This window comes from Lissotriton vulgaris, chromosome 2_1 (genome assembly GCF_964263255.1).
Source record: "Lissotriton vulgaris chromosome 2_1, aLisVul1.2, whole genome shotgun sequence".
Lineage (NCBI taxonomy): Eukaryota > Metazoa > Chordata > Amphibia > Caudata > Salamandridae > Lissotriton > Lissotriton vulgaris.
This window is the reverse complement of record NC_141687.1, coordinates 583,894,623-583,966,711: the sequence shown is the minus strand read 5'-3', so window position 1 is coordinate 583,966,711 and position 72,089 is coordinate 583,894,623. Positions and strand designations below refer to the sequence as shown.

General features: G+C 42.6%; 1 protein-coding gene across 1 annotated transcript; it reads left to right on the top strand.

Annotated features, from left to right (window-relative positions):
• The first annotated feature begins 23,685 nt into the window (after positions 1-23,685).
• On the top strand, positions 23,686-58,217 carry SDHAF2 (succinate dehydrogenase complex assembly factor 2). The gene is made up of 4 exons (XM_086955600.1): positions 23,686-23,811; positions 31,336-31,547; positions 32,649-32,758; positions 56,705-58,217. The coding sequence occupies exons 1-4, from the start codon at positions 23,776-23,778 to the stop codon at positions 56,830-56,832; spliced, it is 486 nt and encodes a 161-aa protein (XP_086811726.1). The 5' UTR covers positions 23,686-23,775; the 3' UTR covers positions 56,833-58,217.
• Positions 58,218-72,089: the final 13,872 nt, after the last annotated feature.

Here is a 72,089-nt window from a genome sequence, read left to right as displayed (position 1 = left end):
CCAGAACACTACGATCCGCCACAGCCTGCCTTGTGTCGGTACCCAGATTTAACAAGGTAAGGACCGGGGGAAGATCCTTCAGAGTGGCCGCCGCCAAGCTTTGGAACAGTTTGCCGGTCGATATTTGCCAAACTTCACAACTCCTGCCATTCAGGAAGCGAATCAAAACTTGGCTCTTCCCTTAATTCCAGTCTACGTCCAACCCCGAAAAAGCCTCCCATCTCCTCCATCTCAGGAGTAAGCTCTCAGCGCCAGGATACCTGCCAGGTGACAGCTGCGCTCTACAAGTATTTTAAATAAATAAATCAGTGAACATCACAGCCAACTCAATACCTGGGGGTATTGCATGGGACAGAACTGACTATGATATTTATGGCCCGGTTGAGCTCTTGAAGTATCCACACCAGTTCAAGATTTCCTTAAGTGACTTTGTAAAACCTAGTTCCTTTTCTGATGATTGGGATTTTGAAAATATTAATAATATGATATCAGATTTAGTAATGTCAGCTAAATTTACAGAACATGATTATTTACAGGGTTCATCAAACTATGAAGAATTATACTGTTACAATCACTATGGTCATCACTATTTGCATAAATCTGCACAACCTAGAAATGTTTTTACATAAAATATATGGGAACATTGTCCAACTCCACCAAAAGGCAGTTCGAAAACATTTTTTGAGAAATTTCCATACTTCTCAGGGTTTAACAACAATGATCCAGAAACTTTTTATTTTAAAATGATAAATAGGACAGGAATGAAAAACATGCTGACAAATGCTAAATTGATTTATTCTCAAAAATTTTATGACAAAATGTCAACATTTGGTTTTGAATTTTGGAAAAACAACATTGAAACAAAAACCATCTGGGGAACAAAAGACTGGCAGGTACATGGTCTAGAATCATTATTTAGAGCCTGCATGATCCCAGAACAAATAATATTCCTGAATGATACTATTCAACAAACTACTTGGCTTGGTTTAGCTAAGCTAAAAGACTTAAACAAACCGTCTATTCCGAAGCCCATACCTGATTACAACAGTACTACTGATATGGAAATAGACGTATCCCATATTTTTCACCAAAACAGAACAAATCCTGATTGGAAAAAAAGGTTGATCTGGCCCACAGACACAAACAACTGTCAAGATAGATTCCTGAATAAAAGACAGGGGTTCACAATGACCAGGCCAGACCCACGATATTCCCAGAGACAACATCCAGGGATAGTTACAACATACAGTGTAGGGAAATTATGCCGTGAGTGGCTACAAACATCCACACTGGCTGAAATTAAGCAACACTTGACTTTACTTAAAGAAGGTGCTGACTTGCGAGATTTCATAATGGGGCCTCGCAAACAGCGTCAAAAACGTTTCATAGCGGACGGTATATACGCTGCATACAGCGAAGCTTAGAAAGTAATGCAAATTGAAACAGCAGAAAAAATACGAGAAATTGATTGTATACATTTGGAAAAATCACTTTCTGTTGTGGACAATGGGTTAACGACTCTGTCTTCCAGAATATATTCACTGGACAGTATTGTATCATCTGTCTTTGATATAATAGAGCAAGACTTGCTAATGTTACAACATGGTCAGTCTCAATTACGTTCTATTGTACAGCTTGGCTGGACGTTGCAAAACCTGCGTTCAGGCTACGTGCCATGGCATCTAATCAACATAACGACATTATTTTCAATCTTTAACCTTACTGATAAACAAATCAGTTTGGCAAACAAAGGAGCAGATTATACGATTATGATTATTGAAAAACTTGAGAGATTACCATTGACAATGTCAGAGAGACCTGTCATTGAATGGATAATACACGGAACAATTACAATTCCAATAACAACTTTCCAGTTTAAATATTGCCAAGAATATATCCCAGCAGGCCAGTATGAAAGGTTGGGTAAAGGTTACATCAAATCATCCTGGGATTTACCTTACACACACAAATGTTATAGTGAAAAGAAAAAGGAGGTATTCCTTAGTGGTAATAATTGTAAGAAATCGCTAAGCGGTACACTTCTGTGTCAAGGAATTAACTTGCATGGAGCCTGCGAAGGGTCTTCAAATAACCTTTCATGTCACCTGCAAGGCACTGCTGCAACACAGATAGAACCCTTCTTCAGACAACTCTCTAACGGTAGCTACATTATAATAACTGACCACAGCTGTTGTGCATTGGTGCCAGGATAATGTTATCTGGTAACTGTTACTTCCAGGGTCGTTTGCTGTATGCAAGTATTGTATCCAAATAGCAATCCAGACATGGAGGCGGCAATATGGCCTTATGTGAATATCTCTTCTATTCGAATTGATACTTTAAGTAGAATGAAGTCTATTCTTTTACAGACAACTGTGCCTTTGACATCATCCAAAGAAACGTATGACCTGCAAGTTGCAAGGACAGCTGCAGAGATACATACCCTTTTATCGACAAATTGCCCCGTGCATTTCGTAGAAATGTTAAGCCAAATTTTAAACATGTCTGATACCAGCGGCATCACACATGTATTTAAGAGACTTTTTTTTGAGACTGTTAACACCATTTGAAACAGTTCTGGGCATCTTCCCGAATTTTGTCCATTCTGTCTTTGGCGGCCTACCCTTAATTTTGGGACTCGTAGCAGGAATTTTATTTTTGTTCCTTCTGCTCCGATATGGCAAGCCAATCCACAGACAAGACTCCAGCAACGATGGAAGAAACGATCCTAGCAATACGATACCGAGACCGTATCACTAAGGTCCTCGGATTGGCCCGGCTAAGAGATCTGAGTACAACTTGGTTTCTTTCATTCAGACCGATCTGGCAGGATTGCATCTTACCTGTGCTTCGATGTCTGCTATGCGGAGAAGAATGCGTGTTGGACGTCTGTCTTACACTACCATCAGCAGTACCAATGGATGTCGACGCTTTGCTTTGTCCTGTAACGACTCATGCAACGTGTTGTCCCCAGCGGCTACTTATTCTGATGACGGCATTCGTTGAGACTTCAGCACTACGAGTAGGTGGCGGTGAAGTACGAGAGGAAAGCAGCACCAAACAGGTACAACCTTCTGTGAGCATTGCTGATCCAAACATCGATGATAGCAATCATGCACAGAACTGCACGGTTTCAGTATTTTCAAACTTGGTCGAACTTTCACCTGATGTGGTATACCAATTCTTTGCGGGCCTGTCTGATATGATCTTCTACCCTGAACACTTTTTAGAACAACAAGCACACAGCGTTCCCTGAACTCTGAATTTGGCCTTCAGTTCTGCTAAACAAAGCAACTGAAAACATTTGGAACTATTTTTTCCCTGAAAATGAAATTATTTTTTCTTTCAAATCTAAATATTTTTCCATTTTGCCCGGCACATGCTACTTTGCTTAAAGTAGAACTATTCTTAGAGAACAGAGCTTCTATTTTTAGAGTCATTCGAGATAATATTTTACCTCAGCCTCTAGCACATGTACAATATCGTATAAATATGTGATGAAATTGTCTCGACCTTCTCTTCTGTATACAGAGCCATTTCATGTGTAATTTCATTTGTAATTTTCACAGTTCATTCAGCTGATATATATGCATTTAACTGAATGATAACCTTGCTTGAAAAAACGTACAGTACCAATACTCATTTTCGTGTATAAACCATACACCATTTCAAATGCAATTATGTATTTTGGGGTGGGTTGGAAAACACACAAGCATCGTATGTTTACTGTTGCTTAATTTTTAGTAATGATGGACATTAATCCGTGGAGTGGGTGTTGTATTTCTATCTAGGACCCTAATTCAATATTCCTGATTCATGCCCTTATGTGGTTATAATAAATAGTATCCTTATAAAGGCATAAGAATCAGATCCCTATTTAGTAATAGCCCATGCAGTCCAAAGCACGGCAAGGCTACTTACATAGACTCCTAGAAAGCACAACGCGTTCTTTAAACAAATCAAGCTTCCAGCAGCCCGGGAATCCCCCTCCTGCTTTTGTTTGAATTTGCACAAGAACTCCTAGAGTCCAGATAGAACTGTTAGCTCTTAATGATGTCTTATGTCCAACCTTACGTCAAACCCGACACCTTTCAGGTATAAATATACCAACGTTGCCTTAAGTAAACACACGGTGGTGGGGAGCAGAGCGACGTTCTACTTGTCCGAGAGCCCAGCTGTTGCCAGAGCCGAAGGAAGCCACCCCTCCCTTTTTGACACGCTGGAGAAGCTGCCTTTTCTCACGCCGAGAAATCCAGCTCCGGTGTTCCCGAGTTACCCTCGCGGGTTGCTGGGAGATTGAGTCCTGAGAACCGAGATACAAGACCTCCTTCATTCTATAACCAAGGTACGGAGCTGATTAAAACCTTAGAGAGAATTCTTGATTCCGATTCTTGGCAAAAACCTAACTTTAACTTGATACTGTTACTTACTTACTCCTTTCCACGTATTAGGCTTAGGTCAGGTACACTGGGGTAGGCGTATCTTAGTAGCACCAGTTGAGTTCGTTTAGTCAATGTTTTTATGTATGTATATATTTTAAAGTATCATATGGCTAAGAAACCATATCAATGCTTTTACAGTATTATTTCATAATACTACTTTTACTGTACGCACTTGACTTTACCATAAGTATTGCAATTGTGGCAATTCATTTCTCTTGCATGAGAAAGAAGACTGCTCAATAAAATAACATCTTTTATTGAAAAAGCGGTCTCTCTTTTTCTCTGCACTCTGGTGAAACTACGCATGCACGATTGACTGAGTGAAATAGCCGTCTATTGTTTTCACACGACTCTAGAGATACACTCTTTATTCTGGGGGAGCAAAGTTGTCATGTTTATGTGGTTGTCAGAAACTAATCCCTTCTTGTCTAAATCAGGACGGTTAACCCTTTCCTGAATATTCGAGAAAGCTTCTAGTGACCTCTGAGCTAGCTGGCAAAACTAATTAAGTCTAACATAGTCAGTAGAGACCTATATGACCTCAGTCCTACGTCTACACTGCTGTTTCTGTTATTCCAATGCGCAGAGCCTATCGGGAATATAGGAACTACACTACAAAAGTAGCGGGGGACAGACGGGCGCTGACCGGTTAGAACCAGCATAGTCAAAGGTGGAAGTAGGAAGTAACCCAGTTGTAGAATGCTTTTCTTTGTCAAGATCGATGATCTCACGATTGACCCAGAATGTGGGTTTAGGGCAGAGAGGCCGAGTATAGGACCGGGGGAATCAGGTCGAGTCTCAGCGCGGTTTTTGAGCAGCCGATGAGTCTGGGCAAATCACTTAATCCCTTCATTGATATAGGGAGCTCAGCAGTCCTTGAGGGGCTCCAGTACACCAGTAGCCCGCGGTAACCTCTCAAGCAGCCCCGCCCCTCAAGATGGGTGTGTGCACAGTAATTTGTAAATTAAAAGAAAGACGCAGTTTATTGCAAGCACCCCTTGTATCTTCGGCAGAGTCTTGTGAGACACGAGAGGGAGCACCTGCAAGGCGGGCAGGTTATATAAAGAGTTCAGTAACTCAAAAGGTGGATTCAGGTCAACAATTAATTCAGATATCTCATAAGGTGCACCGCAAGAGTACCACAAGTTGGGGCTTCCAAGGCATATAAGAGCATGACAGAAGGACAACTTACATATTTGCATTAAAAGGAAAATATGCACAGTTTACAACACGGCTGGGAAACCAAATGTTCACAAGAAATATGTTTTCCGACCTGAGCTGCTCCAAAATACATTTATTACAGATTCCAAAATGATGATCCATAGTTGGGGAAAGCCCCTCCCCCCTTCCGCCAATCCGGGAGCACAAACAGCACTGTCATTGTCTTCCTAGCTGCTTTTAGCCCAGTCTTTTTCAGATTGTCTTCCCCGACTTACTACTGGGATAAAAGGTTCCTTATCTTCTTTATGGGGCCATCTGGACCCGTAAAGAAGATAAGAAAGCTTTTACGCCAGCAGTAAGTCGGGGAAGTCAATCTGAAAAAGACGGGGCTTAATGAGAAAGAAGAACGTCACTAGGACCTCTTCTCCAATGGCTGGCCAAGGTTTAACCTCGCTAGTGATGTTCTCTGTATCCCATTAAGTCTCGCCAGCTCGACTGCGCATGTGCGCAGTCTTTCGCAGACGGAGACCAAAAAACGAGTAAGCTGCCAATTACCCCTCACTTGGACCTCCAGCAGGAGCCTTTCCACGTCTGCCAGGATGATTAGTTATTAGCACAATGTAAGTTAATAACATAATTATCATCAGTCGATTGTAATGACCAAATGAGGATTAGCATAGTAATCTTGTTTTAAACTTACTTTTGAAGCCAAGTGACCGACTCAGACACAGCATTTGAAGGGAGTAGTGCTTTCTTGAAGAGCTTCCATGTGCTGAGAATGGCGGGGCCAAGGATACATTCTCTTAGTACAACATGGTGTTCATCATGTAAAAGGTTTTTCCAGTTTTTCGAGAAGACTGGGTGATTTGTCATTCTATTTTTGTTACTGTGCATGCTGCTTCGTATTTAATTTTCTTACAAATGAAATGTCCTCTTTTTGTATTTGTTTTCAGCGTGTGAATTGCTGCTTTGGGAACAAGTCATGCATGCTCTGTTTATGTAGGTGTGCTGTGGCATCAAAATTACATTCTTCACTTGGGAAAGGCTAACATACGGATGGCAATTCTACGATGACTAGTACCTTGATAGAGCAGTTCGGCCCACCGGGAATGTGTACTCTTAGTGGGTGCCTCGTTTCCTGTTTGGTTTACGTATGCATGCTCTGCTTTACGTATGCATGCGTACTGCAGCAACAAATTACACTGGTTCTACCTATACGGCTGCTGGGCATGCAGCACGGGCAGAAGCAGGCAGTGTACTGTTGCAACCCAAACAGGAAAGTAAATGAAACACACGTAGTGCCTAAAAATCTTTGTATTCCACAGTGAAGTGACTGTAATTAGGTGCAATGGTATGTGCACAAGTTACAGCCTGGCATGCATCTGTAGATGCTATCTAAGAGGCACTCTGCCCCTAAAAACAGCCTCCGAAAACGAGCTGGAAATCTACTGTTTGATTTTCAGCTTGATTTCTCTGTCACTGTGTGATTTCGGGTTCCGACTGGGTGTCCGTGTGAAGGGAGCTGAAATCGTGTGACATAATGTGTGAGTTGGCAGGTATGAAAGTGTGGGGATCCTGGACAGTCCTCATAAAAAGTGGACTGTCCGAGCACATCCGGGACATCTGGTCACTCTTCGTAAGAGAGCACTACATGTAAAAGAGAATGCTTACATCATGTCTGCAGGGCTGGCAAGGGCCTAAAAGAAACAGTGGGGGTATTTGACAAGAGACAGCTCCCTGGAGGATGACTAGTACTGCTGAATCCATTCGCCCTTGGGGATTAATACTGCTGAGGTTATTCCTTCTACAATTGGCAATGGTTCCTCTGTTTGGTATTCATTGACCAATGACCATAGAGTGGAGGCTACTAATGATAAAATCAATACCTGGGGAGAAGATGTAGCCTTACGGCTGGAGCTGCCGATTTAGAATTTGGGGAACCCGGTTCCAGCCTCGGCATTGGTTCAGCATCCGGTGATTCTGGGCAAATCACTTAATCTCCCCATGCCTACCAAAAATGACTGTGCCGTTGTGTAACATAACAGGTGCTCATGTAAAGCGCTTAAATACCTTTGGGTCGAGTTCGCGCTAAATAAATCTGAAAAACAAAATACATTTGCTGGGCATCAAGATTAAAGAGACAATAAAAAAATTCAAACATTTGTGACAAGAATTTTCTTTTCTATTAAGGACACAGAGATGAGAATTATACTTTCTAATTTCTTTACTACTTTTCAGCAGCCAATAACCATCAAGTTAAAACATCACTACATATCCCCTTATATTCAACTATATCACGTGTCCAGCCATAGAGCCACCACTCTATATAAACCCTTTATGACGACACAGTGTCCTCTTTCTTTGTTCAGAAACAGTTAAGTCAATTTGAAATCATCCAACCTGCAAAACATTCTTATATGAACTCTTACCGACAGCTCATCCTTCACCCGGGAACCATAATACAAGACCCAACAGGGGTCCAACATGGAGCTCCGACTAGTGGGGGCAAGATGACTTGCAAGAACATTATTTCTAGTCGTCATTGACGATCTGAACTTCAACAAAGCAATCACTATAGAAGCCGCAGATCCCCAGGAAGAATTGGATAGAACGGGAGTGCGGTGACTGTAAGCGGGAAGAATTGCTTGCTAGTTCACATCGCAATGCTATATCAGCCTGCTAAATTATGAACTTGTGGAAAGTCCAACACCTTGGATAATACTGTAGGCCTGTGGGGTATGGTTTTATGGGGATTTTTCCATAGTTTGTGTTGCTATTTTTTTTTCCTTCTCTGATGTCATAACACTAACAGACGGTTTCTCACGATTGTATGGTGTTCAAAGGCGTACAGGGAAATTGCTGCTGCCAATTTTTGTATATATGATGCATTTAACTTCCAAATGTGAATATTTGCGTGATCTGAATGTAACTGAAGTTGCTGTCTTGGTAAAACTGAAAATAAAATGTAAAAAAAAAAAGCAATCACTGTAGAATCCAGAAAATCAAATCGAGGAGGATCTCACTTGCTCTCTGAGCCTGAGGGAGAGAAGGAAGATACCTCACCACCCATGCCATAAATAAATGACATTAACAACAAAGCAAAAAGGGGGGAATAACAATCAGTATTAGATTTATTACATCAATACATTATGCAGTATCCTAAATCTGGGCGGGATAATCCTCGCCTCCGTGTCCTTAAGAGAATTGAAAATTAGGCTTACAACAGAAAGTCTTGAACGTAGATTCTGATGACCAGTCCGCTGATTTCATATCAGCGAGGACAGCGCCCAAGGCAAAGGACTTAGGAGCCATGGCGGCCGGGCCGAATGGGATCCTAACATGGAAACATCAATGTATACTTCGCTCATGAGCCAACGCACCCATCTCGCCAAGGTGGATGAGATCACAGGGCGAAAAAGGCTTCTGTAATGCTTGTAGGAGAGTAGGGTCTGCTTCCTATGGTCACCCCCACTTTTTGCTGTGATTCTCTGGTTTTTTGAATTTAGTGTGGCTGTGGGCCTGCTAATCAGACCCACAGCCCAGCTGTTCTCTCTCCTAATTGATATCATGTACTTTAGGTACATACCTGATTGGGTATTGGGTCACCTTTGTGAGCCCCTATATAGTGTACCATAGGTACCCAGGGCATAGGTGCATCCAAGGCCTACCAGGGGCTGCAGCATGTATTATGACACCCCTGGCTGGCCATCTAAACTGACACCACAGGCTGATCACTCAGCTTGGGTAAGGTGGTGTAATTACCCCTTACTTAGATATAGTATACCTATATCTACCTTATATATAGAAACATAGTAACCTATAAGTCACTCCTATGGCAGGCTTTAACAATCCTGGAGGCAGAGTGCTTGGTTTTATATGAGAGGGTGCCCTAGCATGAGCTGAGCCCCGCTGCAGCTTTCGGAACCATCTCCTTATAGCTGTTCTATCATATAGCCATACCATATACTTTTAAGTGCATTATAATCCTCGCGGTTAATGCTAACTTTGGTTTGGCTTTATCAAAACATGTGCTGTAAAGTGTCAAACACTTTGGAATACTACCCCCCCCACCAGTTCTGGTGGTGGGGGATAGCATTCCACCCTTCTAGAGGGAAGAGACATGTATGTTACTGCTTTAACCGGTTAAAGTTAAACAGAGCCTCAGCATCACAAAATGGATGCTGCTACCACAGACACGAGTCTGACCTCTTGCTGCTCGACGAAACTCCAGCAAGGGAGGCCTGGACAATAGGTTTCCTCCCAGACAGCCTGTAGTGTATTGGGGCAGGGTGGGTTGAATGGAAAGATCCTTTTTTCAGACGCTGCCTGGGGCACACTAGGTGCTCCATGCATAGCCTGGTTCAAACCAGTTGCTGGGCCACTCCAGCCCGCTCTGGCGCAAAACTGGACAAAGGGAAAGGGGTGTAACCACCCCATTCCCAGGTCCACCCATAGGAGGGACCTAGCAGGTAATCCAGCCCATTTTCTTAGCATAAAGATAGGAGCTGTGTCCACAGACTTTAGATTATCCTGAAACGGAACTCTGATATGAAATTCTTGGACCTTCGACGTTCTATCCTGACTAGAAGAATGAAGACATCTCCCTTGTGGCCAAGGAGTGACCACCCTGTGTAAACAGGCACCACTAGTAACTTGCCGGTCTGCTTTGTCGACGCTCCCGCCGGAACCCGAAGACTCAGCGACACAGGAGCTGGACTCTCAGACTTCTCTGACTCCGACCAACATCCACAGCAAAGCTGAGACCCGTGGCGGAGACGAGAGACGTGGGACCGGACAAACTGGACATCCTGCATTTTGCTAACAGTGCAACTACTGAGGCACCCTCGCAGTTGTGCATTGGGGTACGAGAAGCCCCTGACCCGAGCGCCATTTGCACCAAAGCTCAGCCCTCCACACTCCACGCGTGGGGCCCGCTCTTGCGGCAGGGTATGCTCAGACGTGAGTCCCTTGCTCACTTTGCCACTGGATTCAAGCAAGCCGGGCTGAAGACGGCTGGAATGCCAGAAACCGGTCCTCGGAAGCTTGTTTCTGGTCCAGGGAAGACATGGCTTGGTAGTTCGGGCTGGACTGTTCCCATGAGGCACAGGGTCAGACTGATTTGCATATAGCCATGTCTGAACTGGGGTGGCAGAGTGGGCTAAAGAACAGTGATGGATTAAACCCAGATCTTTTGACTGGGTGTGAGTGTTTGATTGATTCAGATGCTCCGTCCATCACCACCCCCTTTTGTACAGCTTTTGACCGCCATAAGTGTGGCAGGGTATGCTCAGACGTAAGTCCCTTGCTCACTTTGCCACTGGATTCAAGCAAGCCGGGCTGAAGAAGGCTGGAATGCCAGAAACCGGTCCTCGGAAGCTTGTTTCCGGTCCAGGGAAGACATGGCTTGGCAGTTCGGGCTGGACTGTTCCCATGAGGCACAGGAACAGACTGATTTGCATATAGCCATGTCTGAACTGGGGTGGCAGAGTGGGCTAAAGAACGGTGATGGATTAAACCCAGATCTTTTGACTGGGTGTGAGTGTTTGATTGATTCAGATGCTCCGTTCATCAAAACCCCCTTTTGTACCGCTTTTGGCCGCAATAAGTATGGCAGGGTATGCTCAGACGTGAGTCCCTTGCTCACTTTGCCACTGGATTCAAGCAAGCCGGGCTGAAGACGGCTGGAATGCCAGAAACAGGTCCTCGGAAGCTTGTTTCCGGTCCAGGGAAGACATGGCTTGGCAGTTCGGGCTGGTCTGTTCCCATGAGGCACAGGGTCAGACTGATTTGCATATAGCTTGTCTGAACTGGGGTGGCAGAGTGGGCTAAAGAACGGTGATGGATTAAACCCAGATATTTTGACTAGGTGTGAGTGTTTGATTGATTCAGATGCTCCGTCCATCACCACCCCCTTTTGTACCGCTCTTGCATTTCAGCTCAACGCGTCATCCCGGTTGCTAGCCCGTTGGCTAGTGAGCCCTCCGAAGACGAACCTTTGAACTAAACTGCTTTCCTGGTTGCTCCAGGCTTGCTCCAGCTTCCCTGCAAAGGAGAAGCCCCTCAGATCTTGCTGGTCTGACCCAAAGCCAAGCTTCACATCCTGTGTGGATTGCGTTTACCAAGGCTTGTTGGGTCCAATCCGGATACCGACACCGCAGTCAACTACATCTTTTGTGGGACAGCTCGAATCCAGCTCCTGGTCGCCGTCGACGCCTCCTGGTCCTCGTGGCTGCAGAGACAAGCTTCACTTCTTCACCTGAAATCAACTTGACATCGCCTGGTTCCTTCCTGGTCACTGGCTAGTGACCCGGACTCTGTCCCCTCTGCTTTCAGGTTCTTCAGTTCAGGGGGGTAGGGGAGGAGAGAGAGTGAGGATAAGGGAAGAGACAACCGTAGAGACGAAAGGAAGTCTGTCTAAAAATGGACTGGGTAGGTGACGACCATGGAGGGAATCCACGGCCCATCTCCCCTGTAGCTAAAACCAGGTAGCTCCATCGGGCAACATGCAAAATAGTTCAGTCTCAGTGGCGAGGGAAGAGGTTCACAGAAAAACAGGGTGGGGACAAAGGACAGGCGCAAGCGAGGGCAGAGGACAGAAGCTGGAAAGAGTAGGAGCGGAGGGGGGAGGGTTGGGGAAAGTGGGAGCACATATTGTCAGCAGCCGCAGGTTGATTTCTTTTATATAGCGCTGGCTAGACCCGGAGGTATCAGAGCGCTTTACATGAGAATCAACAATGTAACAGAAAAAGTTCAACAATTACACAAAGCATTCAAAACATAAGCAATACAATTAGGAGAGGAGAGAAGAGAGAGGAGAGAGAAAAGTAGTGGAGGGGGCAGGGGAGGTGAGAAAGCGAGGATAAGGAAAGAGACAATAAGGAGAGACGAAAAGAAGTCTGTCAAAAGATCGACTGGGTAGGTGACGACCAAGGAGGGAATCCACGGCCCATCTACCCTATAGCTAAACTAAGTAGCTCCACCGGGCATCAGACAAAATAGTTCAGTCTCAAATAAATTGAGAGAGGAGAGAAGGAGAGATATAGATAGAGAGAGGATGCGTGAGGAGCCGACAGGCGAGAAGAAAGGAGGTGCAACAATGTGGTTCAACAATATACCAGAAAAAGATCAACAAGTAAACATAATATCAAACAATCAGCAATACATTAGGAGAAGAGAGAAAGGAGAGAGAAAGTAGTGGGGGGAAGGAGAGGTGAGAAAGTGAGGATAAGGGAAGACACAACTTTAGAGACGAAAGGAAGTCTGTCTAAGGACCGACTGGGTAGGTGACGACCAAGGAGGGAATCCACGGCCCGTCTCCCCTATAGCTAAACCAAGTAGCTCCATCGGGTATCAGACAAAATAGTTCAGTCTCAATACATTGCGAGAGGAGAGAAGGAGAGACCTAGAGGGAGGATGCGGGCGGAGCCGACAGGAGAGACGAAAGGAGGTGCAACAATGTGGTTCAACCATATATCAGAAAAAGATCAGCCATTAAACATAATATCAAACAATCAGCAATACATTAGGAGAGGAGAGAAAGGAGAGAAAAAGTAGAGGGGGGCAGGGGAGGTGAGAAAGTGAGGATAAGGCAAGACACAACCATAGAGATGAAAGGAAGTCTGTCTAAGGACCGACTGGGTAGGTGACGACCACGGAGGGAATCCACGGCCCATCTCCCCTATAGCTAAACAATGTAGCTCCATCGGGCATCAGACAAAATAGTTTGGTCTCAAGTGGCGGGGGAAGAGGCTCGCAGAAAAACAGGGTGGGGACAAAGGGCAAGGGCAGGTGAGGGTAGAGGACAGAAGCTGGAAAGGGTAGGAGCGGAGAGGGGGGAGGGTAGGGGGAAGGGAGAGGGGAAGATAACGTCAGTAGAGACGCAGAAGCGTTTGCCCGAAGTCCGGCTGGGTAGGAAGGTGCCCACTAGAATAGTGGACATCATATGCCAGGCTAACTTCTCACAATGCTATCAACAATTGTTCATTTAAGTCTGTACGAAATTCTGCTGTACTCACAAGCCTTCAGACATCGACCCACACATAGTTTGGGAATCTCTGGAAAAGGCAGATAAGACACTGAAGATGTGTTGCATTTAGTGCGTCTAGAAATAGAGAATGTAACCTTCCGGGGAAAACCTGGGTCTCACCAAATTTAAGGCGCGATCATCCAAAACCCTTTCACAAGATACTAGGCAAAGTAACATGGTTACTTTGGCGGATACCTACTTTCTCAAGAGATATTTGTTGGCCGGCCATGCCTCCAGAAATCTTAGCACAATGGATACGTCCCAAAGTGCTGAATACTTCTGGCGTGGAGGGTGGACAATACGGATACCCCTCAGAAGTTTACAAACCATGGTGTGCTTGCCAACTGGTTTCCCGTCCACCGTCTCGTGGCCTGCTGAAATGGCTGATCTGAAATTATTGACCGTACTGAAGAGGCAAGAGAAGACAGAAAATTAATTATTAAGGTGTAATGTCCTCCAACGGGATTAACATTCCGTTCACTGCACCAGCCACACCATTGTTTCCAGCAAAGACACATAACATGGGTGTGTGTCGGTTGACCAGGCCTCACTAATGAAGTCGCTAGCTTCCTTTGAAAGTCCTGGGATAGCCCATCTGTCCCAGAAACTCGCCACGCCACCAAGGAGAGTTGACTCGACAAGGTCAGTGGATGTGGAAGACCTCCAGAATCCAGAAGGTGATTTCGCCGAAATGGAAGAAGAACTGGGGAGGCACATGACACTTCCAGAAGTACTGGGAACCATTTTTATTTATTTTTTTTTTTTTTGGTCCTCATAAATGCCACCAGTAGATGTTAGCTCTAGATAGACGTACTTCAGGCCACTGACACAAACCTTCCTTAACCGCCCTTGTGTTTGTGGATAGCCAGTGAAGATCGCCCAGAGGTAGGGTTAATTCCAATCCAACTCCCTTTCCCGATGTTACTTGCTACTAAGGGAGGACAAGACCATTTAACCTCTGGCATAATCATTGGACTTTTTGTTGTTATTTTTCACACCATGTTTTCAAAGCAGACCAAAGCTTAGCAGACTTTACCCCTCCGCATAGTAAATCTAATCTACTCACCGCCATGATGTTCTTGAGGCAATCAGCAAATTTTGGAGGGAGTTCTGATTTCCATTCTTTGCAGATCTCTCTTCTAGCGATGACAACTACATAGAAGATAAACTCTGATATACAGCTATTTATGTCATAGTCAGATAAAAAACCAAAAAGAACTAGTCTGGGAGTGCATATGATAGGAGATAACAGTACCTCTTCCAGAAATCCACACACCTGTCTCCAAAAACCACCTAATTCAGGGCATTCGACAAACATGTGGATGTCGTCAGCTGCAGAAAACTTGCACCTTGGACAAAAGTACTGTATTGTTGATATTTTGGAAAGTTTCTCCGGAGTCCAATAAGCCCTGTACATTGTGAACAGATGATTTCTTCTCAGGTTCGATGGTTTAATAACTTTCTGAGACATTGTAAAAGAATCTGACCAGACTTTTGTTATATCATTCGAGATCTGTACTGCGGAGGTATCCATAATTTAGTTATTTCAGCCTCCAGGTTATCTTTATCTTTACTTCCCACTATGATTTTATACCATTCAGCAGTCTCACCCTTCCATCCTCTCTGCCTAGTTATTAAGTCAAGCGGGAGGCTCTCCTCTTCCGTGTTCCAATTCTGGCTTCCCCACCATGTAGACAGTTGGTAAAACTTAAACCTTGTGATGGTACCCTCTGTTAAACGTAAAAGTGTTTCCCAACTTAATAATCTTGAAACGTCGCAGAGGTCCCCCCATTTTTTAAGGCCAGCTTTCTTCAGAGGTAGAGCTAATTGGTCCAATAGACATTCTGGAGTACCAGGAGAGTCCCAAATTGGGGCTTGAGAGTGATAATAAGAGATACCTATAATTTTCCGCATCCATTGCCAATTATCTAAGGTAGTCCGTAGAAGCTTTAGTCGAATCTTTTTAAAAAACTTTTGGTCACCAAACTTAAATAAAAAAAAATCTGCACTATATGGAAGGTCTGATAGCATAGCTTGAAAAAGTCTGCCGTGTGAAGTAGAATCCAATTTGTTGGCTAAAAGTCTAAAGTTCTTAAATTGGAAGGCGTAGCAATACGAAAGTAAATCCGGAAGTGCCAATCCGCCAAGTTTTAATCCTCTTCTGAGCTTCTTCTAGGCTATTCTGGGGGATTTAGTAGCCCAAATAAAAGTACCAATTCTACCTTGCAGGTTAGAGATATCCTTTTTATTAAAAATTTAAGGAATAGAGTTAAACAAAAAGGTAACTTTTGGGAGAATGATCATTTTAACTAAATTCACCCTACCAAATGTATTTAAAGGAAGGGTGTTCCATCTAGTCAAGAGTTTTCTGATATCTTTTACAACTGTTATCCAGCTGGTCTTGGGAGTGTCATCCAGATTTTGGGTGAGATAGACCCCCAAATATCTAATTTTAGATTTTGCTTCTGCAATAGGGACAGGGTTATTCCAGCTCATTATATCAGTTTTGTCCCTGTTAATACTGTACCCTGATATTGAACCAAAGTCTTCGGCCAGTCTAAATAGTTTTGGTATTGCTTCTTCTGGATTAGAGGCATATAGGAGTAAATCATCAGCGTAGAGAGCTGTCTTAAGTTCTAGATCTCCTATTTTGAATGGTTTTATTTCTGGATCTTGTCTTAAGGAACATACGAAGGGTTCAATATAAATATCGAAAAGAAGGGGAGATAGAGGGCAGCCCTTCCTTGTCCCCCTAGAAATACTCAACCAGTCAGTGAGACTACCATTAACCAAAATCTTAGCTCTTGGGCCCCTATACAAAGTTTCGATTCCCTTGATAAATATCTCTGGGAAGCCAAAATGTATCATTGATTTCCAGAGAAAAGGCCAATTCACCTGGTCAAATGCCTTGGCCGCGTCTATAGCTACAATGGTAAGTGGTGCTTTCCTTTCAATTGCGATGTCTATTGCTCCAATCACTTGGAAAGTCAATTCATTCAATTGGCGACCCGGTATGAATCCCCGCTGATCTGGGTGAATAATTGTCTTAACTACTTTTGCAAGCCTCGATGCCAGGATACCAGAGTAAATTTTTAAATCTGACTTTAAAAGTGAAATTGGCCGGTATGACTCAATCTTTTCTGGATCTTTGTTTGGTCTGGCTATCAATGAAATTGTGGCATCTAACCAGGAGGAAGGAATTTGCTCTCCCTGAATGAAAATTTTATTAAAGAGTCTCTGTAGTGGGACCAAGATTTCTTCCAAGTTATCTTTGTAGACCTCCGTCGGGAGTCCATCGGGGCCAGAGGCCTTATTTCTAGCCATCTTCTTCAGTTGTAATCTAACCTCTCCCTCGGTTATCTCAGTAGATAAAAAAGCTTTATCAAGGTCATTTATCTGAGGCAGTTCTATTACGGCCCACCAATTATCCAGTTCTCTCTGCGGCCCCCTGATCTTCTCCTGATATAGTTCTTCATAGAAATTTCTGCTTCTCTTTTGATCTCAGTATCTTCTTTTAAGGTCAATCCAGTCCCACGCTGTATTAGAGATTTGATATTGTTTCTGCTCCTCTCCGTCCTGGCCTTCCAAGCTAACAGGGACCCACATTTCTCGCCATATTCAAAATTACGAAGCTCACTTACTTCCCACTTATCTAGAATTGTTTTCTCAGCTCTTGTTTTGAAATCCGATTGTAATTTGGGATTCTCTGGAAAAGACAGATAAGACACTGAAGATGTGTTGCATTTAGTTCGTCTAAAAATAGAGAATGTAACCTCTTCCGGGCAAAACCTGGGTCCCACCAAATCTAAGGCAAGAACATCCGAAACCCTTTTACAAAATACTAGGCAAAGTAACATGGTTAATTTGGCGGATAACTACTTTCTCAAGAGATATTTGTTGGCAGGTCATGCCTCCAGAAATCTTATCACAATGGATACGTCCCAAGGTGCTGAATACTTCTGGCATGGATAGTGGACTATACGGATACCCCTCAGAAGTTTACAAACCATGGGGTGCTCGCCAACCGGTTTACTGTCCACCGTCTCGTGGCCTGCTGAAATGGCTGATCTGAAATTATTGACCATACCTGAAAAGGCAGGAGAAGAAAGAAAATTAATTATTAAAGTGTAATGTGCTCCAATGGGATTAACAACCTGTTCACTGCACCAGCCACCCCATCAATTCCAGCAAAGAGGCATAACGTCTGTGTGTGTTGGTTGACTAGGCCTCACTAATGAAGTCGCTATCTTCCTTTGAAAGTCCTGGGATAACCCGTCTGTCCCAGAAACTTGCCACGCCACCAGGGAGAGTTGACCCGATAAGGTCAGTGGATGTGGAAGACCCTGGGATCCAGAAGGAGATTTCACCGAAATAAAAAGAACTGGGGAGGCACATGACAATTCCAGAAGTACTGGGAACCATGCCTGCGCTCTCCAGAGTGGTGTTATCAATACCAATTCCACTTGTTGTTGACGTACCTATGCCAGAACTCTGGGAATCATTAGGAACGGGGGAAATGCATAACCCAGTTTGGAGCTCCAATCCTGGAGAAAAGCAACTGTGGCCAAGGCTTCTGGAGGCCAACTGAAAATAGATGGGATTTGACTTTTGAGACGAGAGGCAAATATGTCTATCTGACAGGGGCCCCAGATACGGTTCAGCTAAAGAAAGACTTGCGGGTGAAGTCTACAGTTGCTGAAAACCCGAAAGTGTCTGGACTACCAATCTGCCACAGAGTTGTTGCGGCCTGGGAGATACTCTGCCTCCAGTGAAATGTGATGCTGCAGACAAAAATGCCAGAACTCCATGGTGATCTCCACCAACACCCGGGACTTTGTCCCTCCTAGCTTGTTCACACACCGAATTGCTGAGATGTTGTCTATACGAAGCAAAATGCAGCAGTCCGACTTTAACTTGGACAGGCTGCAAATCGCAAACGAGCTTGCAAGAAGCTCCAGACAACTGAAGTGCATGGTCAATTCGTCCTGAAACCACTGTTCCCCGTCGAGATCAGTCCACACCTGATACCCAAGAACCAGTGGCTGGCATCCCATTTGATCACCATCTCTGGGGTGGAGCCAGAGATGGCCTTGCCGTTCCAGGATTCCATGTGGTCCAACCACCATGCCATCTCTGACCTCGCATCCTCTGAGAGGAGAATCTGCTCGGAATAATGGCGGCCTCCCGGAGATGCCCAATTTTCAGTCTCTGAAGAGTGCAAAGGCCCAGGGAATATTGCTTAGATCGAGGACGCCAGGAAACCCGGTACTCAGGCTACTGACTGCAAGGATACAGGCTGCCTGTTCGGAATCAATCTCAATTCTCTCTTGATATTCCTGACCTTCTGCATTGGGAGCGCAAGCTGACACGAAAGAGAGTTGATCTGGAACCCCAGGAATGATATTGCTGTGTTAGGGTTCACACCGAAACCTAAGCTCTGGAGGATTGAAATCGACCACTCGAGATAAGTAATCACTAGCCGGGGACTCCGCGCCATGATGATGATATCGTCCAGATAGATAGTCAGACAAACTCCCCAAACCCTCAAGTATGCTACCACTGGGTGCAGGAGTTTTGTGAAACACCATGGTGGAGAGGAAAGACCGAAGGGAAAAACTTTGTATACATAGTAAATTCCCTGCCACTGGAATTGAAGGAAACATGGATGGGGTGCATATATGGGAATGGATAGGTAAGCGTCTTTCAGATCCAGAGGTACCATTCACTCTCTTTCCTTGAGGAGATTGCGGAGAAGATGGATGACTTCCATCTTGAAGTGGCGGTAAACATCCCATCCATTCAAATCCTTTAAATTCAAGACTGGCTGTGATCCTCCCCCTTTCTTCTCTACCAAGAAGACGCTGCTGAAGAAACCCAGAGGGTGGGGTTCTGTGATTACAAGTACCCCTTTTTGTAAATGAGTCTGAATTTTCGAGGAAATAAAACTCTGAGGGAAAAATACATCATTGATGGGGGAAAAACCTGTCTGGGGGAACTGTACATTTCTATTTTGTACCCCTGCACAGTCTCTAGTATCCACGCGTCCTGTGAAATCGTCTGCCATACATGAAAGGAGTGAATCCTGCCCCCCAAGACAAGCTGAACATAGAATTATTCTCACCTATGGTCCCACAATCCTGGATGCTTCCTTGATTTCCTCCATATCTACCCTTTCTGAAGCGGTTCTTATTGGCGCGACGGGTAGGATAGAAGGTAGGGTTGTTTGAGTTCTGGTAACACCCACGCTGCTGCTGATAAGCTCTTTGCGGCCCGTGTTGATACCCTCACCTGAATGAATGACCCCTAAATTGTCTGGCCCTGCCAAAAACCTGTCTGAAGGCTCTCCTTAGCGATCCTTGTCTAATCCGCTAAAGGTAGCGACGAACTTTGTTGAAAGGTTGTCTGAAGAGGAGGCCTTGGGCTAGAGAGCCGGTTTCCAAAGTATATAGTTCAGCGAGTCTTGGGTACAATTTCAAAAGGATAGACCGCCTCCTTCCACTAGACATGGCGCAGTTAGTGTTCCTTCACTGGAGTATGGCCCGTTGCGTCCATCCTATTAAGTTGTCCGCGTCAATAGACGTATCGGATTCTTTTGCCCAGTAATCAAGCTCCAGAATTTTTGTAAAAGGGCAGGACATGTCAAGGAGCATGTCCTGGCAGGATCGACAGGCTCTATTAATTCCCTTCTTTGGATCTTTTGAGTATTTCTTGAGATAGGTCACGATGGTGGGGGTCTACCTCCGGGGTGTCAGCTATCTTGCCTTGGAGGTCCGAACGGGGCATTCTGAACGCAGCCTAGCGAGAACCTCTTTATCGAAGGCTTGGCGCAGGTGGTCTTGTACATAGTCTGCCACTTCTTGGGGAGTGTGGGGGGGCAGCCAGGTTTTAGATTTAGGGTGAATGATTTCCAATGGCTCAAAGGTGAGCAGTTTTGATTGTGTCGGCGTGTCCAGATGACATTCCGTCCGCAAGCATTTGCTGGGTTTGGGGGCCTCATCCTGGTCCGAGCTCTGGTGAGAGGAGGATGCGTCATCCTCTTGAAAAGGTTCGGAAACAGCAGCCTCTGATGTAGCGCTATAGTCATGCTCTGTGGGCATGCTGGTAGCTAGTCTGGCGAAATTTGCAGCTTGGGGCACCCTGAAGGAGCTTCCCCTTGGGTTTGGCCTGCAATGGGGGAGCGGGTAACCAGCCCTGCTGTGCTGCATACCCACATAGGTGGCGCTTTGGGGGTTCAATCGCCCGTACCAAGTCCCTATTAACCAAATGTTGTACTCCCATATCCAGAGCATTGACCAGTTCCTGCTCCAGGGACCCCGTGAGCTCCTCGTGGTAAAACTCTTCCTCATAGGAATCTTCAATTTTTTAAGAAATACAGTGGAACTGATAGGAAAAGACCAAGGCCGAAAGTCATATGGTGAGTATACCCAATTCAGGAGCAATACAGGGGGGGGTAGCACCAACCCCAGGCAACCCAGGCACAGACAACAGTCTCAAACCAATATGAGGTGGAGGGAGGGCTTACCAAACGCTCTAGGCAGAGCCTATGCAATATTGTCCAACCCTGAGCAGTAGGATCTGCCGGGTTGTCAGAAGAGAGCTGCCTCAAAGTGAAAGGGACAATGGGAGCAGTTATACGCGGTTCCCTGCGTTACTCAAAGCTTCCCGGCCACTGGAAGCGACCAAAATAGCTGCCACACATGCACAGTGACACACATTGAGGCAATCAAAAAAAAGGTTTGCGTGTCTGTAATAAGTATAGATGTAGCCGAAGGTAAGTTGATTAAGTAGCTTTATTAGATCTTCAGTACAGGATTACATGAAGGATTAGGTCTTAAGTACTGAATATAGAAAAGCCCCACCACTTGCTGCTCAGCCCAGTCTCTCAACTGACATCCATCCACCAGGCATCCACCACATTCTATATTACATCACACATACCAACATTCCACTATTCATCCACACTGGTTGAGCAGAAAGACAGGTAAGCGGGGAAGATACATAGCACCCAAACCAAGATACCACAGTGTCACAGAGATGCACACCCTTGCTCCCCGTCTCCCGCGCCACACTGAAAAGCGAAGTGGGTACGGAGCGCCCGGTTGGGAGGCAGAGCGCTCCCATAGGCACCAACAAGATGCGCCACTCAAGCAAGAACTACGGTAAACTCGTAGCTTGCGGCGGCGTCTTACTATTTACTATACTAATAAAAGGGAGACCGGAGGCTGGCATACATTGTCATGGACTAACCCCACTACGGTAATTGTTGTATACTGTATACTGTGTATGTATTATTCCTGACACGAGATGGCACATGGCTTCACTCGTGACATCTCGTGTCAATCGCTTTCAGTTATGCACATGCTCAAGCCACTGCATCTTTCGAATATGTATGTGTGTGATGACTTTAGAATGGGGGGCATTAACTGCTAGACTGGACTTACTTCAGACGTGTTTCCAATAAACTCCTCTCATCAAGCTTCCTGTGTCCTCCAGTCTTTCTTACACTGGCGACGAGGGAAAAAAGACTTTATCTTCCTGCTCTAAGAAGATTTCTTCTTTGAATTCTTAAAGGAAAAGACAATTTTTTTTTTTTACGTTTAACCTATCCTTGAACTACTGGAACTTCTTGAATTCCACATCGACTCAGCGCCTCAAGCGGATTTCTACTACGACTCAAACGACACCCACCCCCGCTCTCAAAGGTATTTTATTAACTTTCATTTACCTTGAGGTCTTCGGAGGGTTTGGGTTTATCGTCAGCGCGAGTCTCTGCCTGCTCGAGTTACACGCGCGCACGCTTGCACGCGCGCATGCGCGAGCTACGTGGAATCAAAACACTTCGTCATACGCTTTCAGAGCAAGGCCAACGCCTGTAAAAACAAAGGAATTTCCATGGCGGCCATCTTAGATTGGTAAACTTTATCGAGTTGTGTTCTTTCTTCGTTTTTTTTTCTCTTTGAAGTCCGTTTTTCTTAGTGAAATCAACTCTACTCGATTCCTTCTCAACTCGATTTCATTTTAAAGTATTATTTGGATTCTACACTAATTTTTTTTTTCCTCCAGTCTTTCTTACAGTAATCCTAGCATAAACACAAAGCACTGACAGCGCACAATAATTACCGCACAGAAATAAGTGCCTACGACACACACTGTCAATAACAGGAAGATAACAAATGTTAATTGGCCGTGAAGCAGCAAAGAAAGAGGATACTGTACCATCATAAAGGGTTTATATAGAGCGCTGGGTCTATGGTTGGAAACGTGATACAGTTGGGTATCATGAGATATGTAGAGACAGGCGTGGAAATCCCATTGAACTCAAAGGGCTTCAGACGCACCCCCCACTCCCCCTCCCCGTTGTGTGTGGCAGCCGGGGATGAGACAGTTTCCCGGGCACACACACAGCCGCACCCGAGCACTTCACAGGTCTTTAAAAGACCATTTGCATGTTATGAGGCCCTGCTGTTGTTTCACCCCTCTAAGAGCCCCTGCAGCTCCACTCTGCATGTTGTTTAAAGATTCAGCGCCCCCCCGAATTTTTTTCTAAGCCCCCCCCCCCCCCCCCCCCCCCCAAATTTGGCTCTAGTTGCGCCTCTGTGTAGAGAAGTTTTACCTTTATGGTTAATTGGCTGCTGAAAAGTAGTAAAGAAATGAGAAAGCATAGCTCATAACTGCACTACTAATATAGAAATTTCACAATAAATGAAAGACTGAAAACTAGGCAGCACTGTATTCCTAGATAAGAATTTCACATAAAAAAACGATCAAACGGGTCGTGACTACCAGCGAACGTGCTCCGGAAGTTATAGAGCTTATTGTGCTCATCTTTGCCTACTCAAATATCTTTACTGTCCCTACTTCTACCAATCCCGTGCCCACCTAGAAGTTTCCCAAATGGCATTCACGTGACTGCACGGATAGCAGCGGTCTAACTTTCAGCAGAGGTGCTGTGCGCTCTTTTATCTGCTGCGCGCGAAAGTCTCTTTTTTATGTCCACTGGAGCCCCTCTGTCTTCTTCCTTCTTTTGTTTCTATGGCACTTCTGTTCTTGTCCGTTCTCTCTTTCAATGGATGAGCACAGACTCCTTTAGCCTGAACCGGAAATTTTCAACGCGCACGCACTTTTTTTTCCCCCCCTCACAGACTCATGATGTTTACATCTGCGTTATTACCAAGGATCCGGGTGAGTCAGAGACGATTTAAGGAGGGGGCACAGTCAGCCTTTCAGAGGGCCAACTGATAGAACAAACTCTTATTTCTTCAGGGGCTCTTTCCATAGTGACCTTGACTAATTTTGAAACAGGTTGTTTTAAACAACGATTCCCTTTAATTTATTTTTAATGTCGGTGATGTGCGAGTCTACTACGAACAATTCCAGAGAAACTTTTGTTTGTCTCACGCAAAATCCGTTTGAGATCAAAACAGACCTTGCATTTGAGACAAGCATTGGCATAGCCAATAGGTCTCGCCTTTGGGACCTTTTAAGTGTTCCACGCAACAGTTGATGTTGTTGCACCAAGGATATTGGGCTGCATAACTAAATACTTAAAAGGTCCCAAAAGCGAGACCTATTGGTTATTCTAATGATTTTTCCATATACTTTAAAAATCTGTAACTTTCTAGAATAATTAAGGACTAGCGTGCACTCAGGTAAATGTGTATAGAAATAGATTTGAAAACGTAAGGATTGATAGTTAACGGTATTTGTGTGTTACTAATAATATTATATTTAGGCAGTTAGGTGATAAGATTCTGTATGTAGAATGTAGAGGTAGAGGTTGCGTTTGGGTGTCAAAAGAGCATCGTCTTTAAGTACTAAATTGGTGCTAGCTGTAGATACAAACACAACCATAGACCACCAGGCAAAAGGTAGCAAGTTATGGTACCAAGACTAGTGCGATCGCCCATTGGTTGTCGAGAAAAACAACAGATTTCACGCAGTGCTTTAAATGAAAAAAAATAAGTGCAGGTACTCATTCAAATGAGATTGAGGTGTGGCAAGTGGGCGGGGCTAGGGGCGGGGCTAAATGAAGATATAATCATATATAATAACTACTGTACCAGTTGCAGCACATATCAAATCACATGAGAAATGCATTTACATCTGTAAAACAGATTAACTCATCACACAAAATGAAAGCCAAACAGGATGATATATTAACATTTCCTTGTTTTAGAATATTTGCTGCTTCTTAATGCTATTCTGTTATTTGTTGTTGTTTGGCACAATACAATAACTTCTCAAGCGTGCGCACCCACACACACACACACACTCCCCTTAAAATATCTCCTCAGCATGTTCTAATTCTCTCCCTCTTTCTCTCACAGAAGATTAGGCATACACAAGCAGGCAAGTCACAGCCATATGCAAGCACTCACACAAAGTCTCAGGTGGGATTAAAGCCATTTTAAACTCCTTACTTCCCATGGCTTTTTTAATAGTCGCTGTCAGCCTGCTGCTTTCTTCGTGTGTTTGCACAAATCCACACAATAGTGTGAATGTGATTAACAGTACAGTGCCTAAATGGGGCCTCAACTGTCAAACACAGTGTGATGGTGAAAACAGGGGTATCATGCAAAAAAGCCCATGCTGAATAGTTCAGACGCAGCTCAGGAATACAGTGGGCCTGGGCTGTCAGATAAGTTCCAACGCTGACAGCCTAGTGCTCACCAGCACTTGCAGCCAATACGCCTACCTTTCATGCGTACCGGTACTCTCCTCACCTCACTTCTTTACATTTCTTCCTCCCCCTTCCTTCTATGTTCACCTTGTCTTTCCCCCCCAACCAAATAGATCACCAGTTGTCATAGGAGTTCATTGCTGGAGCGCTGCAGGTTCCCTGCTATTTATTGCCTTAAGGGCAAGGCTACCTTCACACCCATAAACCCATTGCACCGGTCAGTAGCTATCATCATGTAAAGGGAAGTAGCTCCTTTGCTGAATAAAAACATGAAAAGAAAACCGACCGAGGTGGATGACTGTCTTGCGCTGCCACTCACTTTACTAAGGCCAGTGCGATACCCTAAATAGGACTGGATTAGTGACTGGAGGCCCTACTCATTTCACGCACCTGAGGGAAGGGTTGGGGTAAGGGGCTAAAGCACTTTCATCCGAATGGTTGCTGCACAGGTGATTGACAGTGCATGTCTGTCTAGAGACCCTGTCCTGTTAATCACAGTGTGACAAGAGCCCACTCAAACCCCTGCAGTTTGAGAACAATGAAATGGGCGCTGCTGGAATCTTCAGCAGCAACTCTGTGAAAGGGCGTCAACTTAACGGCTCATTAACTTACAAGCTGCAGGGACGCTCTGCCCTGGAGGAGATGCCTAACCTGAGCCAGCCGTCGATCAGGGTACCGGTACTCTCTCTGTGCTACAAAGAAGTGCCGGTACTGACGGCCCAAAAATTCGGAAGTGCCGGTACTCAGTACCGGTGAGTACCGGCCCATTTAAAGCACTGATTTCACAGGAAAATACACAACCAAACATACCCAACACTGGCTACACCAGATCCTGTGTTGCTTCTGTACGTTCTATACTACCCTATTGTGTAATATATTTGTTTTGAAAAATCAACTAGCTTTCTGTGGGTTCTACGACCAGCTGCGGGAAGTCTTTTAACACTCACTCGCCAGTAGACCCACGAGACTACAGCAAACATGCATACACAGCTTTCGTTACCAGGACAGTGTTATTTGCCAAAAGTGCATTTTCTGGTTCCCTTGGATCCGCGTGGATAGGTTAAGAGGAGCGTATCTCGCGAACAGTGAGGTGCCCACCGATATCTTGTGATGCCGTCATGAAAATCACGACAGTGGCGTCACTTCCTGAGGCAGAGAAGAGACATAGTCAACACCACCAGACTTATTACATGTACCTGTGATTACTTGTTGCATTGCAGTCACGAAAGCGGCATCCTGCGACGGCCACAGAATGTCACAGTGCATTAGCACATACGAGACCTCTGGCCAGAGTTAGGAATCAAACAACCAATATAGCACAAGACAAGCATTGGCCGCGTGACCCGGCTGGGAGTTAAATTAAACAAGCATTGGCCGCGAAATGAAATAATAATTTAAAAAAACACGAGTTGTGCGTACGCTGTGAAAAAAAGTGCTGTGCACGTTGCGCGCGCTTGTGCGCGTGATAGTAAGCTGGTCGCCAGGAAAGTAGCACTTTTCAAAGCAGCTACTAAGGCCCACATGCATCATTGTGTCATTTTGCATTTCTTAATTTGCGAAAAATAAGGAATCGCAAATTAAGAAGTGCAAAATGCTATGCATCATTTTTTTCGGTATTTCTTTGTGATTCGGTAAAAATCGCAATTTTTACCGAATCCCAAAGAAATACCCAATTCTTAAGTATATTTTCGCAATTCCCATTGATTCCTATGGGCCAAAAGGCCCATAGGAGTCAATGCAAATTGCGAGTGGCACTTAGAAAATTTCATGGGTGCAGGGGGGGGGTCCAAAGGATCCCCCCATGCACCCCTGAAATGTATTTTTCGCATCATGTTTCACACACACATGTCCAAAGGACATGTGTGTGTGAAACATGAATGTTGAAAAAAATACATTCAAAGCATTTTAAACACTTTTTCCAAATTTACCGAGTGGTTCAACCACTCGGTAAATTTGGAACCCTAATTGCGAATTTCCACTTGTCAAAGTAATGATGCATTGCTTTTAAGAAGTCGCACATCTGCGACTTCTTAAAAGCACCCGCAATTTTAGAACTCGCAACAATGTTGCGAATTCTAAAATTGCTTCATGCATCCCAAAAAGCAGTTTTGCATTCGCAAACGGCCGATTTTAAGAAATCGCACCGTTTGCGAATGAAAAAGTGCTTGATGCATGTGGGCCTAAATGTCTCGGCCAGCCCAGCACATGAACCACATAGGAAGGAGAGACTAATTAGGAGTACCATCCTTTGAACATAATCAACAGAGCATGATCGGTACTGACCACCAATCACTTAATCACGTAGCACTCGGATCCAATTATAGATATAATGATTGTTAATAAGAGTTATTCTTGACACTTAATATAGTCACCAAATCTTTATGCACTACAACAGGCCATTAGACGACTATAAGATAAATAACATATGTATGTTACTATTCTGGCTAAGGAGAGAAATAAAACTTTCCCAATCGGTCGGCTTTACACGGATTAGTCAAGCTTCAAACGATATAACATTAGAGAGGCACTCCAATATGGCCACGGTAACTACATATTCTGCTGGGGGTATAAGCAGGATGATTTGCATCTCGCAAGACTACTATGCAATTAGCCCCATACGTGATTAAGTTTGTACGAATAATAATAGGCTAATAGACAGCTACGAGGTAATAATGGATGTTCACTTGAATTCAATTTTTTTTTTATGAGGAATATACGTTCTAAACCGTATGCTTTACATAGATTAGTAAAGCATGATCCGAAAAATATCTAAATCAGACACTCTAAGATGGCCGCAACAGCGATACACTGCTAGATGATGCTCACACTTCTCACGAGACCACGCAATGAGCCTCAGACACGAACGGGAACTTACACGATAGCTGGAACATTTAAAATAGTCTATTGCAACTACGCCGTAGAACCAGAGTCTTAATGGAGGACCTGGGACGAGTGAAAATACCAATCAAATGGCGAAAAGTAGGCGCAATAATGGCTTCTATGTTCTTAGACCGGATCATAGATTTCTCACCCATATTCAAATAACAGTACTTGCACAATATAGCTCGTTTCGGTATTTTAGCACATTATAACGTATTGTCTCTCGCTGACTTACCGCACGACAATACTTTCACAATATAGCCCGTTTCGATATTTAAGCACATAATAATGTATTTATGCCGTACTTCGAAGTAGAGGTTGCCGATACTTCAATACAGGATTAATAATTACGCCGATGTGCAATAGCTCTATTCCGGCTTCATTAATCTCAGTTTCCAAACGATTGAATCTGCCTTATATAAAATGTACCGTTATCCTTATTAAAGAGTTATACTCCTGCGACAGAGCGCATGGCAGACATTTGACACCATGACTATCTCTAACACGAAATATGGGATTGTTTTAAATCAACTTGCAGCACTTCGGTGTAGGTCTTATTGACACCACAATTAGAGGGGTACTAATTTATTTCAACCCGATGTATAATAGCTTTAATATGGGCTCAGAGGTTTCATAAAAAGGCTTCTCCTGAACACGAGAAACTTCAATAATAATGAGGAATCCTATCTTACTCCTACAGCCATCCAAAAGGAATAACAGAACTAGGAAGCAACACACCCTGACTTCCTTACGAACCTAATTACGACGCCAAGTTCGTCCCTAACACAAACCCACTGCGGGTTGGAATTATCACCGCAAAATAAGTAAGTAATGAGAATAGTAGTACTGACAATGCGATAAGTATACCTAGAGCGATGCTAAATTCTATACTGATGATCTATTGAAAATCTCATCATATTTACAGATACGACCACGTTACCAAAGAAAGAGGTATTTCAGGGAATTTGATTCACTCTCACCAGTTATTGTGCCTGCGACGTTCACATATACAACCATTCTATTTTCACACCGACCCAAGAAAATAAGTTCCCTAGTCAACTATGTCACATCCCAAACACTAAAAGATTTACTAATAGATGCACCAATCACGGATATGTCTATTCTGCACGTGGTCTCTCCGTCTTACTATGAGTTCATAAACCTACTGAATACAGAGGTACATTATGTGTTATATGAACAATTAAATATTATTATATGTAGCTTTACAGTTTTCAATGAACTAAGTGAACTGACTAACCACCACCCAAGATGCCTTAATGCACAGTACTAATGCTTATCAATGACCCAACTTGGACAATAACTAATGGATAACAGTGTGATGAATTAATGCTGTAACGATGGGACTTTGTATTAGGTCCTAAAACAGTATTGTATGTTCTTTTATTTCACCCATGCAGCCTTGAGAAAGTCGTGGGTTACATTCCCAATACGACAAAACACGTGTTGGCTGTGAAAGTCCAGGAATAAACTTCATAAGAAACGACCGGACCCTATGAACAAGAGTCATTTTCTGAATGCAAGAATGATGAATGTATAACTCTGAAACACTAAAGAGGACTTGATATTTTACGTGTGCTAGGGAGTTTTTTTTGCTTATGTATAGTCTTTTGCCAAACTTAAAGAGGGTTGTGGTTCCCTTTACCTTATAGCACCGTTTTCAATACTAAATTTTCTACATCAGTGTGATATTCTGACTGGCGCCTCAAATACCTAAAACAATACCACTGGCCTAATATTTTTCGCTGGATCAGGCCGAGACCTAAAAAGGTTGGGGGGATGCAAAGATTATTTGCAGTAATATTAGTGAGCTGCTGCTGTGTTACGGTACAGAAAACATACATCACTATCCCTGAATATTAGATGTAAACACATTTAGAATTTGAATGAGTGCGCCTGTGCACTCTCCGTGACCTAGCAAAGAGGGCATGAAAGGGCTGAAACTGGATCATAAATTCATAGCTGTTCCGAACAGGGGCCCCCAAAATGAGTTTGGTCTAGGGCCCCCAAAAACCTTAAGTGCCTGAAGTGAGTGCAGGGAGTGGGAAAAGACACTCTGGATCCATTATATGTGTGGGTCAAGGGATGGCAGCAGTAAGGTGTGGAATCACGGGGGAGAAGGTATGAGAAACCGACGCATGGCACCAAGGTGCACATTTAATATTTTAACTCGGCTCCAAAGAATTTAGCAACAAGGAACAATTTTCTTAGTGAATCGGTTCTGTTTACTTAATTGGTCACAAAAGACTCACTTTTAAACAATTAAAAAGTTAATGGTGCCTTACATCTTTGTATACGTGTCAATTTCCTGGGTGTAACAATAAGCTAACTCTGCTGGTTAATTAATTAATTTATTGGAGAAATATCTATGCATTTGGTCGTGTGTTTGATATTATAAAATATCATACAGGGACAATAGTACTGTTGCAAAACACAAAGTTTTAAATGCACGTCTGAATGAAGAGGTACTCAAATTAGGGCTAGAATCTGCAGATTAGAAGTCGGAGAGCACAGAGTCTAGATGGACACAGGGCCATTCAAAAGATGGTTGGCCAGTGTACACAGTCAGGGAATAGGCAATCAATGGCCTTTAGGCAGGCCGTCAGATGTTTTTTGGATGGCATAATGTGAAGATAATGAGCCACAACAAAAGACAGGCAGAGGGTACTGTCTGACACAAAGCTCGTTTCCGACAGGTCAGGATGTTCAGTCTTGGCGGTATGGGCCAGAATAAAGCCAACCAGGGCACTGTTGGAGGATAACAGACAAGAGGACACAATCAGATGCTCATGATTTAGAGTCCAAGGAGTGAGGGCATATTTGGACAAGTGAACTTTTTACGCTTTAGTCTCTGTTCTGGATACGAGTTTATTGACCGTCTCTTCTCCACTCCAGGGTGTAAGAGTTTGGTACTTATCTGCAAGAACGTGAATTGCTCTACAAGGAGATGCTGACTCTGGGAACCAGTGGCCATGCCACGGCCTTGCTGCAGAACTCACTAGCCATGTTGGCCAGATCCTCAAACCTGACATTGTGCAGGACCGGCCACTTTGGATATATATGTATGTGAGATTTCTGTGGGTGTGAAGAAGGTCATTAATTTTGTCTTGGTTTCTTGTTTATCTCAGAGCTTTGCTTCGGTGAGGCTGCCATTGCTCTACTCTGCCACTCCTAGACGAACCTACCGAGGTGATGCTCCCGAGGATTCTGAAAAGGATATGATTGAGATTCCTTTGCCCCCGTGGGAGGAGCGTTTGAATGAGCCTATTAACGTAAAACGTGCCCGTCTAGTGTATGAGAGCAGGAAGCGTGGAATGTTGGAGAATGGACTCCTGCTTAGGTGAGTGTACTCTCCCCGCCACAACCTTGCCTCCCCATTGTCACTCAGCCTAACCCAGTTCTACTTTAACCTTGCCAGTGGAACCCCGGGCCATGACTGTCTCCTCGTGATACCACAACATCCATTCTGTCTCTCCTTAAAGCACACTTTCCTCTGCTTGCATTCGCTGCATTACTTACTGCTTCGAGTCACATATGTTTCTTTAAACGCTGCATCAAACACGTGATCCCCTAATTGTTTAACTATGTCACCAATAACCTCCTGCCCATTCTAGCATATCCTGTGCCACTGCATATTGAACTCTTTTGCTACCTTCAGGGACACATCAACCCATTTTCCTCACCATAATGACACCTCCCCCTCTCATAACATTGACTCTGCACTCACTTTATTAATGCTCTCCTATGTGTGGATATCTTTTCTGCCTCCAGCTGACGGATTTGACAGATGACTACCACCAGTACAGTTGCCTCTGCTTTCTACTCTCCCTACAAGAGCTTTTTTCTTCCTCGTACTACTGGCTCTTCCAACATGCTCTTCTCTCTCTAATAAGACACCCTGTTTCCACAATGCCTTTCCTGCCTAAGCTTGTAACATACTTCTGTTTGGAGAGATTTTCGCCGACCTCTTTAACATACCATCCCCCTTTACAGGCACCACTGAACTTCTTCCCTTATTATACTCTCGAATCATACCCTGGACCCAGCATTACTCGATCACTCCTTGACTCTTCCCAACACTTTCACTCGCAACCCTTCCTCCTATTTCTCACTCACATTAGACTTTCTCCCCACTAACATCTTTGACCATTTCTTGCACCACACTCACACACTCTTCACACATCCCTGTATTCTCCAGTCTCATTTTTGATCTTAACATACACTGACCTTCCACACCTTTGCCCTTTCCTGTCACCACTCAAATTCCTCTTTGCTGCATCCCACATTACATTTGCCCCTTTAATGGATACCTTCCTCTCATTCTTCTGTTGCAGATAAATTTCTCCTTCTCTAGCTCTCTGCTTTTCTCACCACACAATTTTTTCATCTGCCACAGATGCTCTTGACTAAATGCATTTCTTTTTTCTCGTGACTTTTACAGCCTCTTTGCTAAGGAACATCTTAGCACGATGTCAGAAACACAACTTTCCCTCTACGATCGGATGATCAACGAGCCGAGCAATGACTGGGACATTTATTACTGGGCCACAGGTACTGCCAGGCTGTTTCTTATGGACCACAAGCTCTCTTGGAGCAGTCTGTTATACAAATGAGCCATGGGCTTTCCCCGGTTGTCTGTTCTACATGATTCAGCCTAACATACTGTTAGGACCTGTGCCATTTATTTTGGAACTCTTATACTTTGAACTCAGCTTGATGATATACCAGTGAGCGATAATTAACGTCAGAGCAGTTAGCTGTATAGCACTTGGCAGCTGGCACTTCCAGGAAGTCTAATATAATTGGGCAAAGGTGGAACTCTGGTTTGTTATAGATGGTATTGGAAGGCACAGCTGGGATTCAGATAGAGATTTCCAACTGAAATGGGTTCGAGCTTGGGAAACTGTCCTCTTTCTAAGCATTACACACTCGGCCACTGTAACACATTTGCCGTGGAACATTTGCTGCTTTGGAGCACACCCGCCAGGTGAGTACACTATTATTTGCTCTGGTAACAGGCATTTTCAGGGAAGAGGAAACCAACCCCAATACTGTCTGAAAGAAGACACCATGATCGGGGGATCAGAGTGGCTGAAAAGATGCAAAAATATTATTTTTAGAACAAATGAGGTCACATATAGTGAGGCAATGGCGGTAATGGGCCAGCATAGGTGGAAACATTTTCAGCTATCCCTGATTTGAGTAGAATATTTAACGAAAAGTCTCTCCATTTATGTAGTCCAACAAAGTTTATTACATTTAAAATTCCAGCTATGTGAAGTGATAACATTATTCAGTGTCAACCACTCGCCAGTACTCTCTGACCCCACTGTTTTCCAGATAATCAGCCTCTGATGGAACTATACGCATACGTGTGTATGTATCTACATGTTAAAGATTAAGTTGTCGACTGTCTTTCAAAAACAGTTAAAAGGAGTGCCAAAATGCTGAATTTCCCATTTTTATTTTGTATAGAAAATATTGCTTTCAGCAGGTAAAGCCAGTGAACGGATTTACACAAAACTTGGCATGGAAGTGTTATTTTACTTAGAAAGCATGCATGTTTCTGTTTTAGACCAAAATCTGTTCAGTAGATTTTGAGGTATTAGTGTTGGGAAAATTAGTGTGATCGGCATTGACACATGCAGGCATAGAAAACATTGCAAAAAAAATTCGAAAAATACATTTCGTGGGTGGTACTCTTGTGGATTCCAAAAACTTTGAGAGCACACGGCTACCATTTTGTATTCAGAAATGGGTGCCATTATCCCGAGCTCATGTGTTGATGAATTTCAGAGACAAAAAAACTGAATATACACATAAGGTGCCATTAGAAACTTGATTAAAAACAGAAAGTGAGAATGAATGAAAAACACAAAGTGCTGTCATTTGCGTACAATAAAAAAACACTTGTGTATAGCTCAAGCTCTCTTAAATTAAAAAAATAGTGATCTTGAAATCTAGAATTTCGGTAAACTAGCAGATAAAAAAATTCTTAAAGCCTCGGTTTGTCTGCAGAACCTCTTGCAAAGCATGTGTGGTTGGGTGCATGGCCAGGCTGAACATCATGTATTGCAGGGGTTGGATGCAAGAGCGGTTTGGTGCAAGAACTAACTAGAGGCCAAGCACTTTGCCGAGTCCCTGGCCATGCACCTCTGAAGGCCTTGCAGGGCAGGTGCTGGACATAATGCAAATGGACTCAGTCCCTGCATCTAACTGCTGCTGCTCATGGCCAGAGGCTGAGTATGGTGGGAGCTGGTGCAGAGGCCTTGCCCAGTGCTCGAGAGCCTTTTTATTTATTTTATTTTTCAATAAAAACTCTGAAATTCTTTGAAAAAACCCATTTAAAATCAGTAACATTAGTTAACTGAAAAACCCAGATAATGTTAGGTTATGGTGCGCACCAAACCCAAAAAACTCGGATAATTGCCTCTGATGGTCAGCTACACAAATAGCAACACACTCCGCACCACCCAAACCATAAAGAATACAAAACAGGTAAACGTGTAATATGGTCTAATATTGCCATCAAGAGTTTCTGGTGTCCTTATAAATCAATATGCCAAGTGTTTTATAATTATCATCAGAGCCTCGATATGGGAATACAGGATTATATTACACATTGTCTGTTATGTGTTTCTTATATTACATGTTTATTTTGGGGATGCTAGCCTGTTGAAGTTCATTTCTTCAAAGTGCAACTAACAGTGTGCACGGATTAAAATTGAAGCGTTTGTTTACCTATCATTAATAATGTATTAATAATACAATAGACAATAGTTGGGGCACTGGATTTATGCGATTCTGTGGCAGTGGTTTTTGCCACGTAGTTATTTTAAAACATTTAAAAATAATTTGCATACCGTACACATTTCACAAAAGTGTTGCTTCCCGCTCAAATGGTTTGCAGTCATTTTGCCAATGAATATGCTGCAGATAACGGGCGTCCGCAGGGGGGGCAAGGAGGGGCACTCGCCCCCCCCCCACCCCTGGAGCGACCCTCCTTGCCCCCCCTGCGGACACCCATGAAAACCGGGACTTCAAGACAGGGTTCTCACTCTCTTTCCTCTCCTTTCTTTTATTTGCTTCCCTGTGAAATGGATCCAAAAATGAAAGTCGCTTTTGCTGGAAATGTCGTATTTTTCTGACATTTTAATTTTAAAGTGCAGCATTGGGAATAAAAGGCTAAAAATATGAAAAATAACTAAATAAAGTAAGACAGAGTGGTAGCAAACTTGCCAAACTGATTTTATTCACACTGAAACAAATTAGCGCCACTTTTACAGAGTTTGCCAGTGAAGCGCTATTTTTGTTTTCTTGTCTTTGTTTTCTGTGGACTTGGAGCTAGTGCACCAATCCTGGAGGTACTGCAATGTGTGGGTTGGAAAACAAAATGTGTGCTGCGGTTCTGCGTCCAGGGATGTGGTCTTTTTACCATACTGCTTACGTTTTGTAAGGATATAAGCAATGGCCATTGAAATGGGTCCATTCAGGGCCCTGTTGTGTCCTTAACTTTTCAGGCAAAAGCACTCACTAATTTCTGAATAGTGAATGTAAAAGCATTAAGGTACCATGTTGTTCCTGCTTACATTTCCCATGGTTTGCTAAATATTGCATTCCCTATAAGTGTCTGCTTTTTCCAGGATGTTGTTACTTTTTTTTTTGTAGGCCGCATATTGCTCTTGTCTAGTGCGTAATTTAACTTGCGCATCCATGTGTTTATAGCGGGCAACAATTGGGTTGTAGTTGAAACAGTGGGAGTTTTTCTCAGTGGGGCAGTACGGTGTTCAGTGGGGGAGAGTACGTGGCACTATGGTCAGAGCTGCTGAATTTGGAACTGGGAACCAGGTTCAGCCTTAATAACCAGCCCACCAGACCACTCTCCTGCAAGAGAACAATCACATGCTAGACCTTAGAAGGCTTCGCAACACCTTAGAAGTCCTTGGGGCATATTATCAAGGGGGTTTATCTCCGCTTTTTTGGCTTTAAAAGCCAAGAAAGCGGAGATAAAATTATCTCCCTATTACCTAGCTGTCGCTAACACCAGTTAGCGACAGCTAGTAGGAGATAGCGACCATCTTGGGCCCCGCTTTGCATGTCAGGGATATTTATCACTAATTACATGCAAAGTGGGCGTGCCAAGATGTTAGCGACTGGAAACAGTCGCTAACATCGCTATCTCCCATTACCAACTTTTGGAGATATTCGCGCTAAGGGCGAATATCTCCAAAAACTAACACCTGCCCCTGAGCAGTAGTTAGCCATGTAATCCAATGGTAGGTGGATAACATGGGTAAGAGAATTAGCTCGGTAATGCATGAATATCGCTGACTTTGCAGCGATATTCATGCCTTTCAGCCGATTTTTATCGCTTAGGAGATAAACCTTAATAATAGCAAGGTTCCTAAGCGATAAAAATTGCCGCAGCTCGGGGATAAAAATATTGCCGCTAAACCAACATAGCGATAATTATCGCTAGTTGTTGGTAATATGCCCCCTGATGTCTTCGCACCAGCAGGTGGACCCTAGCATGACAAGTGTAGGTTAACCTTCAAGGCTTGTCCACCACTATCCATACTGAAGTTCACCTCCAGTCTTGCGGGCAGGCCTATGAAGCAGCACACCCTAGAACAACAGTCACTGAGGTCACAGGATCCTTGAGAAGGGCCAGCTCTAGGGCGGTGATACCAGTGTGACCGCACCGGGTGCTGACTTCAGGTGGAGTCATCATGTTTGCAAGTATTTTATGGCTTTAAAAACGCATTCTGCCTCCTTCCTGGCCTTCAGCAATTTTCGGCAACAATAAAAATGTCATGATGACTCTGGTGATTAATGTTCTTCCTAGAGAGAGATCAGAATTTTGTCTAGTGGAAGTTTTGACTCGTGGAAAGGTAGCTCAGAGGGTTAATGTACCGGCTACAAAGGACATGCGCCATGCTTAACACAAAGTGCACATAATGTAAATAGGTCAGTGGGCTACTGCTTTTGTCAGAGATCCTTTTGTTACTTGCAGTTTATAAGTTAAAATTCTAACTTAGAACAGAGCTATTAACTGTCATCTAAGAGCTGCATACAAACTGCAAGGTATAAATTAGAGCGTAATGTCCCCCCCCCCCCCCCCCCAGTCCCCCAGTCTTTGATTATCCTAATGTCCCAAAAAGTGTTCTTTTGGACAGAAATCAATTCTTATTATTACGGAGAACCCCCAACCATTGTATTACATTTTAAATTCCGGGTATTGTGTTTCTCCAGACCAATCACTATAAAACTATATGGGCTACTAGTATGGTTGTCATGTGACTCCTACACCTTGTAGTCCTTAGTGTTATGTAACATTTTCTATACCTTGATTTACACACATATTGATTGTCTCTGTGTAATGTGTGTGATGTAAAGTGCTCTGACACCCTTGAATGGTATGAGTGGCACTGTAAATCAAATTAAATGCATCTGAGAGAGAGTGGTTATGGAGACTTGGGGGGCACAGTGAAAGGGTGGTAGTGAAGGAATCCATGGCAGAGGTGGTCATTGGGGGGCACTAACAAACATTAATGCACAGGACACCACCAGTGCTATGGCTGGCCCTGCCCTTGAGGCCAGTCTGCCTTACCCAAAGGTACCTCCATTGGCCTTGTTTCAGCAGCAGTAGCTGCAACTCACCAGGGATTGGCAATGCAGGATTTGCACGCACACCAAACTAAGTTCGCAAACTTCACAGTCTCCCTGCTTCATTGACAAGCACTTTCAACATGAGCTGCCTGCTGTGGGGCCACTGGAAATAATTATGCAGCAAAGGAAGACAACATTATGCCGTAGTGTTGACTAAATTATGCATTAAAAAAAGGCTGCAGCGTAATGCAGTATATTTTCAGATATTTTATTACTTTGATGTGTGTACACATGCTAACAGTCTCTGGAAAGATTTTGCCTTATTAGTACCAGTGCAACATACAAACGCAGCAGTGAGAAAGGTGACCAGTCAACCTTTACAATCGGCCATCCACTCCGCAGCAACACAAGTCACATTTTATATTAACTTTTGATATGTTTGAGCTACAAACAATTTATTAGTTTAAATGGTCAGATCATGCAGCAGATCTTGCATTATGAGGCAAATATGGCAGAGCCATAATTTTAGAGAAAACATTTGCAAACTAGGATATTTTGCCATTCATGTTTGAAATGCTGTTGTTGAAAAAGGGTGAAGTGCTGATGACAGAAACGCCATGGCTCGTAGACAAATGGCTTGTGTTTCCACATTTTATCATATTTGTTACATTCTGCGATTCAAAGCATATCCCACTTTGTGAATATATTTTAATGTCAATAACTCATTATAACCTTAAATAATCATGTGTATCCATTGGTTGATTAAACTGGGTAGTGAAATGCCAAACAAATACTAAAAATTGGGATGTCTGCGCATTCTAGCCTCACCTCTGGCTCCACCCACAGATCCAATCCTTGGGTTATTCCTGTCCTCTGATTCTCTGCCCACTGTTTCCCTACTTTTTTCCCCCACTTCGACCACTGTGTAAGACTCAGCATCCCTCGACCTGTGATGTGGCGCAGCTGCGGGCGCCGCATGTGCCACACATTTACGGTGCCGGGCTTCCGCATAAGGGAGCTGGCCATTATTGTATCCCTAAACGTGCGCACAATGTCAGTTTGACATTGACTACACATAGAGGGACTCTAAGTTTCTTTTAAAAAATATAGCTAACATTTGGACCTATACATTTTATTTTGTATAAATTAATTGAATGTGTGTAAAATTTAGCAATGCCCGGGGAATTCTAGTAAAGGGAGCACCCACTGGCAAATCACTAGCGTGTGTGATTGCTGCATTATTTATTACTAACTTTGACTTTGTGCTTTAACTTGGATAAAAGTTATCATGAATTCTAGCACCAAGAAGCCAATATTGGTAAATATGTGTGCTACAAATAATCCCTAACATACAATGTGCATACAGTATATTTAATCTGGTTCTTTAATCATAGGCTGTTTTAAAGTATTCTGATAAAAATCGAATCGTGCTGAAGACAGCCTAGATTGGTGTTGGATCGAGGACCCGGAAGTCTGCACACCTAGCAGACAGAGATAAAGCACCTTATCAGAAAGTTTAGCGTTTTCCCTATGGGTGGTGTTTGTTGGCCTGTGGCAGGGTCAGTCGCATGTCCTGGATTCCTGGCATGTAATTGAGTCTATCCTAGTTCTGCGCCCCAGTGTTTCTTGTGCCCCACCTGGCACACATCATGTCGGAGGATGGTGATGACGTTAACATTTTGCCCCCACCTGGAAAAATGTCTGTGGACGCCCATGTGCAGATTATAGCTTTGTTGCCATGTAATTTAGATGACCTTGCTTCATAATTTAGATAACCTTGCTTAATTTAGGTAACCATGCCACATTGTCATAGTGGCCTGCACGTGGTGGTTTGGGGGCTCACCTAATGACGATGAAATCCATATTTTACTGAGAGTTCTAATTTGTTTTCCTATATTTAAAATATATTGATACTGCAGCTGACTATACGTTTAGCACCTCAATCATAGATTCCACAAGGTTTTAAAAGTCCTGTGCAAGTAGCCTCCGAGACCTGCTGCAGTTGGATCTCACTGGAAATCCAGAGACACAGTTTGCAGGAAAATGGAGGCAGCACCAGGGCTGAAGTCACACTTTATCCAATATGGTCTTTTCAGATTTCATTATTCCTCTTGAATTCAAACAACAGGACAACAGCCAACACGTATTGTTCCTTTTATAGGAACTTCATCAGGGCTGGAAATTCCTGTACAAACCATGCCCCACTCTAAATATCAAAGCGATAGTCAGCCCAACAATGCAATCACTGTAGGATCTGATTCTGGCCAGAGCATGTAAATGTCCCTAAACTGTGTCGGCGCAATATTCCGACTTAATTCGATTAGCTGTGGTAGCTCCCACAAGGGTATCTAACGGGATTCTATGTGATTAAACAGCAGCAAGCTTGCTGCTCCTTTTCACTGATCGCTCGGGCTAATCAAAGGCTGCCGCAATACGAGGCTCTTTTGATTGTATCGACTGAAGTGTACTATAACTTCATTTGCTTTGGGGTATCTCTGGTAGCTACATATTGCTGCTGTTAGTTCCCCAAGGTCTACTTCTGTTTCAGACGTCAGTGGTCTGATTCAATTTGTCAAGTAACTGTACTATTCCTGTGCATGTGGACACTTGAACACAGTTACAAATTTGTTTGGCTAGACTTTTTTGATAATTTAATCAAATGAACGGTCTGTGTGCAAGAAGCTGCTTCTGCCTAAATTTCATTAAATCTGAAACTCTGAATTTCAGATCCCCTTCCATACTGGATCTGACCCACTTGTGGCCTTCAGAAATGAAGCCTACCCCTCTCCCCCACCCGATTCCATTGAATACTGCAAACAAGCATTGAAAATGTAAAAGGTCTCGCCTCTGATTAAGTTAAAGCCATTTGCTTTGCTAATGGTATTTCATAGCAAAGCAAATAACTTTAACTTAATGAAAGGCTAGGCCTATTGCAGTTTTAATGCTTGTTTTTTAAGTATGTTCCTACAAATTTTGATTTTTATAATTCATAACTTTCAACTTGATTGGTGATCCTAAAATTTGCAATGGAACTGCCCGGCTGGACTCCAGGTAACGCCCATAGTCTAACCCCCTTTCTCTGTCCTACAACTACAGCAAATCAGGCCAAGTAGTGGTTTTAAAACTCTGGTAAATTGCATATTCAATTTTAAAAGATGGCATATCCGGATTAACTGACCAGGAAGCATGGACAGCTTTTGGCATGGACGAGCTGGGCCCAGGCCAACTGATTATCTTTCTCCAACTTCCCTTCCATGGACTCTCACCTCCAGTTTAGCAACTGAATAGGTGATTAAAATGAGTTGTGACGTGGCAAATGTGTGTAAAAAGGTTGCTCACTTGTTTAAGGTATTCAGCCACAGCATGAGACCAGAGAGCAAACCAAAGCCACCTCCCCCCACTAGGATCACCTAGGAGGGGGTACATAGGGAAAGATCGAGGGGGAAGGGTCAGGAGGGGTGCCAAATGTAATTTCGCCCGGGGCACTGTCTGGATAATGCCTGGCCCTGCCAGAGAGATGTCGTTTTTGCAGGTAGACGACACTGAGCATCAGAATACAGAATCACTGAATAAAAGGCTTTGTGAATCGGGACTTTGAGCATCAGAATACAGCATTAATGAGTAAAAGGCTTTGTGAATCGGGCTCAGAGAAATTAGGGAAAGTTTTTCTTTTCACAAGCAAAGTATGCAGAGGCAATTGTTAGTTTAGGCTGATGTGTTTTAAGCCACGCCTTTAATTTCATTGGCCACGCCCCTTTGAGAGCCCCCCTAGTTTGTTCATCCCACTTAAAGCCCTGCTCCTGAGGGTATTCATACGTAAGATATGATTTAGTAAACTTGGATTGCCCCAGAGATAGGGAAAAGCAGTGCTTAGTCAGTTAATATTGTGTATGGTTAGAGTCACCGTCATTCTGTTACAGGCTATTTCGCTTGACAAAAAGTGCCATGGGAAAAACGATTAAAACTGTGTTGCTGTAAGGGCGGACAGAACTTACCAAAGCGTCCTCTAGTCTGCGGAAGGAATGGGAGCAAAACAGAGTGCAAAAGGTCTAATATGGCCCGTACCCTATAATTAACAGTAAGTGATTGTACAGTGACCTATGGCGATCTAACCCGTAGGCGCAAAGAACATAAATAAAAAGTGCTGCGAACTGGAGAAGAAAGGTAGGGAGTGCAAAATTAAACTTGAAAATCAAATGTTGTCTGAGAGATTGTAACTGCTAATGCGTCCTGTCTGGGTGAATGCTTTCTTTATAAAAATGCATGCGAAGGTCATGAAAATGGTATTGTTTGCGTGAGTGCTTTCTTTAGAGAAGTGCTTTCGAATGTCGTGAAAATGGTATTGTTTAAAACTGTAGACATTAAAATTAAATCCGGGAAATAGTGGTGGCCGGGCAGCCTTCCTGTAAGGATGGTGTAGTGCACCCTTAAGATTTTAGTGTGCGATGAAGTTAGCCCAGAGTCGGGCTGAGAAAGACTTCCTGTTGTGGTTTGTACCTATCCAAGATACGTGAACGATCTCTGCGGTGAGGGAGAAGGCTGCAGGGCTGTCGGGCGCTCGCTCCTGTGGTCTAAATATAGGCCGGAAGACCTAACCAGATGTCAGCGTCCGGGGCCAGAAAGCGAAATTTTGTGTGACAGCAGTTTAGCGTAAACCAGAGGAGCACGGAACAATTACCGAATCTGGTGACTGACTCTCACTCCCAGTGACGTGATTCCGTATCACGTGTGTGACAGTAATATGAGTAAGTGATGGTCAATGGAAACAACTTGCACATCAGGACCGGTGTGCTTGCAAAAATAAAATTTTAAGTTGAAGTGACAAAGAAAATGGTCGTCCGGGAGGATTATTTGTGCTTGACTTATATACGGGAAGGAAAAACAAGCTTCTGATTGAGGTCAATACATACTTCTTAAGTTGGTTTCAACTGATTTCGGCGAGCCAGCAAATATACAGCACCATTCTCCAACATGACAAAAAATCATGAAGCGCGTCTTAAAACCACAGCGCTTTACAACAACACAAGATAAAGAGCGGCCGCGCTGCTTAAACAAAACAAGAGTTTGTAAGAGCATGTCGTGGGTGCAATAAAAAAAACAAGCGCGGTCCTCAGCGACACCTAAAAAGCTGTTGCCACGCCACGCCATTGTGGGAATGGAAAAAGAAAGTGCTCACCGAGTAATTTGAAGACACTTTGTCACACCGCAGAGTAAAAAATCCAATCCCAGTGGGCAAGGCCAGAAGTGGACACGGCTGTAACCAGGAGGGACTAAGAAGCCTCCTTTTCAATCAAGTTCCAGCGTTTAGCATGGAGGATGACGCCAGCAAATGAAAAAGATGGGAGGGGCTTCTGAAACAGTATTGATTTCAAGAAGCTCTCGGCATGGCAAGAGCAACGCATGCACTGCTTTATCCAGGCCGACACCTAAAAAGGAATCATGGCCTAACAGTGAGAGGTACGCATATATCTGAATTCGAGCCACTACAGCCAAGAGGGACAAGACTGTGGCTCTGGGCCAGACAGTGCAAGGGACAATATAACAAGAAAAGACAGTGGAATTAGAGGTCAACAACGAGGATTGAATCAGGGCCCACAAGAGTGACCAGATATCAAAAGGAGGTGTTGACTTTGAGACAGCCAAGATAGCTAAAACAGACTCAGACAGTGAGAAATAAATCCAACAAAAGGAGGACTAAGACACTGGGATCAGGGTCCGACAGAATATAGGACAGGCTAATTCAATTAGAGCCAACAACGGGAACAAAAATGGAATATAATAGACAAGACTATAGGCTTGACAGATTTATAACGGGCCTGAAAGTAGAATTGGGACCCAAGAACGGAATTAAGTGCTAAAATAGAAAAATCGATTCAGCCTTTAAAGTAGGATATGTATCGCACACTGAACAAAACAGTCTTGAGAAGAAACCAACACAAAACTGAAAAGAGACACTCCTTCCAGACAGCTCACAGTTCTACAAAGTCATACCGATGGCAGAATATGTGCTGTACAACTGTTGATGACATAACGTACATGATCTTCACGTTGCCAACATTTGGTTATATGTTCAAAATGCCTGCTCAAGATGCATATTCAACACACAACAGCAATCGGCAAAGAAGGTGAAACAGGCTACATTAAGTGAGGTGGGTGGGCACTCTGGACTGCAAGAATGACTACACCGTGCAGAAAAGGGTTCTTGTGATACCCTTCTACAGAACTCTGGTGAAGCGACCTCTGAAATTTTGCATCCAGTTCTCAAGGCTTCTTTTACTCCAGAGCAATGTGTCCAGTTCTGATGGCCTGCTTTGTAGTTGTGTCTGGTCTTAGGCACCTAACATGGTGTCTAATTCTGAAGACCGGACTGAGAATTTTGTGTCCAGTTATGTTGGCGTCATCTTAAAAAGAAGATGGGGGTGTGCATGAAGGGTGCAGCTGAGCCATACAAAGGCCAATGCAACATGAAACACTGTGTTTTCAGTGCAAAAACAATCAGTGACATATGCTGGGGGGAGGTAGAAGTTGTGAACATTTTCCTACAGTCTCTGTTCGCCACCACTCCTAGCCTTCAGTCTTACCACTGACTGCCACCATCAGTCATGTACTTACCAATAACAGTGGTGCACATTTACTAGCTGGAACGTTTATTTACTGCAAACTGTTGTGACGATGGAGAATCCCAACAAGGGGGCTATTCCTGGAAACAACGCTGGCGAGGGTAGAAAACTGCAGCCGCATCTGAGATTTTCTGCAGATTCCAAACATATGCTTTACACTGTAGAGTTTTCAGCCTTGGCTACAGCCTGCGCCTTTCAACACATTCTCGTGTCCAGCGCCATCGGGTTCTCTTGTGGCCATAGTAGTTCTCCTGTAATTCCTGTGTCTGGATTGAGCATGAGCCCACCTTTTCTATTTTTGATAGGTCTTTTAGTCCACATTATCCCAATTGAGATCTATGAAAGTCACTTGTAATGAGTTTCTAGAACCCGGGTGCTAGCCATTGACAAGGGTTGCCATAGAGGTTTGGAGTTCCTGGAAGGTGCTACCATGGAACAGGGGATTCTGATCCTTCCAGTGAAACCCATGGGCTCCAAGTTATAGTGACTCACAGTTGGCATCCTTAGCTAATTTTGACTCTGGAGTATATAGTAGGAGGAGGGTGGGCTAGACAGGGTGAGGTAGGGCCAGCCTATTCAAGCCATGATCTAGGACAAGTCTAGCCGGTTCTCCGCCGCCCCCTTGTATCGGGTTGAGGCTGTGTATTACTTTGGGCCGTTTCAACCATACCAGGGTGACAAATTAGGTTAAAATTAGGGTTAGAGTAATATTTTTTAAATGCAGGCTTAGTGTCACCAGCCCACAAATATCTACCCCCTAAAGTGGCTAAAAACGTTTCTTTAACTACAAAATAGATTATCGGATTAACGTATGATGGTCTGCACTCCATGCCTGAATAGGTAAAGCTGGAAACCATGCACTATGGAGTTCTTCGAGTAGATACGACCAGCAGTTAACCTGGGTTACAGTTTGCGTTCGTGGTAGGCTCATGCATGTCATACTTGCAGCTGGGTTTATTGTCTAGTCTATACATGGTCATGTTATACATGTGTATACATTGTGCAGCCCATAGTTGTACTGTGATGTTTATACTGGTATTATAATGTCCGATGCTTTGTACAGTAAACACGTGTGTACTGTGCAGTATATCTAGGCTACAGCTCATAGGTGGCCGACTATAGTTGTGTGCATTGTACAGATGTTGAACAGCCGTCTTGGAGGTTCATGTGTATTGTAAATGGTTTACACAGCTTACACGTTACATATACAGTCATTAGTATTGTACCGGCCGCTGACTGCGGTCTTATACAGTTATGTCTAGCGTATGGATCATACATGGTCGCATTTGTACTTAGGGAACCAAGTAAAGTTAATTATCACAGCACAACAGCGCAACAACAAATTGAAGATTTTACAGGGAATTGGAAAGCAGCAGCTTTTAAGAAATTATTTTCTTCCAAGTGAAAGAAACCATCAGCATGTTGTAGATGTACTCGTACATTCGTGTTTTGTACATTTCATACGTGGTCAAACGCTATAATTAATTCAGTTCAGTTCAAAGAAACTTTATTTCGGTCAATGTGACCTAAAAAAGTGCAGCATATAAAAACTTTCATTTATGCAAATACAGTTAGAGAGTTTTTAAAACATAACATTTCAAGGGAATTAAAAACATTAAAAACTTAGTTTGGAGATTACATTAATTCCATATTAAAAAAAAGATGGGGCTAAGCAGAAATGAGCTAACATTTCACAAACACATTCTAATTTGTGGAAAGTGCATAGTGCAATAAATAAATAAATAATTTAGGTAAAAAAAACTTTGGTAAAGTGCAACGGGAGGACCCTCCATTATGAAACCGTATGCTAAATTGCAGAAGGAGATTATACCAAATAGCAATAATAACCTTATCCTTTGCTATAACTTATTCAATATATCATTAGATGCTTTCAGGAAAACCCTTCTGGTGCACCACATAGAAAACAGGAATCCTGCAACTGAGAAGACAACTGGGGTACGGAGATCGTACTTCAGTATCCTAAACACTTCGATACAGCGTCTGCTGCCTAGGCTCCTGCAAATCTGCACCAGCCATCTCTTCCTCGCTTTGTTATAGCCTGGACAGATGAAAAAGACATGCATCTCTGTTTCATCGTGGTGATTACAGACAGGACATCAGACCGCATTCTGGGTTCTCCAGTTCGATGTAAAACATTGAAGAGGCAAAACCCCAAATCTAAATTGTAGATAAAGCTTTCCTGCAGTCACGGGTTTAATAAGATCTAGCACTTTTCTCGAAGTTAGTACTGTCCTTTATTTCCAGAAAGGCTTTAGTTAGTTTGCCTATTTTAGGGCTGGTATGAAGTAAAGCCATTCTATAGTTCTGATAATGAGCCTTTATTTGGTTCCTGGAGATCAATGGACAGGCCAACTCCGGTTCAGTCCAGCAATCCTCATGTCTATTAGCAAATGCTTGAGGTGGGCAAACCAGGGAAATTTGGCAGCACCCCTCATCTTCAAGACTTTAGTCACTTCTTCCTTATAGGGAAGAAGTTCTGGAGTCGACCACAGACAACGCCAATACAGTAGGGGCTTGAGACTCAACACCTCTGCTATTGCCATCAGCAATTTGAGTGGTATTAAAGGGGTACTGCGCGGGAGCCTAAACAGGTTCCTAATATAGTAGTTCTCAACCTGTGATAGTGGCTCGGAGCTGAGATGACCCCAGAGCTCTGCGCCATATAATACGCCCCTCGTGCCTGGGCCCTGTAGATTTCCAGTGCCGGGCAAACAGCACTCTTGCCTGACTTGTTGAAGACCTTCATGATGCCCCCTGTCGACTGAGCCAGTTTTAATGTCGACTTCAGAACGTGGGCCCCCAATCCATAGATTCAGTAATGGTGATGCCTAAATAAGTAAAAGATGAAACTCTTTTAAGGGGTATACCGTTTAGTAAAGGGTTTGGACGGGTGCTCTTAGAGTCATAAATTTCGTTTTCTGCAGATTTATTTCTAGGGATCTTTCCCTACAGAATAACTGAACTCTATCCAACACCCTTTGAATCCCCATAGGTGATTTAGCTATCAAAAGGATGTCATCGGCAAACATCATTGCTGAAATTCTACGTGAGTCTAATTTTGGGGCATCTAGATCTTTTTCTGATGACAGGGCGTCTATCAGGCCATTAATATAGAGGCTAAACAGAGTTGGCGCAAGAACGCAGCCCTGGCGTACGACACTATTAATTGGTATCGGTGCTGTAAGTTTTCCGTCCCTACCATATCTTATTTGCACATAGTTATTTTCATGTAAGCGCCTAATACATTGAATTAAATACACACGGGCCCCCATCTCACTTAACCTCATAGATGCTATTAAACATTCCTCCCCAGTGCTGCGCTGTCCATTGGAACTAGTGCTGAATGGACGTCCAATGGTCGTGCGCAGCACTGGGGAGGTAGTGCTGCCGTCGGCCAATGCACCGAGGCAGCACTTAAGGGGATAAAATTGACCACAGTTTTTCCCTTGGCACCAGATCAAAAGCTAACCTCAGGTCTAGAAATATTAGGTAGATGCTACCCCCCTCCAGGTAGACCGTCTTCCAGTACATCAGTTGTAATCTTAGTACGTGGTCCAAGGTCGACAGTTTTTCCCTGAACCCTGCCTGGAGGGGGGAAAGAACCCCCTTATCTTCCATCCAAGATTGGAGCCTGAGGAGCAAGACTCGTGCAAATATTTTTTGTGGGATATCGATTAAACTGATTGGTCTGTAGTTATTAGGTAATAATGGGGAGCCCTTTTTGAAAATCGGAATTATCTCCGCACTGGCCCAACTGGCAGGAATTTTCATACCCATCATTATTGCATTAAAGAGAACCCAGAAATACGGGGCCCAAACAAGTGGTTCACTCCTAAAAAGATCCCCGGGGATCTTGTCCAAACCTGGGGCTATTTTTGCCATTGCTCCCTTTATTTCATGTAGGCTTATACTCAGGCCTGGGCTGCCATCAAGAGGAGGATCTGTGTCCCTTATAACTAGGGGTTGGTCCACTACTGGGGAACTTCCAGCCATTGGGGGTTCCTCAGACTCCCTTTCCTCCTTGTAAAGGGATTTGAAGTGCTCCCGCCAAACCTCTTTGTCTAGATTTGGTTCTACCCCTTTTTTGGTACGGTTGAGCCGGAATTTACAACTCCCCAGAATGTCCTCATGTCTCTATCCCCTAGTGCAGTTTTTAGTAGATCCCAATTTTCCATTTCCCACCTATGTTTTGCTTCTTGGACTACCAATTTATAAGCCCTTCTTAGGGTTTTAATTTGAGGGCGATCCTTTGCTTCAATAGAAGTCACTAATGCACCTTTAGCCTTACGGCAAGATGCATTATTCCAAGGGTGGGGCGCAGACTTACCCAGCCTACTTGGTTTTTTGGGAAAAAAGAAATTTAATAACATTTCTTTTAATTTATTGTGATTTAACTCGATCGCCTCGTTGTCCAGGAGGTCCCTATTATGGTTATACAGGGTAGAGGCTTCTTCAAATATGGGTAATAAAGCATCATAGAGACTGCTCATGTTTTCCTGTGATTGGTTAAAATTTGCCCAACGTACTTTCTTCCTGCAATTCGAAACAGTTAGCTTGGGATCACTAGGAATATCAGAAAGATTGGCACTCTCTGGGTTCAAAATTTGGAGATCCACTACTGACGCATCATGGTCACTATCTACACGTGGGAGAATTTTAAAGTCAACCATCTTGTCCCAAAAGTTGTTATTAATGAAAATATAATCTAATAGAAACCCTCGGTCCTTACTGTGGAATGTAAAATCATTTGATGTTTCAGACACTGATCTTCCGTTGCATGTTCTTAACGAATATCCAAGGGCAAGGCAATTCATCTGAATTATCAAGGTGGACCATTTGCTTACTTTTTGGCATCTAGATTCCGGTATATTAAAAGGAGGTCCTCTTCGAGTAGACTGTCAAGAAACAAGCCTCAAGAGGCTCAAACTGACAGTTGAAATCCCCTCCTACTATGACGATTTGTTTTAAAGTGATGCTACCTAAAAATGTATCTACTTCGTCCACAGTAGTGGACTCCTTACCCATTGAAGTAGGCCTTGAGTACACATTGATTAACACCTTGGCTGCTTGAGATATTTGTCTGCTCGTCATGAGCACACGAGCAGTGTGCCTCACAGAAGGGGTTAAGACAATCGGAGGTTTAAGAGGGAACTGCAATAGGACACATAGTATATCATTAAAACCTTTGTCAAGTTGCACAGCCGTGCAGCCCAAGTGTGCACCTACCCATGTAATTAAGCCCCCTGAAGGTCTCCCTACGCCACCTGATATTGCCGGGATGTTTGTTAAATGAGGCGAAACCAGACTTGGTTACCACTCCTCTTGCCCAGGTCTCCTGGAACATGCATATGTCATGCTGACTAATAAAAGATATCCAATCGGCGTCATCTATTTTGTTATTGATGCCCTCCACGTTCCAGGATAAAACCTGTGCAACCTGACAGTTTTGTATATTCTTATTGGCAATCAGCCGGGGCTGGTTGTTTATTTTCACTCCTCCTGATTCAGGGTCTGGCGGCTCAGCTATTCCCTGTGCTATAAACTGATAAGAACTTTCATTCCGGGCTAAACCACCCTTAGGGAGGATGCTGCTTCGGGAGCCGCTCATGCTCTCTTCGACCAGACCTTCCTCTCTTTGGGGGTATAGCCCTATAGGATAGCCTTTATGATCAAAAACAATAGCCGCAGGAGTTGTTTTTCCCTGGGCGATTTCGGGGTCTTCCACTAGTCAGTCCACCCCTTCTAGGGGGCTGAACCTATTCCCAGTGGGGATAATAAAAATGGGTTCTTTTCTCCAGTTTTGCCCTATGTTTAGAAATGCAAGATTTTTTTGCACAGGTCTCCTTCCTAACCGCTGACAGTAATCAAATTGCTGGGGTATGTTGGGAGGGTAAAAAAAGCCTAAAGGAAGTAATAGAATGTTACCCATATTCCTCCCAAACTCCGTTGCTAAAATTCTTTCTGTCATCCATAGATTTCTAAAATTAATAACTATACAATTTCCTTAAATGTCCTTGTGTCGTCCGCCAATCCCGCCCACCCTTCTTGTGGATAAAATGTCTTCGGCGTTTTCATATCCAAAATCACTATGGTTTGTTAACCAATGAACACATTTTATTCTGTAGTGCTTGGTGAGATTCTGTCTGTCCCTTTCCTAATTCGGGTACACCTGCTAAAATTAGTACATAGGGATTTGAAGCTGGGGGGAGATTTATACTTGGTGGGCAATAAATTTGATCATTGCACTCACGTATTGATTGCGTTTTTCCAACACCTGACCTTGCTTACTTTGTGTTTCCCCTGTTCGTTTAGGCACTAATGGATATGTGTTAAATGTATTTGCTTGGTTTGAGGAAGACTTTGCTACACTTTTTTCATTATGCTTCCTAGCCTGTTGTGCACATTCTGGGGTTGCATTTATGTTTGGTGTAAGCGCTCTTTCATTCGAAATAAGACAAGGTTTATCTACTGAGCGGCTTTTGGTGGCCTGCTCACTTATCCTATTATCAAGCTTGGTATTGACCTTAACTATCTCTTTTGATTTTAGCCCTTCGTTCAAAATTGCATTCAGCCCTTCCAGCCTTTCTAATATAGGTCTAAGCTCTTCTTTCACAATGGCTCTCATTTGGATCTGTAAATTTAACACCAATGCTGAGACCCACACAGGTTGATCAGTGGTACAACATGTAGAGTCCACTGCTATACAACCCACCAATGACTGATCTACATCTACAACGGGGTGCTGTGGTTTTTTTCTTTTAACTGTTGGCTTCGCTTTAGGTCTTGCTTTAGCTTTGGTGTTTCCATCTGGCTGGATTAAGGGGCTACAATTAGGAGATTCCATACTCGTTGTATCTATATTTACCAGCGGATCATTAGATAACTCTATTGGTAGGGCTTCGGTTTTGCATGAGGGGCTCAAAGTTAGTGATTCAGATACTAGGTTTGGAGTAATAGATAAGCGCCTCTCAGTCCGTTCAATTTCTGAGGCCACAGCTCCAAGTGCTTTCTCCAACATCCTATCTATGGATGTGGGTTTAGTGCTCGCTTTGGGCGAAGCTGGGATTTGTTTCTTAGTCACCCAGGCCCTTATACCCATCTTTGACCCTTTTGAATAATAGAAAATAGAGTGGACTAAACACACCAATATAATGTAGAGAGAGGAGCTACACACAAAAGTGCCACGTGTCCTTAATGGGCCCTTATAGATAACAAAGCAGCAGGTCCTAGGGGCTTTCAATCAAAAGAATAGATTCACAGGAAACAGTACCTTTTTGTCCGAAAACCCCTCTTTGCAGATGTCAAGGGGGTGGTCCAGCACGGCCTCTTCAGGCCCCTGATGGCCCGCCCTTTGCCCGGGCTTAGCCTGGTGCCCGCCCGCGCGCGTCCCACACTGCGTGGTGCGCTTGCCGGTTTAGTAGCACCTCTGGGCGCAGGCTGGCGCTTCAGGAGTGCGCCGCCGATGTCAAGGGGCTGCTGGGAGTTGTGGTTGTGGTCCCGCAATGGCGGTTCCCCTCACGGCGTACGGAAGTCGGTCCTGAATGAAGACTTGCCGTTGCCCTCACGGCGGGATACCAGGAGAGTGCTGGCCGTTCCCTTCACGGCATTCGTGGTGAGTGGAAAAACAATTAGCACGTCCCCAATATAGGTAATTCCTAGTCGGGGTATAGGCATGAGTAACATATATCCAAGAGATCACTATTATAGAGTGGCTGTACAAAGTGCAGTTGAATCTATTTACAGACGTGTATTACACACAGAATGCGTAACTGAAATGTACAGTCATGTGTGCAATCAATAGCTCTACTGTACAGCCAATATAAGGCCGTACTGTACAATTAGCTTAGTTAACAGATTGCTGAATCTCATCACCAGCTGGGAAGCAGAGGCTGGCTCTGAGAGTGGCACTTGCACCACGTGCAGTCTGCCTTTGTGCCACATGACAGAAAGGGGGCAGTCATTTCAGTGAGGGTGCCCTCTGTAAAATTCAGCTTGCAGACCAAAGGGAACATTTTGCTGTTCTTTCAAGTGGGGGAAATGAATATTTCACAAATCTAGTAATCCTTGGGAGAAGAACAACTCCCGAGTGTCCTGCGAGTTACTCAAATGGCCCCAAGCATCTTTCTCGCAATGAGAACCAACAGGTGGTTCGCAAAACTGGGAAAATGACTCCAGGAGCTAAAATGGCAAGCTCTTCTCCGTCAATCACCTTCAACGGTCTAATTCAAGGTTCAGTTTTGGAAAGCAGTTCACAAATCCAAGTGCAAGATAATTCCATGTCTATTATATATTTTGTTTTCAAATTGTATTGAAAATACTGAAGATATTTACAACAAACCCATTTACTTCCTTGATGAGAGGTCTTTTTTACTTCCAAGTTAGGTGCATTTCAGTCCAGCAGTTTTGTTTCATCAGTGGGCAAATAAAGCTATGGGAATTGGAAAGGAAAATGTAATCAGCATGAAACTCTACAAAATCAAGCTTCCATCCATAGTGATGCCCTTTAGCGCAATTTTGTGCACCTCCGTCAAACATGACCAACATTGTGAGCAAAGATAAAAAGCTTATCCCATGGATTTTCCAACTGTACCATAACATCTTTTTTTTTTTTTGCAGAGTTTATATATAGCGCGAACTTGACCCGAATCGGGTATCGGAGCGCTTTACATAGAACCAGTTACGTTACATGAGGACACACATTCATTTTTGTAAGGCACAGGTAGATGAAGTGATTTGCCCAGAATCACAGGATGTTTTAGCGTCATTACTGAGACTCGAACTCGGCTCCTCCAAGAGCGAGGATGAGCGCCCTAGTCGTTGGTGTGCATTGCCACGTCTTTCAGACACACAAACATGATATACCTACATGTATACGAGCCTGTAATGGAGTGGGTATTTACCATTTGAGTTCCATGCACGCATTGATACTGGGGTAGGTTATACAGTATAATCATATATAAATTCAATTTTAGTTTTCTGGGGCACTTGTTGTAAAGTACCTAAAAATACTACTGGGTCTGGCCCGAATGCAGTTGTCCTCAGAGAGACGATACTTGTCTGGCTTTGTTAGGGTTTGCCAACACTTTGGGGGCCAGTCTGGTCCACAAAGTGTGTTAAACATATTAATTTATTCATTCATTTTTTCGCATTCTCGCTCTCCCCTCCCACTCACATTCAAAAAGTTAACCAACATTACAGTTGATGATTTGAGGTATTCTAATGATAAACATTAACGACCCCCTGTAGTTCATGCCCAAGTGAGTGGTGGACACGGCACCACAGCTTTCACTAACCAACACTCCTGTGTTTGCACAGCTCCAGCTTGATTTAAATACTAGCGCCCAATGACCTTAGACTGAGCTCGAGGAGACCTTAGCTCGGTGAGTGAATCCCTCAACCTTCTTGGGTTGACAAAGGAAGCTACAAACCAAAGCACTGTTAATGTATTCGTTTCTTATTTATGATAGAAACAATAACACTAATAGCAATATAATAATAAAAATAATCCTTCTTATTAAAGGGGCCGGAGTACAGTCCGCTATTGCAGTGGACCTCACCCATGAAATTAACCACACGCCGAACAATTGTTAGTGGGTTTCAGGGAATTAGAAAACGGAAGCTTTTTAAGGAACAATTTCTCAGTAAAATGAAATGCACCACCGGCGTCGTAAAGCACTTAATCAGAGATTTTCATCTGAAACTGAACCGATTCCAAGAATCAGACTCGTTGGCCTGCAGGAACTAGTGGGAACCGGCGTGGGAACCACCGGGGAAACCAAAGTTTTGATAAGCTTCGAAAATATAGTTCCCAGATCCAACACGGCCACTTTGATTTTCCCTGCGACCTCTTAATGGACCCCTTACAGGTCCAAGCCGCGAAGTTTTGGGACAATATTCTCGGCTGTCCTGCAGTTCCCCCAGGGCAAAAGCAGGCATCCACTTCTGTCAATACAGCTGATCGCAGCAAAAAGACCGAAGTTAATGCCTGCTTGTGCCCTGTGGAACTAACATTAAAAAAAACAAGCGCGCTGCGCCTTGCGCTGGCAGCAGGGGGAGGGAGAGAGGAGGGGGCCTGCGCCTGCTTCCCTTACGGGAACCAGTGCTGACACAATATGTTTGCAATTTAATTACAAACATATGGTGTCAGAGCTCGAGCCCTCAAGGGAATAGCCACACGTGCACGCGTTGCCATTGAAGGCAATGGAACGCGTGCACTGTTCTGGCTTAAAAAGGGGACCGATGACTAAAGGTCTCCTCCTATGCAGCGCATGCGCGCTGTTGGCGAGACCTAAAAACTTGGAGGGCAAGCTTGACAATGCCCTCACTTTCAAGGCTTTCATTAATGCTATTGCAAGAGTCTGTTTTTGCCTTCTAAAAACTTAAGGAAGACCGTCAAATTCCTGCCAGTGCACACTAGAAAGTCCATTGTTCATGCATTAAGAACATTGAGAACTGATTCCGCCAAGGTGAAGCGCCTGGGTTCTAGCCAAGCACTTCTATACCAACTTTAAGTCCATAATGTGACAGTCAGACTTGTTCTGAATATCTCCAAAAGCCTGCTAATTCTAAATGGCGTAAGAATCCTCCACTGGCCCGCTATCAAGCTAAGAATAGAATTCAAAGCCTTGACATTAACATTTTGGGCCATTGAGCTGAAAGGCCCTGTGTACATCTGCGATAAAATCCAAATATATGATCCTCGCAGAGCTTTCAGCCAATCACAACCTACTCCGCATTCCCAAAATCAAAAGGGCTAGAGCAGGTGGGCACTCTTTCTTGGCCCCAAAGCTCTGGAACCTACAGAATCATATTAGAGGTGCTCAGTTAGTTCAGTTACTGCAGCTTCAAAAAGACTGCATGTTCATCCTCAAGGAATCTTGTTGCCCCATTATTAGGGCTTGTTAAGCTGAGGTTTGTTCATTGCTATAGAACACTTGATCGAGATCCCAGTTAGGCCTCAGCTTATGACATTGTTAAGTACCTTCTCAGTTTACAAAGGCTTTGGCCAATACATCCATAATGCTCCATTCAGGAATGGTTGCAGCTTACCTTCAAAGTAGCCAGCAGGTTAAATTTAAAATTGCTGTCAAAGCTTTTTATTGAACAACTAAAGATTATACCTCCAGAGTTCTTCCTGGTCTCCTCAGGGATTCTCAAGATAGACTACTTAGGATCACAATTTGAACCATTAGATTTTTACCCTCTTCATATCTCACATGAAAAGTCTTATTCCTAGAAGCTGTACATTCACAGTGCAAAGTAAGTGGACTTCAAGTGTTGTCTACCAAAACTTCATGGTTTCTACCAAAATGTGTCTCGCCTCTTTATATGAGTACATTGAGTTACATACAGTTATCACCATTCCACCAACTCTTGCAGAGACATCTTTGTACACACTAGAACTCTTATATAATGATTGAACTCGTCCATTTTCAAAAACAAACTTTTAATTTTTTAGCATCGCATTTAGAGATTTTCATTTCAGATCTGGAAATACTGAGCACACTTTGTTAAATAGGAGACACAGTGGCTCTCTTGGGAAACATTTCATTAGCTGACATCTTCAAGGGGGGAGGGATGTGTGCACATATATTCACACATTTACCGAACACTTCTTTGTCGACCTACAAGCTAGGTAAGACACACAAGTTGGCCTCACAGTCTTTCAGAAGCTCTTTCATACAGTTTCCCCCAAATCATTGCTTTAAAGGAGTAATGGTACAGCTTTACCATCTATGCACTAATTTCGGTCTACAATAACAAATTTAGCAAATGGAAAATGTTATTTACCTGTAACACTTATTAGAGCTTGTAATGTTCTAGATTCACATGCTGCCTACACGCTTCACCGGATGCAGGAATGTAGTTAAAGGCTCACATAACCACATTATTTTGAGTATCAATATACTGGTCTCTTAGCACACATACATTAGACTCCTATTTTGATGTGTGAAAAAAATAATTTCCTGGTATATTGTGGATCAACATACATGCTCTAAACCGATCGAAGAATTAACAGAAAAGCACTGTAATATCTCAAACCTCCCTCCCCCATTGAATGGTAAGAGAGTTCACCACGTCTGAATATACAACACAAACTGCAAACAGATTGTTACAGCTGTATAACGTTTTCCATGCTGTCAGTCATTGTGTGGGAATTAGTGCAATCATGCAATTACAGTTTTTATTAATAGAAGATTATAATATTACCATGGTACAATGTTGCTTCTTCTTATTATTACACAAGGTGCAAAGACCCCGCCTGATGTGTTTAAGAATGAGGTGCTGGATCTCCTGAAGGAGTTCACCAAGAACCGAAATATGGAACAGAGGTTGCGGCAGCCAGATTTGGAGTACCTTTTGGAGAAGTCTTAAGAGTGGACTCTATTTTTCCTTTCTTCTTTTATGTAAAGAATGTAAAAAGCAGTCAAAACTGTGATGTGTGAATATTTCCCCTTCTCTCCTTCAACAACCCCTTTCACTGTGTGGTCCTGTTTCTGCCCATCAGTGCCTGAAAGTGAAGAACCTTTCTGCTGCTCAATCCTCATCTCTACACTTCCGCTGGCCCAGCGTTGCTCCTATGATCAAGCTTCTCCTTAAATGTATTTTCTCTTGATATCCTCCACTTCGGCCAGCTGAAGTTTAGCTGATGCCCACATATTTCTGTTTTCCTTGGAGCTTAAGGGAGGTTCACCTCTTCCACCCTTGAAGGATATTTGGACTTGTAAATATTAAATACTGGTTGACACCAATACATTTCCTATCCCATGAAGTCTCTCCATTTTTCAATGCTGTGGATCATGCAACTTTTACCAATGTTGCAATATGCCCACACAACGTACAATATCGGGTTCCTAATATAGAGACAATACAAATGAGAATCATTCTCCCCTGGAGTCCACAAATGGAGAACTAGTTTGAGAGAATTTGAGGTGCTGGAGATTGGAAAATAATGTATCTTGGTCGGCATTATTTCCAGTCACTGCACACCAACCCGGTTGTATTTTGGGGATAAGTGGTGACGGTAATGTATCGTTTTAAATCACACTTTCCTTATTATGTGTATGAAATGTGATGGCCTTCAGAAATTGGGTTACAATGGTGTGGAAGTATATAAGAATGTTCCAGTTAAAGCTGAGAAGAAAAAGATTTTGTCTGCAGTGCTGCAATGTGTTTTTGCTCTGACCCACTTGCCTTATTCCAACGACATGTACCCAGAATGTACCTACCGGAAACCCCACACATAATAGTTCAAGAAATTGCCCTGCGACTGTGACTTTTTCCTGCAATCTCAGTGAAACGCAAAACTATGCCCAACAATGCACTGGATATTTTTCCCTGTTTTGCCACGTGGTTTACAGCAGAAATTACTATGGTGGTATGCTACATTGTATTGACAAGACAAAGTAATGGAAGATAACTCGCTGGATTAATGTGCCTTGAGCAATGAACCATGTGCAGCCTGCGAGTCACAGGTTCAGATCCTGTCAGGCTGCCACAAAGTGTCATCCTTTTGAGTCCAAAAAAGGAAGTTTTATTGAATGAAATAATAGTATTGCATGTTATTTGTGCTTTGAGACTTTAGTAAGTTAGAGCTATATACAGGGACATTGAAATTATGCAATTTTGTGAACGTGGCGTTTTTCGCATAGTTATAGATTTGACATATACTCCATCATCTGCTGCATAATCTGCAAATGTAAACAATAATTGTTTCTTGCTCAAACTGTTAAAAGTCAATAAAATGCAGTGACACATGTTCCAGTGCAGTTGAAAGCCCCTTGCAAAGGTTGACTGGTCAGCGTTCTTTTGCTTATTGCTATGTATAAGTGTTAAACAGGTACAAATGAGGTGCAACCAATGCCCAGACAGTATTGTGTAAGTGTAAAAATTGCAAAATAATTAAGAAATTCTTCACAAAATCTGCTGCATTACGCTGCATAATTTGCCTTTTCATTCTGCTAATTTACTCAAACCTGCCCCATATTTTGGCCCTCCCCTGCTGCATAATGCCAGTGGCCCTGGGGTTATATAACACTAGCAATGAGTATTTGTTTTGTTATTGTTCGTTAATACTACCAAGGATTCCTAATAAGCAAGAGCATCCTTCTGCCCACAAGAACCCTACATTATCTAACAAGCATAACTTGAGAAGCACTAACCTTTGAAGTAAATGAGACCAACTTAAGCATAGATGCTCTCTCTCTGGACATTACGTTCATAGCTCATCTGTTATAGCCCTTCAGTTCATCTGGCTTCCTCACACTTTGGATCACATCCTGTCATCACTCAATCTCATAAAATATATTTATTTTTAGGTCTTACCTAGAGACAGCTATAGCTGTATGTCATTGAAGACCTACTATCTCCTACAATGCTGTAAAAAGTCATATGGGCACAGCCACCTAGGGCCCCTATTCATTTTGGATCTGTAGCATTTGGTAATAGAAATTGGGTCATCTTCCACATTGAGCTCCAATGCCTCTAAAGTCTAATCTGAATGGTGATCTGGGGATACCGAATTCTACATCTGTCAACCTTTGCAGAGCTCTGATTTGATTTTTCTGTTATGAAGTTCTTGTCACTATTCACTATTGTTGTATTGGCACTCATCTACAACATTTGCTAATCCCGGCAGCTCATTTTCTGGTAATCATGTCTTCTGCTTGGCAACCATCTCCAGGCAGCACTTAATAGTGCATTCTTCTTGTTCGGCGCAGTTATCTTGCCAATTACTTGCTAAAATTGTCTTTCAAGTCCAAAGATGGTTTTTTATTCTTCGGCAAGCTGCCAGTACTAGGGGATTATTACCATTTTCCTAGGTTTTCCTGTAGAACCTTTTGAGTTAAAAACATCTTCCCCTTCCCTTTGCATCTAGCAGTAGGGCCTCTGCAGCACTGTATATTCTGTTCAAACCCTAATTCTTTGGGGTCTGTAATGACTGAGATTTTCACACTGATAGTTCATTTCAGAATGTAGGGGAAGTGAATACTTTGAGAGTGTGGGCTTGACTTTTGTGGCGAGTTGCCCCTTTTACTAACTAATCATCTAATTATGGATAAACATTAACGATAAGAAGAACTGTGGGGACACCCACAGTGAAGGGAATGCACAGCTGTGAGGACTTAATGTCTCAAAACAGATTTGCGAGCAATCAATTGAACAGTAATGAAAAATGCTCAAAGGAACCAATGGTTCATTGAAAGTCATCCAATTTTAGTTAGTATTCCATCAAAAGAAATTATATACTGAATGTCATTTGCATTGTTAGCAAAACAGTTTAGGCAAATATGAACAAAACAGTCTATTTGTAAGTAATCCTGAACAAGCACAAAAATATATACATTAACAAGTCCATGTAAATGTAATTTCTCTTTCAAAAGTCCCAATGCAATTCGGGTTTATTAAAAAACCCTTCGTCAGGGGAGTCAAATTGCATCAATGAAGTGGTCTTCAGAATCAGAAGTGCGTCCACAGTAATCTAAAACACAACAATGTTTTAACATTAACGATGCCATGCAGACATTTTCGACGACTACTGACAGACATTTTAGGAACACACTCGGGGATGATCTGATGTGGAATGGAAGAAATTTGTACTCCTAAAGTTTGCAGTAAGATGAATGCAAGCGCAAATGAAAATAAGATTACCTGAGATGGTCATGTAGTCTCTCTGCTACAATGGCAGCATTACCTTCTTGAGTTTTATCATCTTGCAATGAATGTTGGTCACATAGCATTTGAGACATCTTAAATCTTTAGGTGGGTGATGAAATAAATTGAGTATGCGCTTACTCCTTTTTCTGCAGGTGGCACTTTCTCGATCACTCCATTTTTGCAGAATTCTCTTCCAGTGGCAGTGAACTATTATCCTCAGTTGTAGAAAGTACCCATTAATAGGTCGCTGTGTAACATTCTCTTATTACTGTATCTCTCTTCTTTCTCTTCTTTCTTCTATTTCTATTCTACTCTTTTACTTCTATTCTAGAACTCTTATGATTCATTCTTCTCTGCTCTTTCACTGAGACGCGCTGCTCTGCTGTGGGTCTGTTATATTAAATACTAAAGACTTTAAATAAAGTCTCAACTTTACAAGACATCGTGTTTCCAGCCTCTCATTCCTCGGTACATATTTTTGGTACCAGGGGTGGGGTGAAGCAGATAACGTATTCTGCTCACTCACCTTCATCTTTCAACCGAGGATTTCTTCCCAGCCGACGTCGGAAGCTCCTTGAATCAACATTTAAAACGCGTTCATATTTCATCTCGTTTACGTGTTAATGAGCTTCCTGCTAGCTGCCGGATACTTTGCTTCAGACCCACAACATTCATTTATACCAGCTGGCGGTTTGTCTACAAGCAGCGCAGGTCTGTTACATTATTTATTTATTGCTCCTGCAGCGCTTGTGACTTTTACGCGTTTGACATTTTAAAGCGCTTAAATAAATAACTTGTTGATAACTTGATTTATGAGGTTTTCTACTGGCACAGAAATTCCTCCAACGTTTATTACACAGCGCGAGCCTCTTTTGCCTGCAAGCATTATTTAAAAGGGTTTCCTTAACGTCTCCTCCTCTTGTGAGATAGCTTTGTTACCTCTGTCACCTAGAAACTGGAAATTGCATCATTTCATCGCCTATTTCATATATTTAAGAAAATGCTGAGTTTTCTATTTCTGCCATTAAGGTCAATAAGGACAAAGATGTTAAACGTACCTTTTGTATTAGGTGTGGTTCAAAAAGTCACATTGCCAATTTTCCTTCATGTCCTGCCTAGGTAAAAGATGTGGGAAATGCAAAAGGTCAGGTCATTTTCAGGAATTTTGCAAATCCCGTCATTTTTTTCAATATGCGAATCAAAATGTTAGAATACATAATGTTGAATTGGAGTCTCCTTCCCAATCTTCTATCAACTCAATTTCTGCTTCTGTTCCTGAGTGCTCCAACATGTTTTCAAATATGCTTTTAAGTATTGATGAACCATCTGATTGTGAAAAACCTGTATGTCAAGCCCTTATCAATGACAAATCCTTACAAGTTTTAGCTGATTCGGGTGCTCCCATTACGGTATTGGCTGACACCAACTTTTTCAATGTTTGGGGACACTCCATATCTTTGCAAGCTCCTGATATTTCGCCTAAAGCGTTTGGAGACAAAGATATTGACCTTCTTGGTTTCTACATTGGTTCGCTTGAAATTATTGGAAGATCTACTGAAACCAAGATTTACATTGCACTCAAAGGCAGAGATTTGGTTGGTTGGAGAGACTTAGCCAAATTAGGGATTTATTTGAAACCTGGCCACAAGAACCCTGTTGTTCTAGGAGATCTTCCTATTTTGGCTATTGATAGTGATCCTTCTCCCATTGATGTATTGAAAAAAGAGTTTTCTTCTGTTTTTAATGACAAAATTGGTACTATAAAAGGTTTTGAACATGTTATTAAGCTAAAACCTAATGCTACACCAATCACTCACAAAGTTTGACCTGTTCCGATTAGCGTCAGGAATGATCTCAAAAAACAATTGGAGAGACTCACTGTAGATGGAGTCATCACTCCAACTGATTCCTCTCAGTGGGTATCTCCCATTGTTCTTGCTAAAAAAAAATGGAAATCTTCGTCTTTGTGTGGACCTCAGGTCTCTCAATCGCAATATCGTTGTTGATTGTCATCCTCTCCCACATATTCAACAAATGCTTGCCAACATTGGTCATGCTAAATATTTTTCTAGCATCGATATCCGTTCGGCATATCATCAGATATTACTTTATAATGAGTCACAAGAACTTACGTTTGTTACTCCTTTCGGAGCTTACAAACTTTTGAGGCTGCTGTTTGGTTTAGCCTTGGCAGCCTCGGTTTTTCAAAAGGTCATGGATGTTCTTTTTAAAGACATGAAGAATGTCCAGGCATATCAAGTTGATATTCTTGTGTTCACAGAGACCAAGGAGGAACATTTGTGTGTTTTGCATAAAGTCTTTTCCATTTTGAAATCAAGAGGGGTTACAGTACAACCAGACAAATGTACATTTTTGGTACAACAAATTGATTATCTAGGTCATACCATCACTCTCGAGGGTATTCAACCCAAATTTTGCAATGTTGAGGCCATTCTTAAAGCTCCTCCTCCTTCTGATAAAGATACTCTTAGATCTTTTTTTAGGTCTTTGCGAGAACTATGCTCGTTTTGTGTCTGAGTATTCCATCTGTGTTCAACCTTTAAGAAATTTGCTCAAGAAGGGTACTAGTTTTATTTGGTCCAATGATGCTAATACTGCCTTCCAAAATATCAAACAGTTGGTGGTCAATGCTCCTGCGCTCAGTCCGTTTGTTCATGGTCATCACTGCACGGTTACTGTTGATGCCAGCTTGAATGGACTTGGTGCAGTTTTTGGGCAACATAATTTGGGTAAGGATCGCACTATTCCTTTTGCATCGAGATCTTTGACTCATGCAGAATCAAAATACTTGACTATTGAAAGAAAGGCCTTAGCCTGCGTTTGGGCTGTATCCGAATTTAAAACTTATCTTTGGGGTAATTCGTTTACTTTGTACACTGACCATAAACCTCTGGTTTATCTTTTGGAAGGAGATGGTTTAGGTAAAGCTTCGGCCCGCCTTGTACGTATTCTATCCAAGTTGCAAGAATACAACTTTACCATTAAATATATCCAAGGTGGGAAAAACTTCAGGGCAGATTGCCTCTCTCGGCTTCTTTTACCTACTACAACTAATGATGTCATTGATGAGTTTGATTGTGTAGTGGCTTCCATTGACATTTCTTCTTCATCTAATTGTGCCATTTCTGAAACAGATTGGCTTGAAGCTACTTCCACTGATCATCATTTGAATAGAATTTCAAATTTTATTGTTAAAGGTTGGCCTCCCATTCGTAATATTTCACATAATCTTAGACCATTTGCTTAAATCTCCTCAGAATTGTCTTTAGAAAATGGCATCTGTACTAGGAGTGGTTGCATTATTCCTCCTATTTCTCTTGGGAGCAAACTTATTTCAGTTGCACATTCAGGACATTTAGGAGTCCCTGCTACCTGTAAGAAACTCAGAGAAAATTATTGGTGGCCTTCTTTAAATTCTCAGGTTTCGAGTTTTGTTGATGTGTGTCCTAAATGTGTTGTATCTGACAAACATTGGAAGACAACACAAAACCCATTACGTCCAGTTTCATTACCTGAAGGTCCATGGGTGAAAGTTGCCTTGGATTTTGCTGCACCTTTTAATTTATTACCTACCTTGTCAAGATTTTTATTAGTTTTGATTGACTATTTCTCAAAATGGATTTATTTTTCTTTTGTTGAATCAGCCTCGACCAATTCTGTTTTACAGTTTCTTAAAAATGCTTTTCTTCTGAAGGTCCTCCAAGAGAGCTTGTTACGGATAACGGTACTCATTTTGTATCTAATGCAATGCAAGATTTCTTGAAGTCTATGGACATTAAACATATTCAGGTTGCTTTATACAGTCCTGCTGCTAATGGACTTGTTGAGAAAGCAAACTGTTTTCTCAAAGAAGGGGTTCAGACTGGTTTACCCTCTGGATTAGATGTAAATCTTTTTCTAAAAAATAAAGTCAATGCATATCACAATTCTCCTCACTCAACTAATTTCACCCCTTTTGGGTTGTTAAGAGGTAGAAAATGTTGCACTTTGCTTCTTCCATCTTGGTTGGAGCGACATTCTTCTAACTCTTCCTCAAGTTGTGTAACCAATAATGACAAGTCTGTTCTACAACAATCTGTTGCTTTATCACAAAGCAAGCAAAAATATCATTTTGATATTCGCAAACATGCTAAGTCAACAGATTTTATTTCTGGTTCGTATGTCCTCATCAAGAAACCTTTTCTTGTCAAGAAGGGAGAATCTTCTTTTTCCTTTCCTTATAAAATTACAAAAGTTGGTCTCAGTTCTTGTTTACTTCATGATGGGAGATGGTGCAACAAGAATAGACTTGTTCCTATTTCTGATGAGCAAGCTGCGATTTATAAAAAAAGTGATATTACTCATAATTTGGATGATTATATTTTGTTTGAAGGTTCTACCTCTTCCTCAAATGTTACGTCATCTAATTTGCATAGTAATGTTGTTGTTTCCACATCTTCTACTTCAGGAGGAAATGTGGTCTCTATACCAACTTCTGAAAATGTTGTTAATGTTTCTGTTTCAACTTCCTTTTTACCCTCAAAAAGGATTTGTAAATTACCTGTTCGATTTAAAGATTTTGTTTTATCTTAATATTTTATTTCTTTAAATGTTGCATTCTTTTACATTGTTTATTTGATGTATCACGTAATGTATCATTTATTATTTCTCCGAAAAGGGGAAGATGTGTAACATTCTCTTATTACTGTATCTCTCTTCTTTCTCTTCTTTTTTCTATTTCTATTCTACTCTTTTACTTCTTCTATTCTAGAACTCTTATGATTCATTCTTCTCTGCTCTTTCACTGAGACGCGCTGCTCTGCTGTGGGTCTGTTATATTTAATACTAAAAGACTTTATTTATTTCCACCTCCTAGTCTGCTTGTTGATTAACATGGATGGAGCCAGTATCATTACTCCTTCGCTGGCAAGGCTGTATTCATAAAATATTAGTTACAAGCAAAGCTAGTGAAAATGTAAAGTAAAAAAATAAATAAACCAGAAAGCTTTCATTGGGAATGGACAAAGGCAATAATAGCAAGTGCTGTTGGTCAACAAGAAAATCCGGATCTAGCTGAAAGTGTGACGATTTGCAGTTACTTGGCAGCAAAGCCACAATATTTGAATTTTAACAATCCTGCTTAAAATTCAAGAATGAAAATGAATAAGGGCTTGTAAAACTATGTACACTTGAGTGGCATCAACAGGAGCTGCCACCTCAAAATCAAGGGAGGCGTTTAAGAGGCACCTCAGGCTACCTTTCTGTTGTGCTGTGCACAGAACCTGTCTGCGGGTGTGGTTTGCTGTTTCCTTACCCAAGATCTTTCTGTTGTGCGCTGCCACCTTACTGCTCTTGAGACTTGCAGGGCCTGGTCTGCTTCCTGATGCACTACACCCTGCCGTGATAGGATGTTCCAAGCAGCCCTGGACGGCTGCCACTAACCAGTGTTAAGTGCGACTGTTTATGTGTTGGTCCCTGTCCCATAGACAGGGGAGGTAAAAAAGAGGGTGGGCTAGGCAGAAAAGATAGAGAGGCAGAGGAAAGAAGGTAGGAAAAGGAGGTAATGTAGAGTGGACTCTAGAGGGAAAAGCCAGGTGGGAGCTAAAGCTGTGTAGTGGAAAAAGAGGCGCACGCTTGAGGAAGGTGAGTGGTAAAATGTTGCAGGGGTAGGCAGGAAGAAGAGGTAGGAGTGATAAAGACAGCACAGCATCTCCATGCCAGTGTCAACAAGGAGGGAAATAATCCTCCCGATACGGCTGACATGATGTGAGTTGTAGTCAATGGAGTCCAAAGTTCTGGGCATCACAACGTGGGGGCAATCTAAACAAATGGAGATTTGAATTAACGCCTCGACACCCAAAGCACAATGGAAGACTAGGAAACAACTTAAATAGATAAAACACTTTATAGGAACCCTGGTGCTTGAATGGCTAAATAGAGATGTTGATGAAAAGGTTATAATGTCTCGATGCCCAGAGAGCACCGTATCCACTCGCTCAGATTGATCACCAAAGAAACAAGCATGAAATATAGAAAAGAATTACACCCTAAGGCAACTACTAGTACTAGTCGGAGAATCATAGAGAAAACAGCCACAGGTGGAGAGGGGAGTCGAGTGACAATCTTATCTCCATTCTTGTAAGAACTGGAGAAGTTCTGCACTCCCCAGCTTGTTTTGTTCTGGAGGAGGAGCAGGCGGCTGCGCTTGGTCCTGTGTGATGAGATAAGGATTACAGCCCTGTTTATATCAACGATATAAAACAATGGGGTAGCCCAGTTTAGTGCAGAACCTGGGGATTAATACTGTAAGCGAAAAGTGGTTCTGCCACTCTTAGAAATCAAAAATTATCTTTATACAATTATGTCTCTCCAACCGGATGAGAACAGTCACCAAATGCAAGAGCGAATTACACCTTATGTCCAAACAAAAAAACGCAAAACTCTAGTATTATTTTGCACGATATATTTATATATCAGTATTTTGAAAGGTGAGTGTAAATTCTTTTAAATACATATATTTATATACACACAGAAAAACAGTTCTTCTGTAATAACTTTTAGGACTTGAGTGAGTACAAACATTTAAATTTTTACATGTCACGACGCATTACACAAAATACATGGACATATACTACAAAGAAAAATTGTATCTGAAACAGTGCAACGTTTTGAAAAAAGAAAAGCTATCAGCCCAGTGAACGATTAATCAAATTATTTCTTTGTTATCCTAGGCGATTATCAACACTTGGCAATAAAGCGTTGACGCTTTGACCCCTGTGAAGTGTGCGATATTAGAACCGTCTTAGGGGGGTCTTCCTCAGGACTGACTAGAAGGTCTGTGTGTAGCCTTTCAAAATACTGATATGTAAATATATTGTGCAAAATAATACTAGAGTTTTTCGTTTTTGCTGTTTACATCAAAGCACTGATGTGAAAGCGAAAATCAACAAGCTCACAGCAAGTAATTGCTTTAAAGTAGGAAAGGTATTCGGGAAAAAACACAAACCAACGTGAACCTGTAGTGCCTGTACAAAACTGTGGCTGCATTGTATCCCTCACCTTGTAGGTCAGTCCAGGGCAAATAAACTACCGCCTGACTAAAGGGGAGTTCTAAGTGTAGCTGCATCAATGGTGTTGGGCAAGTACCAGGGCATAATCGGACTCAGGTTGGCATAGTGCACAAAGATCCTCAAAATCTAATCAAAATCATGCATGGTATATCTTATCTGTGATGAAATCCAAGGCGTGATGACCAAAAAAAGGGTAGGGAACCCATGCTAGTGAGTGACATGATGATGGGTCCCTTCCTTTCCTCCTGTAACAAGAAACAAAAAAGAAAAATATCAGTATCAAGAAAATAGCATTGAAAAAAAATGTGATACGAATGATGTAATTCATAGCATTAAACACGAACAGTTTGGTTTCTAACGTATAAGAAGAAAACCAGAAATCGAGACAAAAAAGTATCATTCCTGTTTGAGGTGAACTGCAAGTTCCTCATCCTGGTTAGACCCCCCTGGGATTTTGGTCTGGAAGTCAATTATATATTTAGACTCCCTCTTTGTGTGCTTAAGAACTCTATCTCCACCTCTGTGATCATGCGTAATCTGTTCAATGGCACAGTACGAAAGCTGGGATGCATCTGAGTAGTGCCTGTCCTGAAAATGACGGACTACTGGATACTGAGGGTCCTTGTTGGTAACGGCCCTCGTGTACTCCAGTATTCTCTTTTTGACCTTCAGGGTGGTGCTTCCTATGTAACACAATTTACACGGACATTCAATGATATAGATGACAAAGGTGGTACAGATAGAGCGCGCAGGTCACCCGACTAATTTTTATTACCAAATATGCACACTTGGGCCCATAATATATTTTTATTACACTTTAATCAGGTAACCTACACTCTACTACCAGCGATTCAGTTCCTTTCTGTTTATTCCTGTGTACCTGACTTACCAATCCTCATCACAGGTACCTAAGATCACAATGGATCAAGGGGCCAGCTGTGGAATAAGTAGACGACACAATACAATATACAATTTCAATAATGTTTGTACTCTTTATAATAACCACAGACTCAGGAAGTTTTGAAAACCTTTATTTAATCATCATCATATGCCATGAGCAAAAGATTAACCCCTTCCATGCTCATGACGAGCTTAGCTCGTCATGCAGTACACTGCTTGTGTACGTCATGATCCATGGTGTTTAAGATTCCTCAGCACAGAGGGGGAATTCCTGTAGCATTGAAGGTGTTAACACAGATCAAACTATAACTAGAATTAGAAATATTGTATAACTATGAATAAGGCAGAGAATCATTTAGAGATCGAAAATGAAAGGGAAGGGGAAAATAAGGAACACGCTATTTTAGATCAACAGACATTCACAACTTCACTAAAGGCGGGTAAAGAAAGGGAACATGCTAATCAAAGTAGATTTTCGAAATTCACTAACGGTTCAGAGGAAATGAAACTTAGGCAATTTGATTTATCCAGATGTGCTTATTAACTATAGTGAGGGTAAGAATGGAACATAAACTATATATGCAAACAATTTAGTATTTGACTAAAGGTAGGTAGAAAAGTGGAACATGCTTATAGACAATTAATGCATGAAAAATCTCATTTATAAAGGAAAGGGGAAGAAAAGGAACATATGCAATTATGCTTTATTCGAGACGTTAGGAAAGCAAGTTTAGATAAACAATCACCCACACAGACTTTATATTTACCTAGGATAGAGTGAAGACCAACCCTGGCCACGGTTCAGTTTGGAAAGAAGGGAAAGGACCCTCAAGGACTTAGGTTGCCAGTAGAGTGCATTGGGTCAGTGACAGGTCAGCTATTCGGACAAGTCGGACAATTTCTCTAGCTAAACCTAGGCTAGGTTTACTGCTTTTCGGGTCAGTGTACCACCCCCAAATGTTGCAAGTGAAAGGATCCCCAAGTTCTGATTGGACAAAGGAGGAGGTCAATTCATCACACCACCTAAATTTTAGACTTTCTCAGGCTTAATATTTAGTTTTTGTACCCACCCCTTAAATTCTAGTTTCCCATGGCATATGTTTTACAGAGAACAATAGAGTATACAGCAGTTTATTACAAATGTAACAAATGCAGGTACAGTTCAGCTTCGTCCTGCTGGGTTACAGGTCGCTTCCCAGGAGCATCTTGGGCGAGGCTGCCAGCTGGCTGGGTTCCACTGCTGCTTGGTTTTCTTTTCCCTCATCACGTGACTGGTACCATACGGGCTTCCAAGATGGGGTAGTAAGCACCTTCCAGGCCCAAAGAATACGGTACATGATAAAGCAAGCGAAAACAATTTAGAAACACAGAATAAAAGATTACACTGTATACCATGAAATGTCTATACTATATCCCTTACTTTATAATAACTATAGCGTTATGAGTAAGTACAGAACAAACAGCTTTGCAAAAGCGGCAATGCAAGCTTGGAGCATGTGAGAACACAAAGCAGCCATTTTAGCTGTAATGCGCAAGAGCAACAAATTCCCACCAGAACTGCGAGTACGTCACGCCACATGGGTATGACCGACGCATTCGCTGACTAAATTCCTGCGTAGCAGCGACCATTTTACTGCAAGCGGATTACGATTAGTAAACACCTAGGCAAGCTTCACTGGGACACATCATGTAGTTTAGAAATGTGCAAAATTAGTAAGACAAACAAGTTGATTAGTTAATTATGGTTATTCGAGGTTCATGAATACAAGCAAGTCGCTTATTGTGCTTATCTTTGCTCCATCAATCTCCTCTTTGATGATATTTACTATCATCACTATTAATGGAACCAGATGCCAACTTTTCACATTTCACCAAATTCAATTTCTTCAAACTTTTTATTCAGCCTTTTCTCTGCATCTTTATTTGGATGAGAATTTTTCACACTTTTATAAATCTGATTATTGAGCTCTTCTAATTCAAGTTCATCAACATTTCGTTTCATTCCTCTCTTATTCACTGCATACTTTTTGTGTTTTCGACATTTGCAGCAAATTATTATGATAAGCACGAATAAGCCTATTCCCGCTATTGGCATCAGTATTTTACTCACAAGACTTTTACCTAGGTTAGAAAATATTCTCCCATATAACGTGTTACATCACTCTTAGTATGTACAGGATTGAGATTTCCACGTATAGGAAGTTCAGAAAATATCATGTCTGAGTTAGAGTAATAGTACTGTAACGGTCCTGTTTAAAAAAATAAACTAGCTAAAATACTACAGGAAATTCCATAGGTTAGTGGTAAATGATGGTAGGTCCCACCCTCAGCTACTGAAGTAGGTAGCTTCATACAGACGTAACAGTCTTCTATTTCCATTGCTTCTACGTAGTGTACTAACAAGTTTGCAAATACATTTAAATGAGTTATGTTCTTTATTTGGGATAATGTAGTCCTTCCTCATCTGATGCATCTAAGTCCATTCCAGTTTGTCTAAGGCTAAGTGCTTTCCATTGTGTTTCTACTCTTTGTGATGTATCTTTCGTTTGCAGCTCTTCTGTGTCTTTTGTCACCGATTTAGTAGGGTACAAATTAGTATCTTTACTCATCATGTAAGGAATAGTTATGGTTAGTCCTATCCATAATATCAGTACTAATGCTATGCTACACAAACATAATTTGCAGTATGTTTTACAACGATTTCGCCTTGGCCTTCCATTCACAGTGGAATCAGACATTTTGGCTCAAAAGAAGCTTCAACCCCTCTTTGTAACTTTACACAGGTTGCTTACACCGGGCAATTTTCATGTTGGTTTCACTTCTTCGTCAGTCTGATCAGCAATCAATTCTTCATCACTTTCGTCACTTATTTCAAGATTTTCAAAGTCTTCCAACACCAGATAAGTCCTTTCAGAACTCTGATACTTGTTGTTTAGTCTTTTTATTCGGGCACTTCTTCTCTTAGGCTTTGCTCCAGACTGGTCAGCTTTACTGGAGTCTTGATTTTCCTGCTCAAGTTTTTCGTCTATAGTTTTTAGTCTGAGCCTCAGTCTTTTGACAAATCTTGGTTCTCTATCTTTTTTCTTGAATCTTTTAACTGGCACTGTAATTTGGCTTTCTTCAAATGTTCTTTTATTCTCGTTGAGTTGTGGCACATCTGTTTCAGTGTCTTCTTCTTCCCTTCCTGTCTGACTAGTTCCAGGTCTTATGCCAGTTTCTTCTGCCTGGTCACTAAACTGGCCTTGTTCAGGTATATGCTGGATTTGGCTTTGTTTTGTTTCAGTTTCTTCTTCCTGAACACATTTATCTATTTCTATCTGATCCTGTTCAAGCACTTCGAACTTTTGATTTTCTTCCGCTTGAACTTCTGCCCTAATTTCTATCTGTCCCTTTTCAGGCTCAGGAGGTTTTGTAGGTGTGTCGATAACCTGCTCTGTCCCTGCCTGGCCTTCCTCATCATCAGATTTGACATGGATTTGGATGATCTGATTATCTCCTTCTATTCCTGTCTCGTCCTCACTATCCCACTCTCTATCTATGTAGGTTTGTCTTCTGGTTCTTATTGGATCGAGAGTCAGGTCGATTACTGGGACCCAATCATCTTGACTAGAGCTCGGTTGTTCTTCTTCAGCTACTTCAGGACCAACTTCAGGAGACCCCTCAGCTGCACAACCTTCCGCCTCAGTTTCTTCTTCGTCTTCTGTCACTTTCTTTGTATGGCTGGCATGGATTGACCTTGGCACACCTGCACACTTTACCGCTGTTGTGGTAACAAGAATCACCTGTCTTCTTCTTCCCCCCTTCGGTGTAAGGCAACTCTTCCGAGTATGTTTCTTAATTACAACCCAATCACCAGGGTTCAAGTCATGGGCTGGAGTTGCTGGTCTGGCGTCGGCGTCTTCTTCAATCTGGTGAGAGATATAACGCACTTGGTCACCCAGTTGCTTGCAGTACTCTAGCACCAAATCATCAGATATGTTTATCAGTTTGTGTCCTGGCACCCAT

Coding starts and splice junctions, on each gene's coding strand:
- SDHAF2 (XM_086955600.1), top strand. CDS start 23,776: ATGATGTTTACATCTGCGTTATTACCAAGGATCCGG. Junction 23,812..31,335: donor CGTTATTACCAAGGATCCGG/GTGAGTCAGAGA, acceptor TGTTTATCTCAG/AGCTTTGCTTCGGTGAGGCT. Junction 32,759..56,704: donor CATTTATTACTGGGCCACAG/GTACTGCCAGGC, acceptor TTATTACACAAG/GTGCAAAGACCCCGCCTGAT.